General features: G+C 42.3%; 2 protein-coding genes and 2 long non-coding RNA genes across 7 annotated transcripts; 3 read left to right on the forward strand and 1 right to left on the reverse strand.

The window, feature by feature from the left end:
• Positions 1-8,904: 8,904 nt before the first annotated feature.
• On the reverse strand, positions 8,905-42,870 carry LOC309382249. 3 transcript variants are annotated; one of them, XR_014173647.1, is made up of 3 exons: positions 42,745-42,870; positions 17,241-17,336; positions 8,905-11,076 (listed from the first exon to the last, which is right to left on the reverse strand). It is a non-coding gene; the product is annotated as an uncharacterized lncRNA (long non-coding RNA). The 3 variants fall into 3 exon arrangements; XR_014173648.1 differs by lacking the exon at positions 42,745-42,870 and adding an exon at positions 19,923-20,334; XR_014173649.1 differs by lacking the exon at positions 42,745-42,870 and adding an exon at positions 18,926-19,129.
• On the forward strand, positions 20,276-25,656 carry LOC309382261. The gene is made up of 3 exons (XR_014173651.1): positions 20,276-20,390; positions 21,766-22,340; positions 24,786-25,656. It is a non-coding gene; the product is annotated as an uncharacterized lncRNA (long non-coding RNA).
• Positions 42,854-60,626, forward strand: LOC309382173 (tubulin alpha-1B chain). 2 transcript variants are annotated; one of them, XM_081933719.1, is made up of 4 exons: positions 42,854-42,993; positions 57,817-58,039; positions 58,136-58,284; positions 59,446-60,626. In XM_081933719.1, exons 1-4 carry the CDS (start codon positions 42,991-42,993, stop codon positions 60,424-60,426), a joined length of 1,356 nt encoding a protein of 451 aa, XP_081789845.1. In that variant the 5' UTR covers positions 42,854-42,990; the 3' UTR covers positions 60,427-60,626. The 2 variants fall into 2 exon arrangements, with proteins under 2 accessions (XP_081789845.1, XP_081789844.1); XM_081933718.1 differs by lacking the exon at positions 42,854-42,993 and adding an exon at positions 52,705-52,871.
• Positions 42,865-47,410, forward strand: LOC309382183 (tubulin alpha-1A chain). The gene is made up of 4 exons (XM_081933738.1): positions 42,865-42,993; positions 45,200-45,422; positions 45,749-45,897; positions 46,219-47,410. Exons 1-4 carry the CDS (start codon positions 42,991-42,993, stop codon positions 47,197-47,199), a joined length of 1,356 nt encoding a protein of 451 aa, XP_081789864.1. The 5' UTR covers positions 42,865-42,990; the 3' UTR covers positions 47,200-47,410.
• Positions 60,627-60,948: the final 322 nt, after the last annotated feature.

Consider the following 60,948-nt stretch of genomic DNA (forward strand, 5'->3'; position numbering starts at 1 on the left):
TTCTCTGGAACTGAAATTGTTTACCTATGTATTACTAGAAAGTCATAGTCATTGTTATGAAAGTTTTCTTTTTTCCTTTGTTGGCTATGAGATAGAGTGCTTGATCATATGATATATAAAGGACAATAATGAATCAAATGTATAAGAGTGGGATGACTTGAATGTTATGTATAATTGTAAGCAGTGATCATGTTATACTGGGAAAAAAATTTGTATGTTAAATGGACTAATGATGCAATGAATAATTGATACACACATAAATTGAAATATTCAATAACTATTTGGATTAACAATGGAAAATTATTACTGGAGTTGAATATGTTACACTATAACTATTCTACATTCTATGGTTGATTGGTGACATTGTGGTTAATTGAAAGTAATGATGTACAATACGAGTCGATGGGAAATCCTTTCTCTCTTTTTTTTTAGTAGTACTATTTTTATTTTTCGTAAGACCTGATTTTATAATGTTATAAAGATTTATTGTTGCTTAATAGATAATTAAGGATTTAAGGAAATAAGGTTTGTTTGAAATGAAGGATTAGTAATGGTAATCTGAACACAGGATGCTCAATGATAGTGATGTATTTAGTTATGTTTGATGGATAACCAGTGATTTTATTTCTAATAGTAAAAATTAATGCACAAAAACCTGTAAGCAAACGACATGCTTGACAAAATTGAGGAAAGTTTTTTTGTACATGTTGTTTTGTTTTTATTTGTTTTAAATAAATATATATATTTATATATTTGTTTTCGTAGATTTTCACGGGTGTAGGTATGCTGGTTTTGTTGTATTTGGGTCTTTTCCCGTGTAAGATTGAGATTGTCTTTGCAACGTTTCGGCAAGATCTCACCTGCTTAAAGCCCAAGCCCGAAGATGGCAGGTGAGATCTTGCCGAAACATTGCAAAGACAATCTCAATCTTACACGGGAAAAGACCCAAATACAACAAAACCAGCATATATATATTTGGGCATACCAGGGGTTGTAACACAAATACATACCTATTTCCCTGGCTCAGCTGATAAAGGAGGAAGGGCCTGTGGCTTAGTGACTAAGACTCCTGCCTAATATGTAGTACAGCCCAGGTTCAAATCCCAGTAAGAGTATGGCTAGCTGATGAGAGCTAAATAGCTTGAAATGGATCTATACTAGTCTCCCTTTATTTATTTATCAGCACAAATACAACACAAATATAAAAAGGCAACATTAAAAATAAAAATATGGTTTTCTGCCTGGATGGTTTTCTGTGATGAGCCGAAGGACAGGAAGAGGGAGTAGTGAGCTTCCTCCCATATTGGCATACCAGGGGTTGTAACACGTGTGTGTGTGTGTGTGTGTGTGTGTGTGTGTATTTTCTCCTCCACATTTGGTTTTGCATTTACAGTGCTTTTTCACTGCTGTGGTTGACACAATTGGGCTGGGATTTGCTCAGCTCTTACTATATAGAATAAAGAATAACAGAGTTGGAAGGGACTTCGGAGATCTTCTGGTCCAACCCCCTGGTCAAGCAGGAGACCCTAGGCTATGTGTGTCAAACTCGTGGTGTCATGTTGCCATTACATGACTTTTCATAGCGTTTTTCCCCTTTGCAGAGCTGGGATGGCCGTGGCCTGAACATGACACATCTGGCCCATGGGCTGCCAGTTTCACACCCCTGCCCTATAGCATTTGAGATAAATTGCTGTCCAATCTCTTCTTCACATCTGGATCTTGTAGGAATAGTTCCCAGCATTGCCCTCCAGGATCATTTAATTCTGGGCTTCAGGAAAGACCAAACATCTGGTTCTTGCAGAATTTTTTGAAGTGCTTGTCAGATGTCCCATAGATTTCTTATTCACACATAGGCATTACTTTTTTGTATATAGAATAACAGTGTTGGAAGGGATCTTGAAGATCCAACCACTGCTCAAGCAGGAGACTTTATACCAGTGATGGCGAACCTTTTAGACAACAAATGCCCAAACAGGTGTGCATGCACATGCTCTTCAGCTATACCTGAAGACCAGCTGGCCGCCGGGAAGCAGGGCATCCCAACATGGGCAGTGTGGCAAAAGGTAATATCTTTTTCTTTTGTGAGCTTCTGTTTTGCCGTTTGCAGGGAAACAGAAGCTCACAAAAGAAAATACCACGGAGATCTGACCTGGAGGGACAGTACACATGCCAGCACGCAGAGGACTCTGCGTGCCACCTCTGGCATGTGTGTGCCATATGTTTGCCATCACAGCCCTATACCATTTCAGACAAATGGTTGCCCAATTTCATTTTAAAAACTTCCAGTAATGGAGTACCCACAACCTCTGAAGGCAAACCGTTCCACTGCTCCCCCCCCCCCCCTCCTTCCCTACTTGTCAGGAAATTTCTCCTTAGTTCTAGCTGGCTTCTCTCCTTGATTAGTTCCATCCATTGTTTTTTGTCTTGCCTTCAAGAGAACTGAACACTCTCTTCTTTGTGGCAGCCCCTTAAATATTAGAAGAGTGCTATCATGTCACCATTAGTCCTTTTCATTAGACTAGACATAAAGGCAGTCCTTGAGTTACAACCACAACTGAGCCCAAAGTTTATGTTGCATTTGTTCAGTGAGTTTGCCCCACTTTGTGACTTCTTTTTACCATAGTAGTTAAGTGAATAATTGCATGTGTTAAGTTAGTAACATAGTTGTTAAGTGAATCTGGCTCCTCCATTATCAAAAGGTTGCAAAAAATACTCACATGACCCCAGGGCACTGCAACTGTCATAGGTAGCTGCCAAACATCTGACTTTTGATCACATGACCACGAGGATGCTGTAATGGTCATGTACAAAATGGTCATAAATCACTTTTTTCAGTGCTGTTGTAACTTTGAACAGTCATGAAATGAACTGTTGTAAGTCAAGGACTACTTGTATTCAATTCCTGCAACTGTTCTTCATATGTTTCATCCCGCTAAAACATTTTTATATACAGTATACCCTATATCCGTGATGGCGAGCCTTTGGCACGGATGCCGCAGGTGGTGCATGGAGCCATATCTGCCAGTACCTGAGCTGTCAGCTTAAGTGCGCATGTGTGCGCCAGCTAGCTGATTTTCAGGCTTCTGGTGGGCCAGGGAGAGGGGGCATTTTTCAACCTCCCCAGGCTTCAGGAGAGGTCCAACGGGCCTACCGGAAGTCTCTCCCGGCCCCCCAGAGACCCTTTGGAAACTGGAAATGGATCGTTTCCAAACTTCCAGTTGGTCCATTGGACCCATTTTTCACCCTCCCCAGGCTTCGGAGGCTTCCCGGAGCCTGGGAAGGGCAAAAATGGCCTCCCCCACCCCCCCAAGGAAATACTAAGTTCAGCTTGTAGGCGAGCACTGCGTGGGGGATGAGTGTGTGTATGTCTGTGCGCGCGCATGGGCATGTGGGGGTGCACTTTGTATTATGAATGCCGGCACACACATGCGGTATCATGTACACAAGCTTGCATTTTGGGTGCCCAATAACAAAAAGGTTAGCCATCACTGCCTTATATACAGGCTCCTGATATACACAGATATTGCACTCTTTTGGAAAAGAGGCATTCCTAGTGCCAGAGTGAAAATGGCCAAGACCAAATAAATCCCCTCTGGTACTTTGCTTTATTGTTGCCGGATTTAATGAGAGCATCTTGAAAACCTGGCAGAGAGGCTGTCTCTCTTCCCCTCTCAAAGAGATTGAACGGCAATCTTGAATTTGTTTCTGGCTCCCTCTTCTCTTTCAGGGCCGATCTGGTGTTGACGTAAGAGTTGTTGAATACTTTCTCCAAGGCCATCTCTCCACTCCTTTACATTTACCACATTTGTGTTGAAAAGAATAAAATATTTGGGGTCAAGGAAAGGTAAATTGTTCGGAGGAGAAACTGTACTGTATGGTGGAATCATAAATTGCTCTGATGGTGCTAGTCTTTAGGAAAGGTGGCGTTTGAATATTATAGAGCAGCTAATGAGGTGCCACAGAGAAGGCAAATCTCTGACGGATTCCCTTCAAGCTGTTCCAATGATGACTGAGATATTGGAGGCAGTTGGTCTAGTGCAGGGGTCGGCAAACTTAAACACTCAAAGAGCCATTTGGACCCGTTTCCCACAGAAAAGAAAACACCGGGAACCACAAAGGTCCTAACCGGAAGCCCCATTTAATTCTGGAGCTGACCACCATAGAGTCCCCTCCTAGCGCAGTGTACTTTTTCCTCTACCTGTCATAACTGAAAGCCCTATCAATTGTGGAGACAACTGGAAAACCCTCCCCTTGCCAGAGAGTCTTCTCCTGGCGCACTGTGCTTCTCTCCCCCCACCCCACCTCTCACCTCTCCGGTGACGGAGCCGCAGCAGAGGGAGGAAAGAACCACATGCGGCTCCAGAGCCACAGTTTGCTGACCCCCGGTCTAGTGGTTAAAGCACCACCAGGCTTAGAAGCCAGGAGAATGTGAATTCTTAGGCATGAAAGCTGGCTGGGTGACTCCCTCTCAGCCCAACCCATCTCACAGGCTTCTTGTGGGGAAAACAGAAGGAGTATGGTGTGCTTTCGCTGCTGAGTTATTTATAAAAGCAATGAAGGTGAAATATAAATAAAACAATAATAAAAAAATATATCATTTCTCCAACCCAATGACTAAAAATCTCCTTTCAGACTGAACCTCAGCCAGGATTTTTGGACTCTTTAACTGTTGCTTGATTTTCCATTCTCCTCCAGCCACTCTTCCTGTCCTCCACCCCTCCCAAGGACAAAAGCTATAAAGGTAACCGTCTCCCCAGTAGGGAGAGAGTGCCAGAGAAAAAGCCATGGCTGCTGGCATGGGTTGAAGTTGCATGGAGCACCTTGAACAGGAACTTAGAAAAGCTTCTGTCCATTTTATTCTGCACCCCTCCTACAACTGGGATCAGTCAGCTGGGCTATTTTTTGACATAGGCTTAGCGCTCTTTTAGAAACATGCTAGACCCATGTTCAGAAATCCCCTGACTTCCAGGACAGAACCACCACACACATACACCCCAAATCTGTCAAGGAACTTGCTTAATCTGCCCCACATAGATTCGGAAGAGAAATTGGAGCTCTTGCCTCACAATCAGGAGGTTGTGAGTTCAATCCTAGGTAGAGGCAGATGTAGGCTCTCCTGCTTGGGCAGGGGGTTGGACTAGATGATCTGCAAGGTCCCTTCCAACTCTGTTAATCTGTTCAAGGTTTTTCCTCCAACAGAGGGAGGGCAAACTGAGTCAGGGAACCCAACAATTAACTTGTCCCGCATTAAAACAGAAAGGTCAGCAGATCTCTCCAGTCTCATTAGTGGGACAAAATAGAGATTGGCAATCAGACCACCACAATTTGTACCAGCCTAATCTTCTGCCAGCTCAAGAACTGAGGGATTGTAGTTTAATTTGACCTTCTGATGGTGCCTGGCATCCTGACAGATATCTGAATGGGGGCTTTGTTTCAAAGCATATGTTGAAAATTGTACAAGTCTGGAAAGAAAGAAGTATATATGATTTTGTTTTTGTTCTACTCTTATTATAGCAGGGGCCGAGTGTCAAAATATGTTCTTCCTTTATCTAGTGTTGCTTTTTAAATTTCCTCCTAAGATTGATGCTTGTTCTTAATAACAGTGTCTGTTGATTGCTACTTTTTACCTCTCTTTGTCTCTCCAAATTGGCATTGGCTACTTGAATGGGAAAGGATCATTTAATCTATTGCCACTACTCTGGCTTCTTTTGCCTTTAACAAGGTTAATTAAGTTTTGGTCTCTGAATTGGAAAAGACAAAAGGACAGCATATAGGGAGAATCTGTGTAGATTCATATATTTTAGTCTAGTGCCTTCTTCAGATCTGGTCCGTGTAATTGGTCTCTGATTCAGCATCATGTGTCATGTGAACCCAGATACTGGAGTTACTTAAGTAAACCATGGCTAATAATAGTAAGTGTTATGCAAATAATGGGTAAAGGAAACTGACTAATAATAATCTAGCACACTACTTTCCAAAGGTGTTGACTTACAATTTATTATCTTCAGCCAACATGATTCTTGGAGTTGAAAAGTTGAGGAAAATTGGACTAATGTTCCCATTTGCAGATACCGGTACTCCTCTATAAATATGCCACTGCATTCCCCATTAAGGTTATAGATGAGTTCGCATAGTACAAAAAGCCAATGTGAAACAGATCACAATCAGGCTCAGGGTGCTGTGTGACTACAATCATAAATCATCAGTTTGATTTTAAAATCTAGCTTATGACAGTGTGTGAACCAATTGTGTTCTATTAAACCTTGCTTAGAGAAAACATGTTTTGACATATCGTGGAACATATTTCTTGCATGCCACCATAAGCTAAAATGCTGATTAATGTACTGTGTTAACCCAACAATTATCATTAAGTTTATAATTCAGTGATTGACTAAATCAGGGGTGTCCAAACTTGAGAACTTTAAGACTTGTGGACTTCAACTCCCAGAATTCCCCAGCCAGCCATGGCTGGCTGGGGAATTCTGGGAGTTGAAGTCCACAAGTCTTAAAGTTCTCAAGTTTGGACACCCCTGGACTAAATCATGCTTAACCATGGATAAATGTCATGCAAACACAGCCACTGAATGGATGTAATATTCTTGCTTTGTTCTGAGCTCTGATTGACGTGGTTATCTAAATCCTCTAGAGCTTATAGCACAGAAAAAAAGCAAGGACATTCATTCCTAAATTGCCACCTAAAATCCCTTCAGATGTGAGTTTTATTACTTCATGTCTTGGCCTATGTTTACTTGGGTGTAATTGTCAGAAGGGATCTTCTATATATAGTATGCTTTCCTTACACAGATTATCAGCAGGCTTCAATCAAGCATGTCATTTGAATAAGCCTTTAGGACTTTAGACCTGTTTCTCTCACGTTGTTCTAGCTTTCCTCCAGGAATCTCAAGGCAGTTTTCAAAGGATTCTTAAATAGCTTTCATCCAAGCACTGATTATGCCTGTTCTCCTTTTTTTTAAAAAAATCTTCCCCTGCACTAGAACATTGTCAGTCTATCATTTCAGAGTAATTAAAGTAATTCTCAAGGTTGTAGATCTGAATGTTGCCTAATTCTCTTCTACAAACATATTTGATTGCTTTTCTTTTGAAGAAACATTGCCAGAATCAAATTTATTTCTGGAAAATACCCCAGGCACATGTTGCTAAGAGAACATTGGTTATTTTATGTATAAATAATCACAATGTAAAGACTTTGACAATTGCAATGTTTTAAAAACAGACATTATAACCTTGGAGGCAAGATCTCCTTGGAGGAGATCTGGGAAAGAGAGGGCTGGATGAACAAAAATGATTTTGAGTGTGAAACTTATTACCATATAAGTAAGATAATAGATCTGAATATAAATTTAGGCTAAAACAACACTGGCTGCCTTTTCGGGCAGAGATTTATCTTCAGGATTTCTCATGAGATTCTAAATTGAGAACTTGGAAAAAAAGTTGTGTGAAGGATTGAATGACTGCTGAATGTTTATGTTAATTTAGGCCTGGCCAAGTACTGTAAGTTCCTCAAAGACTACAAGGAAGAAATGGTCTTAGTTCAGCTGTGAATAGAATATTTTAATTCTTTGCAAAGAAAATATAGAAGCCAATTTGGAAGCCGTTCCTTGCAACCTAATTAAGCTGTGGCTAAATATGACACACATGCTGCTGTATTATGAGAATTAATCCATCTCTCATGCAAGCCGTAGATGAGGATTTTGAATCCCTAGTATATGTCTCCTGCGTGAGCAAGGGATTGGACTAGATGACCTCCAAGGTCCCTTCCAACTCTGTTACTGTTACTGGAACATATAAAACGTCAGAGGATAGAAAGGAGTATACATGGAAGCAGAATATTGTTTAGTGCTTGTAGATGAATTATCAGAAAATTATGTCTGTGGAGATTCTCAGTCATCCAGGTCATTGTTGTCCTAAAGGTGCTTTTTCAGGAGGCAACTGGATTTCCTTGTTTTTCTTTCGCTTCTCATTCAAGAAGCTGCTTCTTGGTCAGAGCTGAAGAAGCTTCTTGGGTGAGAAGCAAAACATCTTCAAAGAAAAACAAAGTCCAATTGACTCCTGAAAAAGCACCTTTGGGACAGCTATGACCTGGATGGCTGATAATCTCCATTGACATTTAGCTAAGCACTTTGGGATGAACACACTTCAAATGGTGCGGGAGATGAACAGACTTCCAGAAAAATTGCAGACTAAAGGAACCATCTGTACTTCCGTTTGAGATGCAGACAACACAGACTCATCCCCAACAGCCTGTGCCTGTCTTCAACGGAGAAAGGGCACAGGGCAGAAAACATCCTGCAGCCAAGAAGGCTCCATACCCATTTGCACTATTCAGGTGACCCTAAGGATGCAGATAAACCTCCAACTGGGCTCAAGGACTCTCTAAAAGAATTCAAATGACCAGCTGTCTGCAAGGAATATAAATCCTTCCATTCCCCACCATCCAATCAGAATTGAAGAAACTTCTTGGATCAGAAGCGAAAGGTCTCCAAAGAAAAACAAAGTCCAGTTGTCTTCTGAAAAAGCACCTTTGGGACCATCAGGAAAGATGCTGCAGTTTTATATTTCTGCATTTGATCTTAGCAAGAAAATAGGCACCAATCCTAAACTAGTTTCCTTTTAATGGTAAGCTATGAATCTATTTTAGTGACTAGATTCAGTTTACACACTCAGTCACAGTATAACGTAGCATGACATACTCTTATAAACTGAACTTCAAATTTATGCCTCCAGAGAACTGGCAACACTCAATGTAACAGTATTTTATTCATATACTAGCTAGCATATTTACATAAACCTTGTCCTATCCCCAACTCCACACAGATATTTTTGGTTGAAATTCTCAGTATAGAATAATTTTTTTTGACCTGAGCACATAAGATGTGTTCTTACCAAGAAACAGCTATAAAAATAGTTGTGTGAAAGCCAAGCCAGATAATTACTTCGGGAAAGAAAAATTATGTTGGCCTGACCTCTCAGTTAAGAGCCTTACTCTTTCAGTGGCTCCAAGAGATAGTCTTTGGTTGTTTCCTTGACTGCACACAGCATGCCCTCAGATACTTTCTTAATTCCCAAGATCCACCCAGAAATTGAATATTATGCCAGCATAACTAGCTAGCTGGGACAGCCAATGTGTTGAACTGTATTCGGATGAAAAGGCAGATAAGTCAACCCACATCATGAGCTCACGTGCACATCTACGTAGGTTATTTTGTTGGCAGCCAGGTGCTATTCTTGGAAACTGCTTTCTTCCCCATCAACCTCTTCTGTCTTCCACTGGCTGTAACCAAGAGGTCCATTTAGTTTACAATGGATGCATTTTGAATGCAACGGTCATGAACTGCATGTGAAGGAATGCATGAACTAAGTTTCTAGCTTGTAAATGGTTGTGCAAAGACATCTAGCCAAGACTGCCTCCACACACGTTCACATTCTCACACGCATTAATCAGGGAGCCTAATTTCCATTTATATGTGATTTGTTACAGATTTTATACTTCTGTCCATACTCAGCATTCCTTGTAATTGTAGGGCAGGCCTTCTTTATCTAACGATTCAAAGGCAACTGCCAATGTTTCAGTCTCCTCTGACCAATGTTTCAATTAAGCATTGTGGGATCCAATGGAATTCTGGATTCTTCTCCATTCCCAGGCATTTGTTCCATCACTGGAAACATCACATCTGACAATTTAGGGCAGGAAAGGGATGACACAGCTTATTCTGAAGTTGCCTCTCAATAACATTTCCTTCTGGAAAAGAATTGCTTATTGTTTTCTACTACAGTTTCATGCCTTCAGTATGGGTAAATTAAGATTTATTTATGTAAGAAGCAAACTTAAACCACTCCAAATTACAGGGGAGTGAATATGATTTTAGAACCCCCTATGACACTGTTTTGGTCTTAAACTAGTTTTATATAATCGTGACATATGAAATTATTACAAAAAAGTGAATGGCCCTTTATACCAGATGCCAAAGATACAAATATTTTTTCTTAAACTAATCCAAAAATGAAGTGAGCTGAACTTATAACTACGATAAAGTAACTGCAATCACATTTTGCATTTTTGTTGTGATTAAAAAAAAAAAGACCTTAGAACCATATTGAGGATGGAGATCCTTCACCAGAAAGCTATGTAACTGCTTGTATGTCGTCATTTGCTTAGAAGATTTATGCTCAGTGGGAGAAGTTCTGTTCCTTGATCCAGATAGATTGGATAAGATTTTGTGCTTGTGCGATTTCCTAAGGAAACTTGTCAACAAAGAATGAAGTGTTGTGATGTAAAAATGGGAAGTGAATTCAGTTCCCTCACATGCATTAACGGGAAACTACAGTAACGGGGTGGGGGTAGGGATCTACCAAATATATATCATTTTATAAGGCAGTTGTTGCAAAGTACCAGTTGATAACTGTTATGTCACTAATATTTCATGAGAATGTTACAGCCCAGACAAATCTTTCCAACAATTTTTCCTATCTGATGTCATCACGATGTGTTGAATTACATTTCCCAATATTTTCAGCCAGTGTAACGCCTAGCTATATTAGCCAGAGATTCCAGAATTGCAGTTTGGACCAACACCTTAAAGAAACAAGTTTGGGGAAATCTGGCTTACACTTTAAGGTTACAGTTGAGAACAAAATTAGTTTGTGAAGAACAGCTGGAAAAGGCTTTTTAGCTCTGGAAGCATGCACCTTGCTATTTTGAAGAATGCATGTTCCCTATTTTAAAGCCCCGAAGTCTACCATGAAATACAACATGTTTTTTTTTACAGCTTTCATTATCACATTCTAATTGGCAGTGCTTCTTCTTTTCAAGAGGTAATCGTACAATGCAGAAGGTTTATACATGGGGAAGTCCATCCTGTACAGCAGGAACTTCAAAATAAAGATAAATGTTGAAGCAAAACAGGGATTTAATTGAAAAACATGGGCAGGGAATGTGTAAATCCCAGGCTGCAGGAATTGGTGAGGGAGGGGAACAGACAATTTCCTGGAGTTTTGTCCATAAAAGGTTGCACTGAGGATTTGATGTTCCATTCCGATTGGGGTTGTCTATAATTGCTGGGAACATTTAAAAATAAATTGTGTTAACATCCTTTGCATGAGCATGTTGTATTCATATTTATTTCTCAAGATCAATCATCACTAACTAAAAAAAATACCAGTTTGTATATTGTATGAATATTATCAAAATGGCTGTGATTTTCTTAAGTTCCAAGCATGGCAATAAGAAATGGAACAAGGAAAAGGGGACAATGCCATGCCCATGATAGGGAGCTTGGGCAATGATCCAATACTGGGATTTTGCTGATTTATTATACCAGTTTAAGCCAAGAATGCCAATGGGAAAACTATGGGGCTTTACTTTTCTGACAAGCCTTTAATCCCTCAGTTTGGCTCTCAGAGTTTCCATGAAAAGGCATTTATAGAAACAAAAAACTCCTTTTCTTGACTCTGGATGTCAGAGGGCAACGCTTTGCCATGGGAAAAAATGGAAGATCTTTTTTCAACCCATATTTATAGTGACTGCATGGCAAGTTTATTCATGCTAAAAGGAGAATATTTGTAGCTCAGGATTGAAATGGGGGGACCTTGGTGCTGTCTGAGCTTGGTTGTTTTCTTGCAGATATTTCAAAACCCAAACTAGGTAACATCCTCAATGCTACGTTATGCTTCATTGAACCATGTTTTACTTTGACATAATACAATTCTTTGATTGTACAATATACTTAGACACAAATTACATGGTGGGTCAGTATATCTTGGGACTACAACCATTGTCATGGTTGATATTATCATTGTCCGCCCCATGATGGATTTCTACTTGACAAACAAAAGAAACAAAAATCCCAAATCATGAAGCATGCTTTCTATCTGCGCTAGGTACTGTAGTCAGTATCAAAATGTACTGGCCATTGGTATGTATATTGATCTGTGGTGCATCCTTTGACGTATCTCAGCTGAGCTGTTCCTACATGCTGGAAAGGTGAAACTCCCTGCTTTGCCCTCTTATGGCTGCTTTAATCTTGATCTGCCTTTGGCTGAGTTATCACAGAACAGAGGAAAGTAAATTAAAGGGTGAAGAACCGTAATAAAAACAGGGGCTCGGGGAAGAAGAGAAGCCTTCCAAACACAACAGGTTGAAATCTGCATGGAAGACCAAGGCAGGGAACTAACTGAGTAGCTGAAAACAGAAAAAGGCTTAGCAGATGAAGAAAAATAATTAGAATTGGCAGAGAGCCCAACTGACGAAATGAAAGTCCACAATTCAACAAAGCAAAAGTTTGAACCTTTGAAACAGGTGAATGGTACATGTGGAAAAGGTGTGTCATGAAGAGTCTGCTACAGACCTTCCATCATGAATGAAGTTCAGCTTTGCAACATGAGAGAACTCACTAAAAACCGATCCAAATTGCCTTTTGTGTTTGAAAGCCTACCTTGAATAGACTAGGCTGGGGAATCTTATGGCCGGAGATCTTTCTGTGTTTTGGTTTGAATATGTGGATAATAGTTTACATGTTTCTCTTCCACTGCATCGAACAGCAGGAAAAGTCACATCAGCCCCATAATGAGCTAGCTTTTCCTCATTCCAAGCGGATGACCATAAAGAGACCTTGGATCTCTTGATTTTTTCTCCGATTACCAGGGGAAAAAAACCTGGGAAAGTAGGAAATCTAACTACAGTACTGTGAAATTGTATTACATTTTACTTTCTCCCATTGTTTTTAAGGCACTCATTCCTGAGCCTTTGTGACAGAGTAGCCATGCTACAAAGCTAAATGGCAAGTTGCTAAGAAGAAAAAGAGATACTTTGGGAGAAATTCTCTGCTGAAGCAGAATTAACTAAGTGGCTATAAAAGGACAGGGGATCTTTTTCAGTGTTAGGTTTGTGCTTTTTTCTTCAGCCATTAGAGCAAGTAGCCACTAATGCTGAGAAACAACCAAGTGGAAAGGGCTGAAATAACTTTGGTTTTGCAGAGTAAAGTATAAGTATCCTTCCCACCCTCTACCCCCCACTCCTCCATCACATGCCCATCACTATGGGGAAACCAGGTATGGGGTTACTTTGTATTTGAACTCATTAAATCATTATCTCCGCTCTTGAGAGAATTGGGATGGCAAATTAGATGCTGGTTGTTCATGGGTAGTGCTTCCTCAAGACATAAGATTCAGGGGTGGGTTGTGGCAGGCACTAATGCTGGTTCGCTCATGGGCACGATTTGCACACCCCTGTGCAGTGCAATAAAATTGTTCTGCGCATGTGCAGAAACGAAAAACAAGATGGCGCCGCCCAGAGAACCAGTTCGGAGCATGGTGGGCCTGAGTCGCTGCCGGTTCCAGCGACCCAAGCCACCAAAACACTACCGGTTCAGCTGAACTGGTCCGGATTGATAGGAACCCACCACTGATAAGATCTGAGAACAGCCCTGCTATGTCCCCACCAGGAGAGAGACCCCTGAAGAGAATACCAGAATGAAATGGCACCATTCAGGTCTGGTAGAGTGAAGGGCCAGTTTCCCCCAGTCTCTAGGATTGCTGGTCAGGAGCAGCGTCGTCAGTGGCAATGACATGCAATCAGTGCCATTTCATCTTCTGGACTGAAACTGGATGAAGAGCCTTTGTGCTGATGCACAACACTAGTTTTTTGCAAATAAAAATTGCAAAGAAGAAACATTACCTTGAGTCATTCCCTGTGTGCTACCCACATAAAAGGATGATTATTTTATAAATATTAAGGACCTTTTGCTTCAGAAATACTAACTGAAGGAAATTAATGGTATGTTTGTGCCACTACTGATGTGTTGGCAAAATATAGACAACTAAAGATTTCTTTAGCTTCATGGCAATACAAAATTAAGGATTTTTGATAAGTTCTAGCACTTGAATTAGTAAGCGCTTTCCTTCAGAACAATCTGCAATCTCCAGATATGCACAGGAGTATCAAACTTGCGTCATCACGTGTTATGTCCCGTGATTCCAATGAAAATGCAGACACAAGCTTGGCTGTCTGCCACGACTAATTACAGAGATAAAACCACCCCTTGGCTAGGAGCCTAGAATGCTATCTTCAAGAAACCAAGATTAGACTTACGGAATGCTTTCTCAACGGATAGTAAAATGGACTGTTGTTTCCTGCAAAGATTCCCCTCCTGTCGCTCCACCTATAAACTCTTTGGGAGGGGCCACAACCATAGCCAGCTGTCCCTATTTCCTTCTATGATGTCTTCTCCACAGCTGCTCCCTTCTCCTCTCAGCTCTATGTACACGCACATCAGGGACAACCTCCCTCTGTTCCTCCTCACTGCTCCCTGACTCAGATGCCACCCGGTGGCCAACAGGCCTCTCTAGTTCCTGCTCTGACTCCAAACACCCTCCAGAGTCCCCCTCATCCTCCAGAGCAGTCCCATAATGGTCATCGCTGTCAGAGTCCACCAACAGCTCAGCCGGCCACTGCTGGGCCACAACATCACGTGACATATCGGGACTTTTTCCCCCTTCGCTAAACCGGGTGGGGGTGGGGACAGCACAAGGCATCTGGCCCATGGGCCGTGAGTTTGACACCTCTGTCCTAGAACCACATCATATGAAGTCCCCAGCCAGCTGGCAGGCAGCCTAATGGAGAGCTGCTTCTGGAAATTGCCAGTAGGTTATTTAATTGGGTGACTTCAGCTTCTTTGAATAGGCATGTCTTCCCACAATACATTATAAATATTTAAAGCAGAAACAAAGAATTCCAATTATTAATGGCTGCCATGAATTGTTCCTTAGCAATCCAAAAGTTATTTGGGGTTCCAAGTAAAACTGCAAGCTCAATCAGTGATATTTATCTTCAATTTAGCATGGCTGGAATTTTAGACTGTGATCCTATATGTATCTACCCAGAGATAAACTTCCTTAAGTTCAAGATGTTCTCCTCCTAGATAGGTATGTTGATATTGCCATCTTATGTGTCATTCTGGAGCAATTAAGACTGCAGACTAATTAGATCATGTCAAGTTCTTGGCAGAAGCTCTTCATTGCTGTTATCACTTCAAATTTTAAATTTCTTCCAGCAGGTGGAGCCAGAACAGAATTCTATAAATAGGCCTCCAAAACTACAGTACTTTAAGAACTGCAAGATTGCATTTTAACTTTTCACCCTTTGGCAACATTTGTTTTTTTTAATGGCCAAATTGAAATGGACCCAGTTTAAGCACCCAACTAATCTGAATGCTAAAATAGACGTTCAAGTTGCATTTTTTTAATGCAAGTTCCCTCCTATTCATAACCAAAGCTGGCATTTGGGGGAGTTTAAACTTACACTCCTGAAATAGGTACAATCATTTACTATCTGATAAAGACCCCGCAGTTACACCCCAAGATTTAAAGGAATAACAGAATTAGGTTGTTCTCCATGTTACAAATCTTGCTGCTAGTTTCATCACAGCTTCCCAGAATCCTAGGCTAAATGGAATGCATGTGTGTACAGACTAAATGATGGAAAGCAGGATGTGTGTATCATTCCTATCCATGCATGCACTCTAGCTGCTGGTTCAACAAGATAACAGGGATGAAAAAAAGGCAGCACAGGTTGAAACAAATTCTTAGCTGCTATCTTTTTCCTCCATATGGAAGCCATATGATAGGAAGAATTTTTTTTTTCTTTTTGGAGTGGGGAGATGACCAACATAGAGTTCCTTGAGGAATATATATTATGAAAAAGCTACAGTACGTACCATAATTATACGTATACTAGCTCTTCAAGTTATTCCAAAGTCACAAATAAACATGTGTCATATGTTCCTTGCTCTGTACAATCTAAAGGGGGAGAAGATGCAGTTGTCCCACCCAGGCTTTTCAGATGAGATCTGATTTTCTAGGCAGTAAGCATGAGGGTCTGTGGCATTTACCTTTTTTTTAATAGAATCTAGCAGGGCAGACCCTGCCATTCTATTTCAGCAGCCTGGGATGCTATAGGGCACAGATTCTCTAAGTGGGGTCTGAGGTTCTCTGGGGGTCCACAAGCCCCTTTCAGGGGATCCATGAAGTCAAATCAGTATATATTTCTATTTTTCTCAGTTTAATTTCCAATATAGTAAATATTGATAAATATAATCCACCTATATCCGTTATGGTGAACCTATGGTACACATGCCATATGTGGCAAGTGGAGCCATTTGTTAGGGCATGCGAGGCGTTGCCCTGTCAGCTCCAGCGTGCATGAGCGCGCTGGCCAGCTGACTTTGGCCTTCTTTTTCGGCCATTTTTCGCCCTCCGGAGGCTTCCCTGAAGGCATTGAAAGATCAGAGCTTTAGAGCAAAATCTGAAAAGCCTAACCAAGAACTACAATATAGTTCAACTACAATATAGCATTAAATACCGTATATGAAACATTCTGATAGGTTGATAAGTACAATTAATCAATTGTATTTCAATTAACCATTGGCAAGCTACATAAAAAGATAATTAAAAGGAAAAAAATATCAATCGTGCAACAAATGTTACCACATTTCTATTGCGGCAACTATAAAAGTACAGCTACTGTACAAGAGATAGTTTCATATCCAAAAGAAGTAGGATCAAATTACACCATTACCTGTTCTTCCTGGGTATTGATAGAGCAGGGGCAAGATACAGCTATTCTAAACATCCCCATAGAAGTTATAATATAATAGTACAGGATTAATGTTTTGTCTCCCTAGATGCATGACAACAAAACAGAGCATTTAATGTTGTGATAGGAAATGGTAGATTCAAAAGACTTGGATTTCACTTGTGAATATATAGAGTTGAACTAGCTGCCCTCATCTTATGTTCCCTTACCATTAGCAACCTAGGATTATAATGGAGTTTTATATTACAGGCTTATTATCCCATAGTCATCATTAATAGATGTGAACTGTAAGTTACCAGAAATTTGCAATAACCAAAGTGAGGGGAATAACATATCATGTTCAGTGGTGGGATTCAATTTTTTTTTACTACCGGTTCTGTGGACGTGGCTTCGCGGGCATGGCAAGGGAAGGATATTGGAAAATTTCCATTCCCACCCCACTCCAGGGGAAGGTTACTACAAAAAAAATTTTTTAATCCCACCACTGCTCTGTAGCATGAAATACTTGTAATCTGTTTAGATTAGTGTGCCAGGTTTAGAGACATAATCGGGTAGGGATAACTTTCTGACAAAATCAAACAAATACTGCAGAACTTCTGTCTAGAAATGGGCATTGTTTGTTACCACTTACCTTTTATATAGGAGTTTCTATCGGACCTTTTCTATAAGCAGCATAGGTGTGATTTCCGCTTCTTATTTTTACCCCATACCTTCCAGGTAAGGTTGACTAAGAAAAACAACAACAAATAAAAGAGAATATTTGTAGCTCAAGGTTGAGCTGTGGTGTTTCTGCTGCTCTCTGAGCTTGATTGCTTGCAGATAATTAATTGTCCAACTAATTACTAATATCAGTAATACATCTAACTAATCAAATAGGCAACATCTCACTTTGATGATGTTACCTAACTGGACAGTGAAACATCTGAAAACAACCAAGGTCAGTGTGAGCAACAGAACTCCAAAGAGTAACTGACCCACAGAATTTCTAGGCCAGTATTTTTCATCCCTAGCAACTTTAAGATGTGCGATACTTCAACTCCCAACATTCTATGATAGCAATGCAGGCTGGGGAATTCTGAGAGTCCACACATTTTAAAGTTGCCAAGGTGGAGAAACAGAGTTCTAGGCTGAGGGAGTACCAGAATCTGGGTCTCCCTGCTCTTAATTAGACATTTTAGCCATTATGCCCCATTGCAGAGATGGTATTCAGCAGGTTCTGACCAGTTCTGGAGAACCAGTAGCGGAAATTTTGAGTAGTTCAGAGAACAGGTAAATACCACTTCTGACTGACTCTGCCCCCATCTATTCTCTTCCTCCTGAGTCCCAGCTGATGGGGATATTGCAGTATCCTTCTCCTGCCACACCCACCAAGCCACGCTATGGAACCGGTAATAAAATTTTTTGAATCCCACCACTGCCCCACTGGCTTCTGCCAATTTCATGTCAGTTACTAGCTTTGAGTCCCAAATCAAGCCCATAAAGGCCATATTTTCTGAAGGTCAACCTAATATAAAGGCATTTCTATTTTCCCTGTATTACTCTTTAAAAATTATGTGGCACGAGCATTTCATAATTATTTTGTCTGCTCTTTTTATTTGCCTATTTTTAACTAGCACCACTTGAATTATTAGTAAAAAAAATAATGTCGGGATTTCCGTGTATTTGAAACTGTCTTCAGTTCATTTGTTGTTGTTTTTTCAGGCAGATTTTGGAAATCAAAGAAGCAAACTTCTCCCACAGCAGTTAATATCGCCCCGCATAGTCATCCTGCCATACAGTATATAAAATATACAACCAGCTATTGAAGAAAATGACACAGGGCAAGCGAAGCTCCAGCAGGAATTTTTGGGCTAATGGGTATTGCCCCCCCACCCCCATCCTACAGTTAGCAGGGGAACAAACGTTGCCGCTGCTTGATCGTACTATGAGTTGCATTTGTGTGGTAAAAAGATAGCATCCAAGAGGGGGGGGAGGGGAAATGTCGCTTGCCTTGTGGATGCTGCAAGGCGTGTGAACGCCATCGCCCTTTGTATTGAACAGACGGCGCAGGCAATACGCCTCCAGGGTTTGTCTTATTATCCCAGCCTCTATTGTTCCAGCGAGAAAACGAAGAAATACGTCCTCCTTCCAATAAAACAGATCGAGCCCCCTCCCCTCCTCCGGGATGCTTGTTCCTATATGCAAGTGGAGGACCTTAAAGGATTGAAAACGGAGCAGTATAAAAGAGGCTCGAGAGGACCCAAGTTGGGCGCACGTAGAGCATGCGCGAAAGAGGGAGGGGGAAGCTCGCGGGAGGATGGCGTCGCCAGCGCTTGCCTCGTTTCTAAATTCCAGGCTTTGCCGCAATGCAGCCGCCCCCTTCCTTTCTTTCCTCCTTCCGCTCTGCAGATGTCTGCAAAATCCGCCCCGTCTGCAAGGAGGGGGGGTTGGGGAGGCCAAGGGGGCGCGTCGCCTTCTCTTGCATTCGTGGCGACGCTTTTTGCCGGCTGCGCCGAGCAGCCAACGCCCTACTTCTCCCCAGCTCGCGGGAAGAGGGCGTTCGCGAGCAAGGGCCCCCGGGACACAGAGAGAAAAAGTCGCCCCACAATCGGGACATAGGCAAGCTTTTGCTGCTGGCTCGATTTCCGAGAAGGGCCTGGCGGTGAATAAGCGCCCGCGGAATGCTGCGAGGAAATGAATCCCCTTCGCTGCAGAAGTGGCGCTTGTCCCCTTCCCTGGGCTGGAATAACTTTCATTTAGTGACACACCCCATTTCCTTTCCCTTCTGCCATTGAGAAAGGCCACTTTCGAGGAAAGACCTCGAAGGGGGAGAGGAAGCGAAGGAGGGAAGCGCCTCAGTTTACTCGGCACACACCCCGAAAGCAGTTTCAGGAAATGGCTTCTGGTGGCCGCTCTTCCTTTGCGATGAAGGGGAAGAAAATGGCGTTCGGCATCTGTTTTGCTCATGCCACCAAAATAACAAACGGTCGGTCTTTGTGGCTGACCGAGGGGAGCGATTTTTGGGTTGCCTCTCGTGAAGCTCGGGGCAGGTGGTGGCTGCATTGAAAGAGGGCGGGACCCGCGTCTGAATATTGCGAGCTTGGTTCCGCTTCTCCTTCAAATTCTCCTTTTGTGCTCCGACAAATCCTGATGCATTGCTAACAATTAGTTTTTCCTCCTCATTTTGAGGAGGAAAAAGTCATAGATAACCCTAAGCTACTTGAATGCAACTTAAAATGCCAACGGACCATTTCAGATTTTTCTTGCTAAAATAAAACCTGGTGCTTTTCATATTGACATGGCCCTGTATGGCTGTAATTGTGAGTCTGCTCACCTCAGGTACTTCTCCACGCGCCTCTCTACGATGGAGCTGCTTGTTATTTGTTTGAATTTAGGTTTTGAGAGGGATGAAAAGAAATATTTTTCCCCCAACACACAACTGCCATGGATGCAGTGAGGGGAAACAATCAGGGCATCTGGCCGTTATACATAATTATCTATATACGCCCAGTCCTAATTGAGCCCACAATTTTGGTTTGTAAGTCGTGTTGATTGTAAAGCAAATCAGTATGGACCGTACCTGATTTTATAACCTTTTTTGCAGGGGTCATTAAGCAAATATGCCAATTGTAAAGCAAATCCATTGTTCACTCTGGGCTTTTGCTGGAAACCAGAAGTAAACCCCTAGGAAAAATGATATGTCTTGCCTTTGACATAAAAGCAGTTGCAAATTTTATGTAAATAGCTGCTGTGAAAATCATCTAATGCTCGCAAATAAATTCTGAAAATGTGGATTTTTGAGGTATGTAGCATCTGTCGTGCAAATAATTGAAATGTTTAATTCTTGACAGGTTCTGAAGTCAGTTATCCCAGACTAATTAAACCAACATTAATGTGTAGATTGTGTATAAATTTATTGAACTTGTATGTTGCCTGAGTCTTCAATGACACCGAGTGTTCACAATAATAATCCTTTGGTTTATCTTTCACTGCCCAGAATTCAAAATCATTCATTAGCTGGTAGTCTAGTTAAGACTCATTGTCTACTCATTGGCTCAACAGGGGGTCCCCAACCCCACCCCCCCAATCCATGACCTAGTGCCAAGCCACTGCCTGTTCAGAACCCAACTATGGCAGTGGTGGGTAAGTGTGCATGTGCTCACAATGCTGCGTTTGTGAAAGCAGGCAACATGCATGCAAAACCATCCCCTCTCTCCCCTCTGCCACTGTCTCTGTCATGCATGCAAAACCATCCCCTCTCTCTCCCCTCTGCCACGGTCCACCGAGCAGGAAAGGTTGGAGACCACTATTCTGGACAATATGTTCTCTTAATTCCCAAAGCAAAAATCTCAAAATTTGGCCAGATTTTATACATTTCTAACACAGAAATGGCCATTGAATTTATTAAAGTCAACCCTCTACTCAGTACATGAATCTAAATTAAATTGTTCCAGATAGCTAGATGGCTGTCCACCTCTTGGATAAATCCAAGGAAAAGCAGTTTCCGGTGTCTCACGGTAATTGAAACTTTCCTTGCCTTCCTCTCAAGAAAAAGTCAATTCCAATGTTGACAGAATAAATATTCATAATTGCAAATCAAAAGTAGTTAAGTCATTCCAGTGAGGTAAGTTTATTGGCCACACCCAGATTTTTAACAGGATAAAATCCATGCTGTAGTGTACACTTTCTTCAGGTCTTTATAATATTTAAAGCCTGTCACTATCATCCCTGTAGGTTAGGCTCATGGGCGTCTAGAGGCTTCCATGTGTTTCATCCCTAACCTAACTTGAGCCATACTTTCATACACATGGTCTCTCCTTTCTGTTCAGATAGAAGTGATGCTGACAAACCTGTGTGCATTGGCTATTTCTTGCATATTTCAGAGGATGCGACGTGCTTGATTAGGATCAGCACACAGAAACATGCCTGCTGCAATAGAGCAGACAGCTGTAGCACAAGGAAGTCTCTGTTATGTCTAGGAGGCTTTCTATTACAAACATTATTTTTCCCATGGTGCTACCATGGATGCAAATTCCCCAGGTCTTTCAGCCCTGCCTAATTAACTAGGTTTCATTTTAGTAAATTAGCTAAGTGGTAACAGGAAAGTGCCCACCAGTCATAACCATAAAAGCCTGAAATTGACTTTTTCTCTCTTTTTTCTTCCTTCCTTCCCCTAGTTGCCTCTTGGAAAAAAAGCACCTTTGGGACAGCCATGACCTGGGTGACTGAAAATCTCCATAGATGTCTCTTTCTCTATTTTTGTTTCTCTCCTTTGTTTCTCTATCGCTTCTTTCCTTTCTCTATTTCTTCCTCCATTCTTTTTTTATGAATTTCAGTCTTTCACCTTTTCAATTTCTTAAGGAATTGATGATCATCCACATAAAAAAACAATAGCCAAGAACAAGGGGTAGCATATCTGAAGCAAGCTTTGTTTTATTCTACACCAAGTCATAATGTGGTTTGATCTGCTTTAGTGGGTGATGTGGACTCAGCCACTGTGACCAATAAGCCATGGTTTATGGCCTGCTGCATAACTTTCCATGGCACACAAGCCATATTACACTGCACTGCATATCGAAGACTAAATTCCAAAAGTAAATGGAGCTGGGAGCCATTTTAAGGGATGGTTTCTGAAATGAGATGCTAAGTGTCTGCAAGGCGTCAGGAAATAAGTCCCACAATTTGGAAACGATGCAGAAGATGAATTCCTATGCGGTTGGCAAACAGCCTTTAAGCCTGGAGGCATTTTAAGGTATCTTTTGTCAACATTTTTATTCAGACAAATTCTAAATCAGCAATCCTTCAGTTTTCAGGCCTTCAGCAAAGTTTTAAATATTAAAATGAACATTTTGAATTGGACTAGAAACCATTCAGAAACTAGTGCAGGTTTTTTCTATAAAGGTGTAATATGATCTTGATATGTACCTAGTCAATTTCTACTACTAAAACTTCCCAACACTTTCCAAAATTTGCCCTACATAAAGACCACCTCAGTATTTTAAATGTAATATAATCAGGACAGAGATAACCGTAGTCGGTTAGATTGATTATATACCAAAATACTGTGTAGCTTTATAATGCTAAAATGGGAGAATTGAGTCAGGTTTAATAATCTAATTTCTTCTGGTACCTGGATATGTATCAGGTACACTTGGATAAGCTTTAATCAGTGCCTTTTGTTTTAATGCACTAATGGTTTTCATAAAATAGTATCTGAGGTGAGAAATCCCATAGCACCTGAGGTAGGTATTCATGTATTATTGAATATTATTCACGAGGCTGTCTGGATCCATCTGGAATATGTATTTGGGAGAGAATGGTTTCAGAATTTAAGAGAATTTGGGAAATCTGATGCCACTTTGAAGTGTGCATTTGGAATGGATGTGTGAAAAGACAAAAGAAGAAAATGTTACAACAAAGGAAAAGGCAACAGCTGATGCCGAATAACATTGCTGTTCAAGGAGATTGGGCAGACAATATACACCAGGACAAGGCTGTGGACACCGCCCACCCAGCTCTAGTACGGCAGAGCAATTTTGCATGCATTTATTTCATCATGATAGTTTCAGCAAACAAAAAGGCTATACTGCAGAATTCACAATGGAATCAGTACAGTATCTTAATGCTACATCAAAGCTGAGAGAAAAATTAACTAATGTGCTCATTAATATAAAATATGAATTAGCCACTTCTGTTGATTCTTTTTTTTTTCTATTTCTCTAATCATTTTGATATTAATATTTTTTCCAGTCTCTCGTGAGATATATGATAACTGCTCTTTACCTGGGAACAATAGGATATTGAAGTCTCAGTAGAGAGATATCCCTTTTCTTTTCAATGGGGAGGACAATTTATCTTATAATATTTATCTATTAATATTTAGACTACATCCAACAATCATAGCCTCGCACATTAAGATCCAAGGAAGATCCGCAATCCACGATTTGCTGTAATAAGGGATGGAATGAAAAGCCAGCTGGATTTCATTGAATGCACTTATTTGGTGTCTATTGTCTAAACAGCATTATGCTAATGAATATTAATGAAAGTTGGTCTAAGAGCAGATGTGGTTAGTGGGGGAGAAGAAAAAGCTCTTAAGCGTCTGTTTGCCATGGTTTACAGCAAATGCTTCCCCACTTGCCCATAAATTGCTGACAAGAAAATGAAAATGCACAGGTCCTTGACAGTTATCTTGATAGGGCCAGGAGGAAGGTATTGTACCTTCTTAAGGAACTGATGGTATCATTCTTCCTTTGTTTTGTATAGGAGTTGTTTTTTTGTGTGTGTGTTTAAGTGCTAGAACAGATTCCAGGTGCGATATGGATCAGTCCTCTCATGTACACATTCCAAGCCAAAGCAATTGTAAACTGCTGTCCTTATGCTTTTAAGGAGCAGGTGCGACTGAAAAACTGAGTCACTATTCAGGAAGTCTCCAGTTTGAATTTCACCTCTGAAATAAGATCCCCAAATATTGTCAAACGGTTTTCTTAGGCTGAGCCACTTCTAACTTAATCTGGTTCAAAGGTATGCAGGAAACAGGGTTCTTTTTATAGGGTAGTGATAGCTAATCTTTTTGTCCTCATGGGCTCAAAGTGTGTGCACGTGCCTGGCCGCGCATTTATGTGCCCACACCCATAATGCAATGTGTATGTGACACCCCTGCACATGCGTGCACCCCCTGCGGCCTGTTTTGGGCCTAGCAGACCTCCCCGAAGCCTCCTGGGATCAAAAAACAGGGCATGGGGGGAGCCCTGCACCCCTCACACTCCTCCCCGCCCCTATGCATGCACGCACGACCCCCTGCATGCACACGTTTCACGCACGCGTGGCAGAGACCCAAAAATCTGCTGGCTGGCAAGAGGCGCACGCACATGGGCGGTGGAGCTGAGCTGGGCGATGGATTGTGTGCCCACAGAGAGGGCTCCATGTGCCACCTATGGCATGCATGCCATAGGTTCGCCATCAGAGTTATAGGGCAGCAGCTTTACCTATTGGGTGCCCTACCATCCTTAACTGTCACAAGTCTTTCTTATAGGCATTATGTGACCTCTCAAAGATGTGTTTTTTAAAAAGTTGGTAGGTCTGGGAGGTTGTGTTCAATTAGGTAGTGATTGTTGAGGCCAGGTGTGTCCATGCTTGCAATATTAGCTACTACTACTAATTGTTTTTTTTTTCCTGGTGCTGCCAAACTATAAAGGATACTGTGAATCATGCACGCGGTGACTTGGCTCAACACTGAGGATAAAGGCGTCTTCATTCTTCCTGGATTAAAAATAAACACCTGCAGCATGCTCTTAACTATTCTGGAACCAGAATTCTCCAGCTTGTGCCCCTTCTAGATGTTTCTCCTTTAATTCCCAGCATTCTTAATAATAGCATGGTGGATGACAAACTCTGGGAGTTGAAAACTACTCATTTAGAGAGAGAACAAATGTTGCTCAGAACGTTCTGCACATATGTTCAAACCCTTTCTACCACACACGGAGCATTTTACTGCACAAACAAGATACCTGTTCCAGACACAAATATCAAGGAATGTATGGATTAAATGTAAGTGCCAAATAACAATCCAGACTTCACAATTGTCAATAAGAAATGCAAAGTCCAGATAGTGGACTTTGAAGTAACTGGAAACAGCAGATGAGAAAAATCACAAAAACCTGCAAATGGAATTAGACTGACTGTGGCAAAAGAAAGCCAAGGTAGTATCAATAGTAGTAGGCTGCTGGGTGCTATCCCAAAACATCTGGAGCACCACTTGAACACCATTGACACTAACAAAAATTACAATTTTACTTGGAACGGCATACATCGTGTAATGTAAATACCATCCAACAACAATATCTTCCTATCCAGGTACTTGAGAAGAAGTGAATAACAATGACAAATTCAGTCTAAACACCACCTCACTTCTCCAGTATCTGCAACTCTCAATATTATTAACATGTCAAGAAGAACATAGTTTAATAGCTTCCAATAACTGTTGTTGGTAACCTGCTCATATCTAACAAACAGATAATTCCTACATAATGTTGGCATTGGTACTTGACAAGTCAGCATTCCTCTCCTGGGTTTCCTACTGAACAATAGGTATTAACAGTTAATTTTCTGTAAAAAAAAAAAAAGGAATCAGATTTGGCTTGAAACAGCAAAGATAAGAAACAGGTAGCACACTACACCCTGCTTATTTGTTGCCCAAATACAAAAGAAATGGTGATATTAAAAAAATCTATTCTTGTTCTTAAGCCTCAGCCAGTCTATCCCTCCCCTCCCCCACACCTGCTGTGGGAAATAAACAGTCTCTTAACGGTCCTGCATGCTTTTCCTCAAGTGATTTTTATCTCTTTGTGCTTTTAACACTTGCCCTGGTTGCCTGAAACAGCATCCAGGGAGGATCATGACAACAGTTGCTAGGGAACTGCATGTTTGCTAGCAACAGTAAACAAAAGACAGGCCCAGGGAAGCAGAGGGTGCATCTCTAGAGATGTTGGGGGATCTGAGGTGAGTGTTGCAGGGGTTCAGAGGCCAAAATAAAATCACTGGCCTGCGACCTCTCAAATCCCCCAAGGACCACTTCCCAGATCACATAAGTTTTAGATTTACCTTGCAGATGTACACCTCAAATCCAAATAACAATGGTAGCCATAGATTATGAAAAATACACATCCCACATGCATAATTGAGTAGTAATGTTTATTAGGCCATGCAAAATAACACAAAAATATTTGCTTCTCTGGAATTCTGGACACATAATAATATAAACAGCAAGAGAAGCTGTTGAAAAGCCTTAAAATTAGGTGAGGTATCTCACAAATGCAAATGGCAGTTTAAAGTTAAAATTAAAGAATGGGTACTGTAAACAAATCTAGCATACAGTACCCCCTATAGCTATCCAATTATTGGCTGAGGATGATTGTCCTGGCTATGAAGCTGTGTATACAGCTGATGCATCTGCTAATTTGTGAAGTGGGACGGAGAGCTACTGTGTTTCCTCGAAAACGGGTGTTGGCTTACCTGAGATGCCCTTTTTCTGGACAGGTGGAGGCAGCATCCATGCATGGGTTATACTCACACGCTAACCAATAGGACTGAGTCTGATACGTATCTTTAAGACACATTTTCTCCTGCAGCTCCACCCAGCTTTTTGACAAAGACGAATACGATAGCAGACTGATGTGTGACACTTAAATCGTATTAGACAATCTCTCCCACTGACACTGGACCAGACAAAAAAACATCAGGGTGGGGCTGGATGCTGTCTCTACCTGTCTAGAGAAAGGGCATCTCAGGTAAGCCAACACCCATTCTCCAAGGTTGGTAGAGACAGCATCCATGCATGGAACATACCAAAGCTGTCCCTCAATTACAGGAGGGTTGATGTCCGGGCTGGAGGATTCCAACTCTTCACAACCTGTTGTAACACCCCCCTGCCAAAAGTCACCTCAGTCAATGCATACTAGTCAATTTTGTAACGCCGAATAAGAGGAGATGGTCCATGTGGCAGCTCTGCACACCTCCTGGGTGGCCTAGGCCGCCAAAATTGCTGTGCTTCAAGTAGAGTGGGCAGTGATCTGGGCCGAAGGAACGTGAGATTGCAAGGTGTATGCTTTTGCGATACATGCCCGGATCCAGTACCCCAGAATTGATTACGATGCTTTGCACCCTAATAATTCTGGATGGAATGTGGTAAACAACCCCTCTGTATGCCGAAAAGGCGAGGTTCTGCGAATGTAGATACGTAGAGCTCTACGCACATCAAGAGTGTGCTACATGCGTTCTCTGTGGTGGGATGGGTCTGAGCAGAAATTGGGAGGTACTAGTTCTTGAGAACGATGAAAAATGGAATGAACGATGGGTTGAGCCTCAGGACGACTCTATCTCTATGAAAAATACACAAGTCCTGTCTGATGGACAGGGCTGCCAACTCCGACACCCTCCTGGTCGAAGTGATGGCTATCAGAAAAACCACCTTGAATGACAGGTAGTGGAGTGACATCTGTCTCAGAGGCTCGAAGGGAGGTTCCATGAGCACTTGGAGCACCATGGGAAGATCCCAGGTCAGAAAACGATGCACCACAGGTGGGTGAATCTTAGTGGCTCCCCTCAGAAACCACCTGATGAGGGGGTCATGCACTAAAGACATGGCGGCCCGCAGTGTAGGACTGAAGAGAGGGCTGCCACGTGTCTCCTGAGCGTATTAGGCGCCAACCCGGAATCCAGACCCCCCCGTTAGAAACTCCAAGATCTGCAGCATAAGGGCTTGAGATGGAAGGATGTCCCTGGGGTGGCACCAATGACACAAGGCTTTCCAGGTGGCATCATATATGCGATTGGTGGAATCTCACCTGGACACCTAGATGATCCCGATGACTGCGGGGGACAGACCCTTCGAGATCATGGTGCTCCGCTCAGCCACCTGGCGGTCAGCTTGATCCACTGGGGCTCCGGATGAGAGAAGGACCCTTGTGTCAGAGACCAGGGTGGAGTGGGGAGACATCACAGGGGAGCCAGTGAGAGTCCTGAGATCTGCAAAACAGGGGCGGCACAGCCAAAAGGGGGCTAGGAGTATTAGTTCCGCCTGCTCCTCCAACATCTTCTGAATGACCCGCTGAATGAGGGGAAGGGGAGGGAAGGCGTAAAGAAAGCCTTTGGGCCAAGGACATCGGAGTGCATCTACTCCCTCCGCACCTGGAGTCGCGTACCTTGCGAAGAACCATGAAACCTTCCCGTTATCCCTGGTGGCGAAGAGGTCGACCACGGGCGAGCTGAAGCAGCTGACCAGTGACCGGAACAATTGAGGATGGAGAGTCCATTCCAACTGCTCCAGGTGAGTCCGGCAGAGCCAATTGGCTGTTGTGTTGGCCTTGCCAGAGATGTGTTCAGACCACAGTGACAGGAGATTCGTCTCTGCCAAGCGACCCAGGCGCATGTCTTCCTGCATCAGATGTTTGGAGTATGTCCCCCCTTGGTGACTGACATGGGCCTTGGCTGTTATATTGTCCATGAGGACCAGGACATGTCTGTTGAGAACTGCGTCCTGCAGGTGGAGGAAGCCCAGTTGAATTGCTCGAAGCTCCAACTAATTGATGGTGTGGCGTTGTTCCGCCTGAGACCAAACTCCCTGGGCCACTTCCGAACCCAGGTGTGCACCCCACCCAGACAGGCTCGTGTCAGTGGTGATCATTACCCATGGGAGGTCTCGGAAAAATGAGCCCTGTTTCAGGATAGGAAAATCCCACCATGCTAGGGACTTTAGAACTTCTGGGGGGGGTGTGAATTGATCTTGTTGAGCAACTGGTGTCGTCTTTTTGGTGTGGCAGAAGGAGCTATTGGAGGGGCCTACTGTGGAGCCTGACCCATGGGACTATGGAAAAGCAAGAGACCATCATGCCCAGAAACTGAAAAGCACAATCAGCTGGGCTCGATTGTGTGCCCTGACCTGCCAGACTAGGCTCCTGACTGACCTGACGTTCCCTGGAAAGGTAGACCCTGTCCTGTACTATGTCTATTACTGGCCCTAAATGGAGCAGCTGTGTGGTCGGGATCCGATGGCTTTTCCCCAGGTTGATGGAAAAGCCGTGCTCCCTGAGGGTCTGGAGTGTCACCTGTGAGTTCCATGTAGCTTGGCCTGGGGACCTGGACAACAACAGGGTGTCGTCTAGGATCCTGATAGGATGGGCTCACAGATGGGCCGTGAGCACCGACAGGACCTTGGTAAATACCCTTGGAGCCGAGGAAAGGCCTAAGGGGAGTGCCTGATATTGGAAATGCCTCCCCCGATAGCAGAACCACAGGTACTGCCTGTGGTCTGGATAAATTGGGACATGGAGGTAGGCCTCTGTGAGGTCCACCAAGGTCAGATAGTCATCCCTCCAGAAGCTCTCCAAGATGATCAGAAGGGAGTGCATCTTGAACCGTCGGTAGACAATGTGACGGTTCAAGGCTTTCAGGTCTAGAATTGCCCTGCAACCCCCTGAGGCCTTGAGGACACTGAACAGAAGGGAGTAGAACCCATCCCCGCTGACCCTCCGGGACTAGTTGAATGGCCTGGATGTCCAGCAGGTGCTGGATGGCCTGGTCCACGAGGCGTCTTTCCCCGGTCCCGTGAGACGGGACAGAGGAGGAAACACCTCGGGGGGAGGAGAAAAACTCTAGGGTGAGGCCGTATTTCACCATCTCCCTGACCCAGCCATACGTTGTGACCTCCTCCCACCGGTCAACAAAGAAGGCCAATCGTCCACCAATGGGAAGGTTGTCCTGGCAGTGATTTTTGATGGCACTATTGGAACCTGCCCCTCGGTAGGGTTGTTTGGACTGATAACACTGTCCTCTCCTGCTTGACCTGTCCTGGTGTTGACCTTGTCTACCAGAGTTCTGACGAGCTGGATGGGAGAAACCATATCCCCTGTCCGAGCCTTGAAAGGGTGGCCAGCATTGGTAGGGGGAGGCCCGCCTAGACTCTGACTTACAGAACTGGGTGGGGAGAATCTTCCTCTTGTCCTTGACTCTATGAGCATGGGTTCCAGAGGAGCCCCAAAAAGCTTGTCTCCGGCAAATGGGGGGAAGCTAGGTGCCATTTGTGCTTAGAGTCCACTTGCCACTGCTGAAGCCAAAGCATCCTCCTGGCTGATATGGAGGAAGCTATGGCCTTAGAGCAGTGCTTCTCAATTATTTTCTGTCATGCCCCCCCAGGAAGAAGAAAACATTTCGCGCCCCCCGCCCCGCGCGACTGTAAATAGTATCATTTGTCTATAAAATTGTTATAAGTACACCTCTGCATAACACTGTATCCTTATTAACGTCTCTCTCTCTCTCTCTGCCTTTCTCTTTCTGTCTCTCCTTCTATTTCTGTCTGTCTTTCTGTCTCCCTCTCTCTTTCTCTCTGTCTCTTTCTGTCTCTCTGTGTCTCACTCTCTCTTTCTGTCTCTCTCTTCTCTCTCTCTCTGTCTTTCTCTGTCTCTCTCTGTCTTTCTCGGTCTCTCCTCTCTCTCTCTTTCTGTCCCTCTTTCTCCTTCTGTCTCTCTCTGTCTCTCTCTCTGTGTCTCTCTCTCTCACTGTCTATCTCTTTCTGTCTCACTTCTCCCTCCCTCCTAGCTCTCTCCCTCCCTCCTAGCTCTCACTAGCTCTCTCTTTCTCTATCATCTTCTGAAGGTGGGGGTGTGTGAAAAGGGGCCCATTTTTTGTGCCTCCTGGGGCATCTGTGCACCCCATTTTTCACCTCCCCCACCCCCAGAAGCATTCTACTGGCAACAAATGGGCAAAAATGGCCCGTTTTTTGGGCAAAACCTGCCATTTTCACCCATTTTTTGTGCTTCCTGGAGATTTTCAAAAGACTTGATAGCAAAAGCTTTTGCTTCCGCTTCCCCTCGCGGCCAGTTGCAGGGCGTGGATCTCGCTCGGAGAAGGCGGAGCGGCAGCTCCTCCCTCAGCCAGGAGCCAGCGGGGGCTGGTCGGACAGGCAACCTTGGCGGGAAACTCCAGTCCGCCGCCGCCGCCGCCGTTGCCGCCGTTGCCGCCTTCGCCGCCGCCGTTGCACCCAGATGGAAAGGGAGCCTTCGCGCCCCCCTTTACGGAGCCTCGCGCCCACTATTTGAGAACCACTGCCTTAGAGGCAAATCTGGCTGCACATAGGGAGACATCTGCCGAAAACTGCAGGGCTGCCTTAATATTATTGAGGTCTTGATGGGCCCTGGAATCAGAGTTAGGGAGCCTTTCCTGCAGTTGTGTTAGCCACAGTAGAGCAGCTCTATTGAAAAAGGAGGTAGCCTTAGAGGCTTTGATGGCCTAGGCAGCCAATTGGTGGCCCTTCACTAAAATGTGCTCAGATCTCCTATCCTCCGGTTTCAGCGCTTCCTCAGGGTTGCTGTGAACCACCATAGGAAAGGAGAGATCACTTGAGGGAACCTCAAGCAATTTTGTTAATTTGGGACCCACATTAAAGATCCTCTTGTCATGGGAAGTCGAAAAGGGGCCTAATCTTGGAGAGGACCACTGTCGCTGGACAATGTCCAAAAACAGCTTGGGGGAAGGAATCACCTCCTTCTGGACCACTGGTTCAGAAAACATCAGGCCAGCCGAGGTCACCGGGGCAGAGGGACCCGCCTGGTCAGGTGATTAAGACACCAGGCTAGAAAGGGGAAGAACCTGAGTTCAAGTCCTGCCTTAGCCATGCAAGCTAACTGAGTGACTTTGGACCAATCATTCTCTCTCAGCCAACCCACTTCACAGGTTTATTGTGGGGAAAATAGAAGGAGGAAGGTACATTGGATAGGACTGCTGCCTGAGGCAAAAATAATAAAGACAGGATATAAATTAAGAAGTTCAAAGTCTGAGAGAAGGGGCTGTCTTCTGATATGTATTTTTTTGAAAGGGTTACTCCATGTGTATGTTTGGGACTATGTTAGCCTAAGTTTGTTTGCTAAGAAAAAGTGAGCACTTATATTGGCCTAGAAATATGAAACAATCCAAGTTCCCCAGATTGACAGGTTGAAAATGTAGCATCCTATTTCTCATGGGATATTTATTGATTCATTTATGGGTTTATTTATTTGATTCAATTTAGATAGCTGCCTATTTCAGTAAATGAACCTGGGTGGCAAACTATCTAAAATGGAATTTTTAATACAAACCATACAATTAGAACTACATAGTAGCATGCTGTATATATCCCTCCTCCTTCATCCAATTTGCTGAACTGGTAATACTGTAAGGCCAAGATTTCTGGAGGGCACTACTTTGGGGAAAGAGTGCTTGCCATTCTCATTTAGAAAAAACCCGTTGTTCTTCTCTTTATTTTGCTCTGAAAAGCCTGTGTATTCAATATGTCTTTTTTGTTTTTCTTTTAGCATGTGTGTGATGTCAGTCCAAGTTCCAAAGGGACGGGGCTTCATTATAGCATTCCTGTTGCCATCTTCTGATTTTTGACATTCCCTTGGCAATTAAATAGATGGTGTTCCCACACTGTAGGTGAGTTGAAAAAAAAATGTTTTTAAGCGATCCAAAGTAATAAAAATGATTTTTGATAATTAAGTTCATTATGCCTCATTTTGCCACTAAATCAATTTTAAGCTCTTTCAAATAAATAGGATTACCATACTGCAATTAAAATACTGGCTAATAGGCAAGTGCAAGATAAAGGGATAAAGTGAGTAGATTTCACATTCCAGACAATTAATTTACTGCTGATTATTACTTAGTGTCTCTGTCTTAGCCTGATGTCAGTGTGCTGGATTTGAACCAAGAAGACCCGGGAATTCAAATCCCTGCTCAACAAATGCTTTGGCCTAATCACTGAAGCTCAATTTACCTATCCCATGTCATTGTTGTAAGAGTATACTATCAAATAAGGCACTTAAACCTGCATTACCTTTGAAAAACAATAGAAAAACATTCATGCTTCAGGGAATGTTTATCAAAATATGGCTGCATAGTATTATATGCTCTTGCTTGGGATAACTGAAATCAGTGGAACTTGAACAAAACATAACCGTTTTTCTACCGTATTAACCGGAAGAAAAAAAACTAAATACCAGTACGTTTGTTTTTCTGAAAAGCTATTAAGAATAGTTTTGCAACAGCAACATTCTAAAGGAAAATTGATACATCCTCAAATAGTTTGCAAGTTTCAGCACAATTACCAAAGGAGTAGGAATACACATCTGCACAGAAATATAATCCTATCTACTAGATTCCCACCATACATCCAACCAGGTCAAAGACTAGAGTTACATTCTCAAAACATACTGTTTGTTGATTGCAGATGCTTCCATTTTCGGAGTACTGCTGACTCCAGGGTGCTTCTATTTGCTAGCTCTCCCTCCTTCCCTCCCCCTCCCTCTGTGTTTATGCATAATTGGAACATTGCTTGCTGCTACCCTAATTGAGGCAGCTTCCAGAGACTATAACAAAGCCCACTCCCCAAAGAGCCAGTTCACTGAGCAAGCAAACAGTGACTTGTCCCTGAGAGACTCTGAGTAAATTGGACAGTGTAGAAATCTTTGTGGTGCTCTGCCAGGCATAAGCAGTGTTTGCTCTCTTGCCTGAAGTGAATCCAGGTGACACCCACTGAACATGCAAGCTTATTATTATGGAAATAGAAGGCAAAGAGCTTGAGGAGACAGTCCCGCATCTATGTTGCAACACATGAGGGAGGGCGAGTAGTTCCTGGACAAGATAAGAGCAGTCTCCCTCAAGACTGCTCAGAAGAGGCAGAGAAAGGGTACCAAAAAAACACCACGAGGAAGCCATTTGGAAGCATGTGATCAATAGTGAGAGGATCAAGAAACTGATGATGATAGCAGCAGTAGCACTTAGACTTATATACTGCTTTACAGTGTTTGTTTGTTTGTTTGTTTTATTGGATTTATATGCCGCCCTTCTCCCAAAAGACTCAGGGTGGCGTACAACATTAAAAAACACATATCACAAAAGTTAAAAGGAAATTAGATAAATATCCAAAGAAACAAACCCAATTAATATGACAATAACATTTAAAAAATTAGATAAAATTAACAGACCAGGCCGGCTTGCTGGAAAAGCCAACTTTTTAGGGCGCATCATTTACAGTGATTTACAGCCCTTTCTAAGCAGTTTATAGAGTCAGCATATCCTCCACAACAATTTGGGTCCTCATTTTATCCACCTTGGAAGGATGGAAGGCTGAGTCAACCTTGAGCCTGGTGAGATTTGAACTGCCAAATTGAAGGCAGCTGGCAATCAGAAGTAGTCTGCAGTACTGCACTCTACTGTGCCACCGTGGCGATGCTGATGATGGAGCTCAGCAATAAGTATCAAGCTTTCACTTTAGGAAAAGATGCAGAGCCACCTGGAGAAACCCTGCTAACCCCAACAAATAGGACAGAAGACACTTTGGCTTCCGTGAGGCAAAATGACCCAAGAACTACTGTATTTTTCGGACTATAAGATGCACTGGAGTATAAGACGCATCAAGGTTTTGAAGAGGTAAACAAGAAAACAAAAATTGCCCTCCCCCTCCCAAACCCTATGTTCCATTTTTCATAAAAACGGGACATGCAGAGGGTTTGGGAGGCCTGCAGAGTGATCCTGAGGGATGGGGAATGCAAAAATCCCTCAGTTTTTGCAAAAAACAGACCTGTTTTTCCCCTCCTAAACCTCTCCACGCATCACGTTTTCCCCCACCTCAGTCCCTATGAGCACTCTGCAGGCCTCCCAAACCCTCTGGGTGCCACGTTTTTGCGAAAAACAAGCCTGTTTTAGGTGAAAACGGGGCATGTGGGGCGGGCTTTCTGGAGGCCAAAAATGGCTGTATTTGGTGTATAAGACACGTCAACATTTCCATCCTCTTCTAGGGAGGAAAAAAGTGTGTCTTATACTCCAAAAAGTACGGTACTTTGAGGAAAGAATTAGGTGTGGCCATGGTGATTTTCTGCTGAAAGGAACCAAGGCCACAGTAGACGCACTTCATATGATATGTTGTCTTCAAAGTGCTGTTATCCAGGATGCAACAACAAACTGCCAAGAAGACTCTTCTAACCATCCCTGTAAATATCCATTCCTTCTGATTCAAGTGGAGATGAATGATACTGCCATAAGGACCTCAAATGTATCTCCAGAGACCATGAGAATCTGGCAGGCAGATGAAGGAATGGGAACACACACACGTAGTGTTTTGATCAGCCCTTCTAATTGAGAGTCTTACCATAAAAGTTACCCTGGAAGCCAAAGCCTTTCTAAATAAGTGGTGCCGATGTAAAAGGAGTCATCAGTAGTCAGAAATGGGGGGCAACTACAATCAACAAACTATCTCTCCCAGTTTCTTCACCCTCTTTTCTCTCCTCAAATGATCTCTCCTTGTTGCTCATTCAATGATCTTCTCAACTCAATGTTACTTTGCACTTGCCTTTAATGCAATCTAAAGCCACACAATTACCTGGCTATAAATATAAACTATCGTATATAACAATTTCCACTTCTGCTGGGCTGATCATTGGATTATGTGGCAGACTTTTTTCACTTACTCACGGATAGTATTCCATGAAGGATCCTGGCAAAAGATTATTCTATGTCACAAAATCTAGGTAGCAAAAGCCTGGAATTGAATATATCATTGAGGACTGGAGCCAGTGATGTAGGTGATAAAGCATTGGGGGGGGGGGGGGGGGCAGCAAACAGGAAAATGCCAGTAGGGAATTCCATTCATAATCTCAAATGTTTCATTTGGGAAAGTAATAGGACGCACAAATATATCATAGGCCTCTCTGAGTTTTGGTGCAATGACAGATATAATCAAAATACAGACACACATAATACACTACAATGTTTTCCAAAGGCTCAAAAGAAAAGGATGGGATGTTGGATTATTCATAAACAAATGCCTTCATAGAAATTCACAATTTGGAGCATGGAAATCCTGAGATAGTTTCAGTAAAAATAAAAAAAACAAAGAATTATCAATTAATTATAGACACCTGAAGAGGCAGAAGATGTGGATCAGACCATTGTGTATTAGATGATCAACGTTTCAAAGAACCATCCAAAAGTGACAACGTAAGGTTTTCAAACATTTGCTAGGAATCTAACTGTGCCAAAAGTGTGATAGCTGACAAGTTCTAGGCTCTCCTGCCTAGGCAGGGGGTTGGACTAGAAGACCTCCAAGGTCCCTTCCAAATCTGCTATTGTATTGTATTGTATTGTATTGTATTGTATTGTATTGTATTGTAAATGACCTGTGAGGTTCCTTCCAACTCAATGACTGTGATTTAATGTTTCATACTGCCATTGTTAATTTGGCTAAATTGCATGCCTTATCTAGAATCAAAAGTCAGCAATGTTCATGTAATTAATTTACCATATGCAAACAAAAGAAATCTGTATTTGTGTTTCATGTCACTTAAATATAGCAAGTAATATATTTTTGCCCAAACTGCAGAAGCTTTATTGATTAGTCGTTAATATATGTTTGTAACATGATGCCTCTCAGCATAAGGAACCTCATAACCTGAAGGTATTCTGCATGGTTTCTTTGTTACTTGTAGAAGCCACTACTTGTTCCTTTGGCACAACTGAGGCCTAGAATCAAGAGGCCTGCAGTTCAACCTCGGTGTCCGCATTTCTCCCCATTGTCACTGCTGCAATTGTCAAAAGAACATTGGAAACTGACAGCCACCTTCTTCCATGGTGTACATGTGCTCCAGCCATCTTCCACTCAGCTCTTTCTCTCAATACAATCTTCCTGCTGGTCGTAGGCAAGATTACAAATCTCTCTCCCTGCAACTCACACTTTTCGGCTATAGCTACCCTAAACAGTTATTTTTCCCTCCAGAGGGAATCTCTGCTATTTAATTACTACCAGAAGAAAATTATTGATAAAGAAGCTACTTTCTCTAGTCTCTCTGCCACTGCTATTGCATTCAAGGCCGCTTATCTATCCTGAAGGCAAGGTGAAAAAGGGATGCCAAATGCTATCAGGATTCCTGTCCCATCTTTTGAGCAATCACACTGGGTGTTGCCTAGCAGCACATGGGCATTCTGCCTACTTAATTAGGCTCCAAGCATCTCTGAGTCTTCTATAAATAAATATGGAGAGTCTCAGTCATCCAGATCATGGTTGTCCCAAAGATGCTTTTTTCAAGAGGCAACTGAACTTTCTGGTTTTTCTTTGAAGACCTTTCGCTTCATCCATTCTGAAGAAGCTTCTGGGATGAGAAGCAAAACGTCTTCAAAGAAAAACCAGAAAGTCCAGTTGCCTCTTGAAAAAATAAAGCACCTTTGGGACTCTTGAGTCTCCTGTGCTTGAGGATAGGAAGGCACTGATTTAACTCTAAAGCAGGCAAAGTCTGATCTTGGGACTATACAATCAGCCTTTCTGCTTCTGAAAGGGCTTTCTCTTAGCCACCACCTCCTGCCCTTCTCCTCAGGACAAGATATATCTCAGGTGAAGGAGTCTCTAACTACATTTGCTAGGAATGGAGAAAGGTTTCCAGCTCATTGCAACCCAGTCACCCCAGCCTTAAAGCAGAGGGCTTGACTTGTTCTGGTACAAATGCAAGGGTTTGGTGACAGAGAGGTAGAAGACTCCCTCCACTCAATCCATCAGTGAAGTACGAGTAGTTATTGTAGGCAGCCTCCTAAGCACGATATAACTCTTTTGCTTTTACTAGGCTCCAAGATTCACCAACTGCAGCCATGTAGAAAACGGAGGCTGGTTCAAACATCATACAGCTTTAATTATGGTTTAGTGACAACCACAGTTACAAAGTTAATCAGTCAAACATTTTAAGAGCTGGTATGACAACCTAGGAACCAGTAAATTATTGATGTTTTAAAAACACAATATAACAATATTTAAATATTTATAATTGCTTACTATTGGAAGTAAGTTGTGAATAATTTCTCGGGAGTTTTTTTTTAAATAATTACCATATTTTTGGAGTATAAGACACACCGGAATATAAGACACACCAAATTTTGAAGAGGTAAATTTTTTAAAAAAAGTGTTTGCACTCTGCAGACCTCCCAAACCCTCTGCATGCCTCATTTTTTGTGAAAAGGCCTGCAAAGTGCTCCTGGGGGCTGGGGGGGGGGGACGAGCAAAAAAGGCCCATTATTTGCAAAAGCAGGCCCATTTTTGCCAAAAAAAAAAAGGGCATGCATAGTCTTTAGAAGGCTTGAAGACTGCTCTTGGGGGCTGCAGGGCAAAAATGAGGGGAAAATGTCCCATTTTTCACTCGTTTTTGCCCTCCCTAGCCCCCAGAAGCACTTTGCAGGCCTCCCAAACCCTCTGCACATCCATTTTCGTGAAGGGGGTGGAGTTTTGGGAGGCCAAAAATGCTGTATTCAGTGTATAAGACGCACCCATATTTTCACCCTCTTTTTTGGGAGAAAAATATGTCTCTTATACTCCAAAAATACGGTATATTTATTTGAGATAATAGAATCTCAAATAGAATATAAAGATTTTAGGATTTTATCTATGTTCTCATACAAAACACATTTGGAATATATGGGGATGCCTACAAATAGTCCTCAAGTTACTACTGTAATTGAACCTGGCAATTATGGTAGTAAGTTAAAGACTATATGTAGTATCTTCAAGGCAAAAAGATACAACTATCAGTTGAAGCTAAGCAGTTTTTGATTTGGACTATTTAGGTGGCAAATATCAAACAGTACTGTATATGTTATTTGCTTGAGGCAGTAAAATATATTAGCTTCCTATACTAACATGCAAAAAGCTGCAGAGTAAATGTACAATATAAAGCCATGATAATAATGGGACAAGCAAAAGAGCTGTGTTTCAAATCTTGGGAACATAGACTTATGACCACAATTGAGCCCAAAATTTCTGTTAAGTGAAATATTTGTTAAGTGAGTTTTGCCCCATTTTACGACTTTTCTTGCCACAGTTAACTGAATCACTGCAGTTGATAAGTTAATAACCTTGTTGTTAAGTGAATCTGGCTTCCCCATTAACTTTGCTTGTCAGAAGGTTGCAAAAGGTGACCAGATGATCTTGGGACACAGCAATGGTCATAAGTATGAACCAGTTGCCAAGCATCTGAATTTTGATCACGTGATCATGGGGATACTATAAAGGTTATAAGTGTGAAAGATGGTCGTAAGTCACTTTTTTCAGTGCTGTTGTAACTTTGAACTGCCACTAAACAAACTGCTGTAAGTTGAGGACTACCTGTATTGAGTGTGAGGGAGTGTACCACACATGTTGTCTTGAGAATGTATTGCAAATACTCTCAAAGCCCATTGGAGTAAACTGATACATATATACAGTATGTGGATATGTTCATATACATAGATTGGTGTAGCTATTTTCAATGCAAGAGTGGAATTTTCCCCCTTTTCCAACTGAATCCAATGGGAAGGAGATGTTTAATACCTAATCCAAGACTGATCTCAGGCTGCAGTATTAATAAGAGGATTGTTATACATTTAGAATGTTTGTTAGCCAGTTTGCCTTAGTAATTAAATTACCAGGCTAGAAACCAGGTGTTCTAATCCCATAAAGTGACTTTGGGCCAGTCACTCTCTCTCAGCGACAGGCTATATAGGCAGTAACAAACTACTTCCAAATCATTGCCAAGAAAACTGAAGGAACTTGTCCAGATAGTCCCTGAAAGTCAGACACTGACTCAGACACAAACATACTGGTATATACACACATGTAGTTTGGCTTGCTGGAGAATTCTGGAAGTTGGAAGTGCACACATCTTAAAGTTTCTTAAAGGTTAAGAAACACTGGTTTGGATTTCTGATTTCTCTTTCTTCAACTCTGGAATATGATATAAAGGGTTTGGGGACCTTTTGTAGTCAAGGTGCACAGCAAAGGGAGGAAATCTTCAGTCTACTCTTGCATGTAATCTTCAGGCCCCATAACACCTGTTCTTTAATATAACATTGTATGCTAAGGCTTACCTACAAAAGTCTTACTTATTAAGACTGTATTACTATTGTTCTTTTCTTCCTTCCTAGTACCTATCTCTTCCCACTTATGACTATAACCATGTTGCTTGTACCTTTAAAATTTATATTGTTTTGTTTCCTGGTATAATTTGATTGCTTATTAGTAACCTATGACTACCACCAAGTGTTGTATCTTATGATTCTTGATGAATGTATTCTTTTATTTTTCTTTATGTACACTGAGAGCATATGCAACAAAGACCAATTCCTTGTGTGTCCAATCACACTTGGCCAATAAAGAATTCTATTCTATTCTATTCTATTCTATTCTATTCTACTCTACTCTACTCTACTCTAATGATGGAATCAGAATGCAAATTTCCCTATTCTCAATATAAATTACTCTGGAAAATTGCACTTCTTTTTTATGAAGGACTACAGGATGCATAGATAAAAATAGGAATTTTGAAGGTGAAGCAAATAAAAATAACATGGATCAGAAATCTTGAATTCACCAATGGTGTTAAATAAGTTTAGAAACTCTTTTAATCTCAAGTAATAGTGACTTCATGATGCCTTTCCAGCTTCCTTAATCATAAATACTGTAAATCAGAACAGAAGTCAGAAAGGCACTATGAAGTCATCCTTAATTTGTGGTAGTTGATGAGATCCTTACTTCAGTAGTTTTGAAGTCATCATCTTTATGGTATAGTATTTGACTTCTAATGAGGTATTACTCAACTATAGATTTGGGATTTCCCCCCCCCCCCTTTCTTTCATGGAGCAAGGTGCTGGCATTGTTTTTGGGATATTTAGCCTATTTTCTAAATCTTTATATAGGGAAATAAGATATATTTCTATTAAATGTGGGCATTTTGTAACATTGAAAGGTGAAATAGAGCTGAAATTTTAATAGTAATTTATGTTTTCAAGTGCTACTTTGTTTTTTTACAAGTGTCAATTTCCTGAGACAGTAAACTGAGATTATTTTTAAAAAATTAGGACTAAAATTAGCAAATTTATAATGGTATGCAGAAATCCTGCCTGAAATTTCCTCTATCGTATCTTTGATTACCAAAAATTAATCCAAATACTTCCTCCACAAATTGCTGCTGTTAAAAGAAGAGAAGGTCTGGCAGAAGCTGGCAATCCATATAAATTGACTACAGGGGACTTAAAGAGTTAGTGAAGCTTTAAGCCTGGTCAAATATAGATGTCACAGCAGGCAAGTTTAAATGCGGAATAAGATCAGGAAATAGTAATTTACTTACAACACAATATAGTACAACACCAAGATTTAAAAAAAACCGGTTCTCGCGATTTATGACTATTAAATCAGCCTTTCAAACACTGGTAGTAAAGGCTCTCATTTTACACGCAAGAGAAAGGGCTCTAATAAGAAAATTAGAGATGGTGCAGAATCCCACAGCCCTCAAATGCATAGAAGACGTGGGGTGAGGTTTGGGGAGGGGGAGAGAAAGAAAGATTTAAGTTTCTAGGGTTTCGGAGCGGGGAGGGAGCAGAAGGAGCAGTGTATGATGTACCTGCAAGCAAACCCTTGGCCGCGCCCCAATTCCTCAGGTAACTCGCCAGCCCAACGAACGAGTAAGCGAGCCAAGGGCGGGGAAAAAAAGCGCGGAAAGAACCGGGTGAGGGTGTGCAGCGGGAAACGAAGCCTTGTTTGGCTTCCCCTGCCCCAGAGCAGCCGTATTTACCCCACATTCGTCCTTTTGAGGACAGATGTCCTGCTCACAGAAGCCCCTTTAAAAAGAGAGCAACGTCCATCCGTTTTTCAACATCCAACCCAGAATTCAGCTATTGAAGAAAAAAAAAGGGGGGGGGAGGCTCCGGGAAGCAGGCTTCGGTTGGACGTTCCCCCCCTCCCCAGGAGCTGCTGCCCGGCCTCGCCTCCCCTTTCCCCCCAGAGCTTGTCTGTCAGCCTCGCCCCTCGCCTCGCCTGGGAGCAGAGAAGCAAAGGCTCCGGAAGTTGCCCATTGTGCTGGCCCAGCAACATTGGCCCTTGCTCTAAGATGCTCTCTCTCTCTTGATGGGAGGGGGAAGCGGGCAGGGACATTCACACCTCTTTGGAGAAGAAAATGCACGCCCGGAGCCCCTCTCCCCAATTCTCTGGAGGAAATGCTTAATTGCAGACCGGCAGTATTAGGGAAGAGGGGCGTGTGTTGTAATATAAAGTCAATCGTTTATAGCCAAATGCAAAACGAAAGTCCTCTGCAGTATTTTTTTTTTCTCCACCCTGAACGGGAGATTTTGCAGATCAGGGTAGATTTTCGTGCTCATGAAAGCCACGAGGAAATAAAGGGATCCTGGCTTCAGTGGTAGTTCTTTGCTGGCGGCTTGCAGCATTTATTTATTTTTTACTATTCCCCCCGGTAAACGTTGCAGGCTCATCACATTCACTCACCAGCGGAGCAAAATTCCTTACTCTTCTCAACCTCGCCTTGCCTTTTGCTGAAATGCGCATTTTGAGTTGCGCCGTTACTTCGTTCAGAGGGGGAAGGGAGGGGTTGACGTATTGTCTGACATTTGTTCAAAGGGAAACGGTTATTGTTTTTAAAGCGAGTTTTCACGTTGTGCAGCGTCCCTTTCCCCTCTCTTTTTCCATGGATCTTAGCTCTTCCCTCCCCCCCCCACATATCCCCACCCCACGCGCACAAGTGATGAATGGAGAACTGTTCGGTCTCTTTGTCTGGAAGATGCAAACAGACTTGGGATGCTGAGCAGAGGAGGGGGGGAATTACCTCATCCTATGCGCCCGGAGCCAATCGCCGTTCTCCTCTCCTGCCTTCTCCTGGCAGATTGGGGGGTCTCGACCAACCGCAAAAAGCCTTGGCCGTCCCCATGGTGACAGGATTGTATATAGGCAGCCGCCTTAGACTATGTGCTACAGGTTCTCTTACATCGACCTCCTAAGAGTCGCGCTGTAAGAAAGCACCCCCCTCTCTCCGGTTCGAGTTCCCCCAAAGCTCGGCGACAAAGCAGCAACTATGGTAAGTGCCCGCGGCGGGTCTCCAAAGAGAGGAAGCCGGGAAAATCGCCGCAAGGCGTGTGTCGACAACCTCTCCTGTGCGCATTTAGACAGATCTCCCTTGTTCCCCCTTTCTCCCTGCTGGGTCTTTTCTCTTGTCCTCTATGGCGGGTCTTTGTTTTCCCGATCAGTTAAATCGTGCATAACTTAAGAGTCTCGGGAGAGCCGTGCAAATGTCGGGAAAAAAGCATTCCTCCTCCGTTTCCAATGCCCCAAAGATGGTCTTCTTCTCCCCTAAAAGGCGGCAGGAGCCCACCTGCTGGTCCAATGGCTTCAATCTAGAGAGGCAGTGAAAGACACGGGTGGCTCCCTTGCCCGCCTGGTGACCGCTAATTTCGTCCCCCCCCCCATAGCCTTTTATGCTGCAGAGGGGGAGCCCCACTTCGGACCAGAGGCGAGGGCTGACCGGGAGCAGATGAGCAGTTTGCCCTTAAGGCTGCTCTTCCTTTTAGGGAAAGAAAGCTCGTTGGGTGGTTCTTACTTCCAGGTCAGGGTGTCTTTGCCCGTGTTTGCTTTAAACACGGGCAAATCATACGATACACATCATATGATTAGATTCCCCTTTGAATCGTGTTCTAGCATTTTTTAAAACAAAAAAATCGGCTTGAAACGATTGGAGCCCGCAGGGAACGTAATTCAAAATGCTGTGGCCGATTACCGCATCGCCTCGTTCATCAGTCGAGAGGAAAGGCGTTACCAAATTGGGTGATGGGAACTTTTCGTGGTGGAGGAGGAGGAAGAGGTTGGAGCTAGCTCTGAGAAAGCCCGACGTCTCCATGGGAGGGTCGGTGGACTGCAGCTTGACCCGCCTTTGTGTGGAGTTAAAATGTCATTGAATTCAAAGGGATTGCACGGGAGGAAATTCTGGCTACTCGAGGAAGTCCCAGTGCCGCTATTTCCTCTGAGAAAAGCGGGGATCATCATCTGGGCTGAAGATGCCACGCCCTTTCGAGGCTCTAAAAAAATAACCTTGCCTTAAAACGGAGCATTGTTCCATCATCTGTGGCCGTCGGGGGAGAGAGAGACTGCCCAGTATCCCAGACTGCAGGGCAGGAAAAGTAGACCCCTCCCCTGAGAGCAGCCGTGCCCTGCAGCAGATTGGTCTGTCAGTGAATAGAAGGCAGAAGGTGCTGGCTGATGGAGCAGACAAAGAGTCTCCTCTGGCAGATGTGACCAGAATAATGAATGGGAGACAATGCTTTTCAGAGTCTTGCTACAGTGGCTTGCCTGTTTTCAACAAGTTCACTCCAATGGCTGAACTTTTTTTAAAAAACATTTTTAGCAGCCCATTTTTAATCCTGGATGCAACATTCCTAATGTAGGATTTCCAGTTCTGTAAAACTCTTTTATGTTGGGGGGAGGGGAGGGGAGGGTAAGACTGGTGAATGCAGTGTTTTACTCTTATTAAATACCTCATACCTACCTTAGGGTTTATCTTCTGGTTCAGCCATCCCATGGATTTAGTTCTCATTTCCAAGCATGGTTCTCAGCAGAACTGAGGTCAGAGGAAGGAAAAAACAGTTTAATGAGATCATGCAGAAATGACTCCAGCTGTGTTAATCCAGGGCACTGCACACACCCACCGACTGTCAGTGTGGGCGTTGCCAGAAAAATCATGGCTAGCTTTATGTTGAAGAGCATCTACCAAGTGTTCTTGGCTAGGGCGTGGCATTCCTTGGCAGTCTCTTTCCTTCAACCTGGTCCTCTCACATGATAGAATGACCTCTAGAACAATAGGTAAGTAAAATAAGAGAATAACTCAGGCTGAGCAGATTCAAATAAGAAAATAAAGAAGGGTGGGAGTGACATTTCAGCACTTCCTCAAAGGTGCGTTAGAACCAGACAAATTACATGGCTTATTTTTATTTTATTTCATTCTTAAATTGAGAGATTTGAGGGTTTTTCCCTTTTTGCCTCCCTAGTTCCCATTTGAAACTGGTTTGTTTTTAAGCAGGAACTAACAGCTGTGGTAATTGTTTTTAATTTTACTTGTGAAAGTTTTTCTCTGAGTGACCAGTGAACACAGTGTGGGTGTGTAAATTCTTATTCCCATATCCCACCAATAACAATGAAAGGCTGCACAACTCATTACAAATTAACCTTCTCTTCTTTTAGACAGAATATACCAATATATAAACCAATTTATACATTTTCTCCCCCACATTTAGCGTGAATGCATCTCTATCCACGTTGGCCAAGCCGGTGTCCAGATTGGCAATGCCTGCTGGGAGCTCTACTGCCTAGAACATGGCATCCAACCAGATGGGCAGATGCCCAGCGATAAGACCATTGGGGGAGGAGATGACTCCTTCAACACCTTCTTCAGTGAGACTGGAGCTGGCAAACACGTCCCCAGGGCTGTGTTTGTGGATTTGGAGCCAACAGTAATTGGTGAGTGTAAATATCAAAATGCCCAGCTGACTATGAGTCCAACTTTTCCCATACACTAGGAAAAGATTTGTAAGGATTTGTCTTTGCTATATTTCTAGCATCTGATAAATTTCCTAATTCACTTATATAGAGGGCAAAGCATCTCCATTTAATTTAAATCTTTATTTGGCACATAACCTAATTAAGCATGTATTTGAATATGAATAGCAAAAGGAGATCAAAGGAATAATACTTCACAAGAAAAAAGTCTCAGAAATATAACTTCTAGATTGTGTAATTAGATTGTGTCTTCTGATAGAAAAGTAATTTTATTTTGCTCTCCATAGATGAAGTGCGCACTGGAACATACCGCCAGCTATTCCACCCTGAGCAACTAATCACTGGCAAAGAAGATGCTGCTAACAACTATGCCAGGGGGCATTACACCATTGGCAAAGAGATCATTGACTTGGTCCTTGACAGGATTCGCAAATTGGTAACTATTTTGTCTTAAGGATTATCTGTAATATAAAGAATAGTAAACAAGTGACAATGATTTATATAATTCTGATGTATATCATCCAAAAAATAACGGCCAACAGAAACACTCAGCTGCAATATACTTCCTGTATAATAATAAATATGAATATATATTAGAATTTATAACATATATGATTGGAAAATAGTAAAATAACTTAATTAACAAAAGGTGATTGTTAAGTCTAAGAAAGCAGACGAAAAGATAAGTTTTACTTTTATCTATATTCTTTAGATGATTATTGGTATTATACATGTTAACTTTTATTTGTTCTAACAGGCTGACCAGTGCACAGGTCTCCAGGGTTTTCTGGTCTTCCACAGCTTTGGTGGTGGCACTGGCTCTGGCTTTACATCCTTGCTGATGGAGCGCCTGTCCGTTGACTATGGCAAGAAGTCCAAGCTGGAGTTCTCCATCTACCCAGCTCCCCAAGTATCCACAGCTGTCGTTGAGCCCTACAACTCCATCCTGACCACCCACACCACCCTGGAGCACTCTGACTGTGCCTTCATGGTAGACAACGAAGCCATCTATGACATTTGCCGACGAAACCTTGACATTGAGCGCCCCACCTACACCAATTTGAACAGGTTGATAGGCCAGATCGTGTCCTCCATCACAGCTTCCCTACGATTTGATGGTGCCCTAAATGTAGATCTGACAGAATTCCAGACCAACTTGGTGCCCTACCCTAGAATCCATTTCCCTCTGGCGACCTATGCTCCGGTCATCTCTGCTGAAAAAGCCTACCATGAGCAGCTTTCTGTAGCAGAGATCACTAATGCATGCTTTGAGCCAGCTAATCAGATGGTGAAATGTGACCCTCGTCATGGTAAATACATGGCCTGCTGCCTGTTGTACCGTGGTGATGTTGTTCCCAAAGATGTCAATGCTGCTATTGCCACCATCAAGACCAAACGTACCATCCAGTTTGTAGACTGGTGTCCCACCGGTTTCAAGGTTGGTATCAACTACCAGCCCCCGACCGTGGTCCCTGGAGGCGACTTGGCCAAAGTGCAGCGTGCAGTCTGCATGCTGAGCAACACCACAGCCATTGCTGAGGCCTGGGCCCGCCTGGACCATAAGTTTGACCTGATGTATGCCAAGCGTGCCTTTGTCCACTGGTACGTTGGGGAAGGGATGGAAGAAGGGGAGTTCTCAGAGGCTCGGGAGGACATGGCTGCTCTGGAGAAGGATTATGAGGAAGTGGGTGTGGATTCTGTTGAAGGAGAGGGTGAAGAGGAAGGAGAGGAATACTAAAGCAAAATGTCACAATGGTGCTGCTCATACAGGGAATATTAAGCTATTTAACAACATTCAGGTTTTGGTCTGATCGGTTAATTTGTGCGTATTCAGATACCATTGTTATCCCTACAATAACTGATCTGTGCTTTAAAACATGAAATGTTACAAGCCCAAACCATCTACTAAGGTTTTGGGTTTGTGAATAAAAATCATTCCCTGTCCTAGAGATGAATGTGTTCTGTCTTTATTGGTTGCATATTCCTGGGTTGTGGTAGGATACTGACCCAGTGGTCATATTTTTACATTATGTAAGAAAAAGCACTGCACTACAACAACGGTACAGATTAGTGTGTTCAGGTTGGGGCAACTCCGGCCCCTGAAATTAAATACATAAATGTAACATGACATATATGTCCCAATGTGTCTGGAAACATCCTCTTATTTAAGGGCTGAGACATATGTAGAATGAGACAACTAAATTGGGAAGTTAGAAAATCCTGGAAGACGGCAAGAGCAAACTACTCCCATATTGTTGACAAATACAGTTAGTACGTGAATATGTACAGTACTGTGATTGAGCTCAGCTCCAAATATTCTTTAGCTTAGCTGGCCACCTAAGTTTGTAATGAAAACCCCTAAGGGATATATTAAAATAGCATGCTAAATATATAAATATGACATGTTTTAACATAAATATATTGTTTCATCCTAAAGAATCTTACTAAAATGGTTCTTTTTAGATCTTAAAGGTTTGTTACTGTCATGGAGGAAAGCAAATGATAATATTATCTAGAAAGCTACCATTAACTTACAATTAGGTAGGTTGTCTATAAGATATAAAAAGTGATGCACCTGTAGGTATGGGAGACGTGTGTCCAACACACATTTCCCATAATTATATGAATATGACAGGACTTATTTAACACTAAATTGTTTCTATTTTCATTTGAGTTACATATTTTGTTGTTACATTAGTTCATTTATATACAATCATAATGGGTATACCAGTGTTGTTCAAATAAAGAGTATATTTTTGAGCAGAGGAATGCATTTGATCATGCTCCAAAATTACATGGAGAACATTACAGAACAAAGAACAATGCTGATCCAGGCAAAAACTAATTTTAACTATTAAAAGGCAATTAAATACATATATATTACTCCAATATATTTATCACTTTTCCCTTTCCAATGTTTGGAGTAGCTTTGGAAATTTTTAAACAAATTGACAATACTATGATAAAGAATTATCATGCTACATATAGTGTACATTTTCCTGTCCTTTTAATTTTTTAAATTATTTGCACAAAAGAAAAAAAGAAATTTTTAAACCAAATATTCATTATTCAAGGACTATTGAATTCCTATATGCATAATATACATATAGGTACTTAGACTGACATAACTGAGTTGACCTTGGCAACTTCAGGGACATATCCATGCAATGCTCTGGATAATCCGGAACCAGATCCCCACTCAGGTCCAATTTATTGGGTGAATTTAGACCAATCATCTTCTCTCAGTTCAATTTACCTCACATGATTGCTATAGAGGAAATGAGGGGAGACTTCAGGGAGGAGATCTAGACTAGAGCATTAAGAGTAAAAGTAAATATAAATGCAATAACAACATATTATCAATAGATACATTACATTTCTTCCCTTTTGGTTTTGTAGGACTATGATTCTTACTGTTTTGTGGGGAACTCTGTCTACTTCAGTCATTTTGCATACTCTATCAAATACATTTAAGTTTTGTCAACCATGGTCACTCACTGCAAGGACTGCCTTCTGAGCAAGTTTGAGATATTGGGAGCTGGAGTGAACCTGGTGAACCTGTTGACAATTTTCCCTTCTATTCCCACATAACAAGACCAGTAAACTTGTGTTAAAAATATCCCACTGGCAGATTGGTAACATGGACAAGGAACCCAGACTGAAGCAAGAGACAGTTGTTTTAATACAGTTCTGAGAGCTTCCTCCCCCTCTACCCCACAATCTTCCTCTGCCTCACCAACCTGTCAACACAACTATTTTTGCAGCAATTTTCACAGGTATACAACCAATACAATACAAAATAAAAATAAAAAACCAATGCAAATGAACACAATAATAAAAATAGAAAGTGTAGAAAGAAATAAAAATATAGTAAGGAAAATTAAATATATAAAGAAATTTCTTTTCCCTTTATCACAAGTGTAAATAATTTTAATAACTTATCACCTTTAATAATAAAGCAAATGATCTATTCTTCTCACATCACATTTTTTATAAACAAATCCTTAAAACTTCATAATTTCAGTCGTAACTAACAAAAATCAATTAAGTGTTACTAGAAATCACTTACCTATTTAAGTCCCTTTATAATTCTAATATAGAAAAAAATAAGCCACTTTCTCAGTTTGCTATTTGTTTATTCCTTTTAATGTTTAGACATCACTCAGCTTCTTTTGCATATCCAATAGAGCATCTTTTTCCATATCATTCTTACAACCATCTTTTGTATTTAAATCCCTATTCAGATCAGTTTCTGTGTTGTCAAATATATAACTTAGTCCTCTTTCATAACATCTTTCAAGCACTATACAGATACTCTTAAAAATTAATTTCAGAGTCCACTGTTCAAACATATTCAATATGTCCAATATTACAGTATTTTACTTCAATTTACAGTGAATCACATTTAAATGTTCTTTTAAGGTGCTGGAATTCCCCCCCCCCCCTAATGGCTTGTTAACTTTTCTACAATTACCTTATTTATTTGAAGCCCTTGGATTCTTAAGCACCTGTTTCAATGGATCTATCCCAACCTTGCCAGGTAAAAGCCTCACATTACACTAGTCCAAATCTACCCTGCCATACTTTTGAGCTATTGATGATGGCTCTCCCTATAAGCTGCTGATGCTGAGAGGGAGTTGGAATGAAGCTAAATGAGTCTACAATCATTGCCTTTAAATTGTCCTACACAGTAACTCTGTTAGGGGCAAGACTATTCTCAAGTCTTGTTAGTGAGCCAGGCTATGGAATAGTTGCTGAAGAAACACAAGCCAGCTCAAAGACTGGAGGAATCCACATTAACATGGCTGTGGAGAAGAGCACTCACTATTCATCATCGCAGCCTACTATCCACAATACCTAGTTTCACAAGACATGCTAAAACCAGAACCAGGTACAAAGTTTTTATTAAACTAAGCTGAAGTCTGCAAAGTGATATTACAGTTTACAGCCAGCCAACACATCAGAAACACTTAATACCTAAGTGCATCATACTAATATGGAATGTTTAATCTTTGGCAGTCCAAGCTACCTGTTAAAGGTGTGTGTGTGTGTGTGTGCTACACATGCCATCTTGAGCTCCTGCATTAAAGAGTGAAATTATTTACGGATTATTTTTTTTTTTTTGTAAAAAAAAAAAAAAGGCTGGAGAAAACACAGCGTCCAGAGCTTTTTGTTATCTGGCTTGAAAGCAAGAAGATCGGGGCCACATGTGCCCCAAAAATGTGAGCGAAGTGCGCACTCCGGCTGCAGACAGGAATTAGAACCAGCGCGGCCCCACCCTGTCTGGGGAATGTGTGTCACGGCTTCTGCCAAGTGCTGCCGGGGTTTGGTGGCGATTTAGGGCAGGCGACACATCACCCAAAAGTAGACCCGATTTTTGCCGTGTACCACACCATAGCGGGGCAAGGGCAGGCAGGGCAACATAAACCAGGACAGAGATTCCAGCTCGTGAAAAACGGGAGCAGGGGGTACCATCAATATCGTGAGCGATTAGGAGGCTGAGCAAGAAGCAGCAATTCATCGGGAATGTTTGAGGGGATTAGAAAAGGGATGGGGTTTGTGGAAGGCTGCGGCTCGGTGGGGGAGGGCCTGGTAAATGAATGTGGCAAGAGATGCCGCAATCTTTAACTACAAATGGTACCCGGCAGAGCGAGCACGTGCAAGAGAAAAGATGGCGCTTCTTCTGTAAGGTCTCCTCGTCGCTCTTCTTCCTGACTCCGAATTCTTCGGCGATGTAATTCTAACTTTGTACAGAATAGAACAGCAATGTCGGGAAAAAAGGACTGGCTCTTTTTTTCTCTTCAGTCTCAGCCCGATTCTTCTCTTACATGGCGCAACTGAGAACGCTTTGTTCATTATTCAGCATCTTTTTCGTCTCTTTCCCCCCCCTAATCTGCGACAAGGAGGTGGCGTTTAGGTGCCTCTGTCGGGAGGCTTGCAGATTGCAGCCGCAAAAACGCAGCCTCTGGTCGTCATCGGTGCCGCAGTTTTTCTCTGCAGGATAAAACTGCGGTCTCACTGCTTGGTCTCACTTCGCCCCCGCTCTGCAGCTGTTATTTATGGCTTCCGGAACATTCCTAATGTTCTCCATCTTTTGATCCTGTTTAATCCTTGCCCACGTGAGCACGCAGGTTTCTTTGGTCTTTAAACTAGGATAAAATGTATTTTTCTGAGCCTTTGGGTTCAGCGCCCGATCACGCTGCATGTTCAGTTAGCAACAAGCTAATACAAACTGCAATTGTTACTTTATTTCTTTTCTTCCATTGCCCATCCTACAAAATTCTCCCTCGATTGCGACGTCGGAAGGAAATGCGGAATGAACTTAAATTGAACCTCAGTTAAAAAAAACCACATCGGTTATGCAGAAGTCTTTGCAGCTGTCGACCATTTGTCTTCCCCCCCACCCAATTCCATTAAGACTTGGAGCATTACAAATGTTTGAATACTGCAGGCAACGTTGTATAATTTGCTATTTTAAAAGTATATCAGACTTGCGCTGAAAAAGTATTGTAATTGAGGAAATTGAGGTGGGTGTAGGGAGGATTGCAAATCCCCCCCGCTTTAAATTAGAATCAAACAGTTGTATGAACAAATGTATCCCTACTTTAAATGTCAAGAAATTTATTTTTTTTTCTTTACGGCAGGCAGACTTAAATGGAGACTAAGTACCCATTTGTAGCGATTATCTCCTTGGGGATTCCTCGCCTAGTTTATTTCTCTGCGGTTCTTCCTGTACAAATGATCTTAGATTTTGCCTCTGCTCGAAAAAATATGTGTATCTTCCTTGATTTACCCCGTTATAATTGCCACTCCGAAGGAACAAGTGATTCATCTCTCTGGATTCCTCGCCAGAGTTGGTTAAAAGATGGGCAGCGATATATTTTTAATACTTAAAAAAAAGAAAATATTAAAATATTCATAACTCATCCTTGAACTACTCTAGCTCGTTCCTGCAAGGTTTTTCAGTGCACATAAACTTGAGCGTTACATAAAAATCTTTCGCTGAAGACTTTGCTCGGCTGCTTCCTATGTTAAAGAGGAAGAACGCGGATTACTTCGCCTCCTCAGATGTGCGATTTTTTTTCTCTTCCACCCATCAAAAATCTCCTGTTTCCCATAGCAAAAGGAGGGTCATTGGTCTCAGCCAATCACTAATTATGAGCTCACAGATGGACGTGGAGGTTGGTCCAATGGCAACCGCGTAATCAGTTTATTATACTAAATACATGTAAGGCCAGCTTCCCCATCCAGCCCTGAGAGTGAGATGTGATATAAAAGCAGCGGGGCGGCCCCTTCCTCTTCCATTCTGTTACTTACATCGACTCTTAGCTTGTCGGGAGAAGTAACATCCGAGGCTTCCATTTAATTCCCCCTTCTCCTGTTTCTTGCCATTCCTTCGTCAGCATCATGGTAAGTGGAGGAGGAGGAGATGGGTCGGGAGCGATTAGATGCTGATCCAAGAGAACCTCGGGGAAGGGTTGCAGGGGAAGTAGGCGAAAAGAACGCGAAGGCTGGGTGGGAATTATCGGAAAGAGAAAAAAATAGCAGGGGAGATGCACTTATTAGCTTTTCCCAGCCATGCGCCCTCCAGATGGATAGAAGCTGCAAAACCTTAAGATAAAAGGAGAGAGAGAAGAGGGAGGAAGGGAAGATCATAGATGGTTAATTCCTAGAAAGGGATTCTGGTTCGGCTGTCCCGAGCGGAACGGAGAGGTGACGTGGGCTTGGTGGGCGAGCCAGGGAAACGGGCGGAGAGGAGAGAACGAGCGTAAGGCGTTACTGCTTGCGCTGGCCACGGCTTGAAACCGAAGGGCGGGAACGTGGGTCAGTCGCATTCCGAGGACTGCGGGGGTTGGGGTGGAGTACGCGGGGAATGTTCTGGAACAGCTTTCCCAGCTCCAGGGCCCTCCGGATGAGCAACTAGCTGGGTTTTTTTTAAAGGTACAGTAGGGCCAGGCGTCTGGAGGACGCAAATTGAATTACGCTGTCTTGGAAAATGGGCGGGAGGCCCCCCAACCGTCTTGAAAGAAACGACCGAGAGGTGGAGGGGGGGAAGGTCGTAGAAAAGCTGGCCGCCTTTAGCCATACGCCTATCGTCCCGTTAGTCACGATACTCGTCTAAAGTGATTCACTGTTTCTCGCTGCAAGTCCTGAAATGGACTATTTAGGAGTTCATACGTCCCGCCTGTGCTGAAGAGAGCGCGAAAAAGCCCTCAGGTTTTTTAAAGGATTGATTTGAATCCAGTCCTAACCAGTCTAGCCCTAATAACTAGACCACCACTTCGCTCTGGGCTGTCGTAAGCCCGACCAGCTGCGAAATGTTTCACTCGAAGGGAGATGGTCGCTTCCCTTCACGGCAGAAAGCGGCGATTTCCCCTCGGCCCCTCCCGCCACGGCCGTTACATTTTCCCGCGCGGGAGGCCGATCTGCCTCGAGCCGCATGCGCATGCGCGTATCCTCGAGATGGGCGCTGAAGCTGCTCTGGTGGAGCTGCGCGAGCGCTTTCAGTTTCTTGGAACTGCTGGGCTTGCCAAATGCGACTGATCATGAGTCGGTTTTCCAAAAGGGAAGCCTATCCAACCTCCTAACTCAGTGGGAGACAAAAAGTTTTAGAAGCCTCACAGGAGGCTAGGCAGGATTGGGGGAAGCGGTCATCTGAATCTTTAGCAAGGCGGGTGCCTGGGCCCTACAGTTTAATGGAAGGGATATGAGGCAGTCCCTCAAATAACCCGGCCCTGTGGCATGAAGGGCTTTAGGAGTGACAGAAATGAAGGCACTTCAAGTTTGAAATAGTGGTATGGAATGGACACATTATGGTACCCCCATCATAATTTGTGCTGCTGCATTCTGGCTCAATGGTTCCTTAAAGTGCAGCCCTGTGTAATATACCTCAAGTGAGAGGTGACCAAGCATGGATCATTAGAATCTCTCTTTGAAAAAAAAACAGGTGCAATTGGCATGCAAGGTGAGCCTATTCGAAGAACCTTTTTGTCATAACTGGCACTTGCTCTTAAGGCAGGAACCATGAGTATAAGAGGATTCTCAAATTGCACCCAGTTCTGTCTTGGGGAATGCTATCCCTTTGGGAGCTAAAATAGAACATCTACAAGTCTAGCTGGTTCCAAAGCCCTTAATCTCTAGACTTTGAAGCCATCACTTAATTGCCCTGCTTAATACTGTATTTAATATCCCTCCAGATACTGTCTGGAACTGACCTAGGATGAAAGAGGAAACCACTGTAACAGGGTACCTTCTTCTAACCTCCCCCCCCCCATTTGTGCTGAGAACCAGGGTGGATACACTACTCACAGATAATGTCACATATCATCTGCAACTGACATTAATGTCATCTCAGTGCTGTCTTCCAGTCTGAAAGTTGACTCAAGGGTCTAGATAATCTATTCTTTCACAGGACCTTATGGAGCTGCAAACTTGACCACCTTTCCTAAAAAGGGGAAGTTTAGTAATATGACAAAAATGGTCTAGAAACATTAGGTCCAGGGATGGGTTGGGGGGGAGGGGACAGACACACAATCTCTTAAGTACCAGAACCATACTATTTCTTAAGGAAATATTTCATGCACACACATCTTCCAATAGACCTCTAGTCACTTAGGAGGGACACAGATATATGAAGAGTGCTTATTTTCCCATGACCAACAGACTCAACTCTTCTCAGATAACTCTAGACTACCTCAATCATCTCCAAAGTACATTTCAGATCAGGTTCAAGCAATTTTGTCTCGCAGATCCCTCAAATAGTCTATACAGCAGTTCTGCAGATGTACTCCAGATCAAATCCTACCTAGGAGGGACTGGGTTACTTGAGTAGAACTGCTGTCTGTCTGTCTGCAGACACAATAGAGGGAAGATACAACATTTTACTACCCAGTAATCATTAATAATGGCTCTTCCTGATCACATTTGCTCTTCATTTTCCCCAGAGGTACTCTAGGTGATCTGCTTTATCTCTTGAGAACCAGGAAATTTTCTGAGATCTTGAAACAATGAAAGCTCACATGGGCATGGTCTGATCTAAGGTTACCACTCCCCTCTATCCCAGATAGTGACTAAGACCTCAATTGAACAAAGCCACAGGAATAGCCCCATTTTTTTCTGCTCAAACTCATTAGGTCCCACTAAGCCCCTTGGGCAGACTAAATAGATTCTCCCTGCAGAGGGGAGTGGCTGCATTGAGCAGCTCTGCAATGCAGTGGGAAAGCTGATACAGTAGCAGTAATCCACTGATACTTAAATTTATCAACAACTACAACCCTGTTTTGAGGTTATATTCATACTGTATATGTATCTATGCTGTTTGTTTAACTGGGATTTATTCAGCCCAGTTTTTAAATTGATAGGTCACATTGAATCATAAACCAGAAATCTGGAATACAAAAATCAAGATAATCACAAGATGATAGAAAAAATCTAATGGTTATGCAGCCTGGATTTTTGCTCTTGGAATGTGTATCCCTGTAAAAACCAACCATTGACTGATAAGCTAACTAGTTATGGTTGGCAAATTTGTATTTTAAAGTTCCCTGTAATCCATTTCTGCTCTGATGTATCATAAATTAAGCCTTCTGTTTTCAAATCTTCAGGATCCAGACTTCATCCCTTTTAAAAAATTTCCCTGCATTTTGTAATTGATTATCCTTTGGAATTTAAATGTACAAGTTTTCTTTGCACATATGTGTGCATTTGCAGAGGTGCACTAATTACAAACTATATAATTATTTCATACAAATGCTGCAAATTATATCAGATCTAACACAAAAGTCATTTTTCATAATGCTGTAGAAAAGTGCACACAGAAGTCAGTATTAAACATCAGTGAAATCTGTGCATGCTTAAAGTACATGGCTGAAACAACTATTAGTGGTCATAAGAATTTAGTACAGTTGTCAGATTTGAACAGCTTATCTGCCTCTTTAGAAGGCAGTCTCCTGTCATTTAAAAGGCTTAATTGCCAGACATCTTTGTGCCATCTGTTGAGTGTAAGATTCTTAACAAGGTCTTAAAGGAATGTGTTACAACAGGTGGTGCTCAGCAGGTTGAGCTGGGTCTGTGTAATGAACACAAACTCGTGAAGGGAATGCAGGAAGACACATGTGCCAGGAATTTAAATCAAGGCCTTAGATAAGTCAAGAACAGGCTGTAAGCAGATGTTCCACAGAGGAAATCAATGCTAGGGGAAAATCTGCTTGGCCTGTTTCCTCTTTGTAGATGTGGGAGGCTGACTGCATCCTTTTTGCTTTCTGCTTTGCAAGAAATGTGACTGCTGGTGCAGGGAGTGGCAGGAGGGAGTAGCTCATTTATGACATTTTTAGAGACTACAGAATTCCTATCTGACTAACTCTTAGATATTAAATTTTATCATACTTGGAAATAAAAACTTAAGAGTGCATTTCTTTGTGTTGTAAACTGAAATTACAGTTTTAGTGGGATTCTAAACTGGAACATAAAAATGTCCTCTGTTACATATTAATAATGTGTGTTGAGTCTAATATATTGATCAGTTTTATTCGAAGAAGTTTGAATGCTGAAAGCCTTCATTTATGACTTCTTTGGAACAACCTGACTTAGTCTTGTGCCATGGTCCTTGGCTTTTCATTGGTAATTGTTTGTTTTTTAACTTCAAACATGGCATGAAGACAGGCCAGACATGAAACAGAAAAACAAAGATAGGATAATGCAGAATTAAGTTGGCAGTGATTTTTTCTTGTCACCATAATGAAGGCTAGGTTCTCTTTATAAGCTGCCCAGAATTGCCTTCAACTGCAATTAGGCAGCATATAAATTTAATAAAATAAAAATAAATAGAGGCTCAATAACAGGTGGCAATATTTAAGAATCAAAAGATCTTGACATTTCCAAGAAAAATAATCTCTGTTCTTTATCCTTAATTTTTGATTTTTTTTAAACTATCTTGCTTTGCATGTAATGAGTCTATCTCATATATTAGTTTCACCTTTAAGTTGCATTACTGAAATAAATGAACTTTTGCACATATTCTAATTTTATGAGTTTCACCTGTATATACATTGTTATGTTCTATAAAGGATAACTCTTTTAATGCAGACCAAAAGCTCATTAAGTCTAACATCTAGTTTGCTGCAGTGGCTAATCAGATGTCCTGAAAGCCCTCAGCCAAGATTGATAATCTCTTCTTGGAAATTGACTGGCATGTAGTCTGGAGGTCTACACTGATCATTTTAAAACTCAATATTTAATCTAGGCATGGGCTGCTGTTACTGAGAAAGGTAGAATGAAAGAGAATTTATCAAATTTTTATACCACCCATCTTATCTAAGTGAGAAATATACAGCTTTACGGTTTCTCCTTGCTACAGCGTGAGTGCATCTCCATCCACGTTGGCCAAGCCGGTGTCCAGATTGGCAATGCCTGCTGGGAGCTCTACTGCCTAGAACATGGCATCCAACCAGATGGGCAGATGCCCAGTGATAAGACCATTGGGGGAGGAGATGACTCCTTCAACACCTTCTTCAGTGAGACTGGAGCTGGCAAACACGTCCCCAGGGCTGTATTTGTGGATTTGGAACCAACAGTGATTGGTGAGTAAGACAACTCATATATATATATATTTATGCATATATATATTTTATTAAAAGAATATAGAGATCTTAATTTGGGACATTTTTTCCAAACAGATGAAGTGCGCACTGGAACATACCGCCAGCTATTCCACCCTGAGCAACTAATCACTGGCAAAGAAGATGCTGCTAACAACTATGCCAGGGGGCATTACACCATTGGCAAAGAGATCATTGACTTGGTCCTTGACAGGATTAGAAAATTGGTAAATAATTTACATATTTGTATAAGTGAACATTTGGGATAATCTTGATAGAAGAAAAATAACTTTGGAGTAGTTAGCATCTGATAGGGCAGGTGCTATAATAAAGAGCTCACCTGGATCCTGCAAATTTAGCTCAGGGGTGTCCAAACTTTTTGCAAGGAGGGCCAGATTTGGTGAGGTGAAAATGTGTGGGGTCAACCATTCAGCCTGACATTCTTGGAACCATTAACAATAAATGCAAATGAACTATTTTATGAAAGACTAAACAAATAACTCCAGTGGGGAGAAGAGGCTGCAGGCCACTCGAAATTTGAAAATGGGCCGCAATTGGTCCCTGGGCCAGGCTTTGAACATGCCTACCTTAGCTGATGGGACCCAGGTCACGCCCATCCTGCTGAACCAGACAGGACTGGTAGAAATCCTTTTTATCTTTTACTAGGTCCATAACTTTTTTTTTTCTTGAATTTGATAGGAGTTGATTACATATGAACAAAGTTCAAAACAACCCTGTTTGACATTAGAATTTGCCTTTATAACTTTACCTAGATTAATTATCTAGTCTCTTTACTAGTATGATTAACTGTTTCTTGTATGCTTTAATATTGGGCTATTACTTATAGCACCATTTTGTTGGTGCTTACACCCTGAGCTGAATATTGACAAATTGGAATAATTAAAGTGGCAGCAGACTGGGAATTTACAAGCTTATTTTTTTGGTGGCAAGAATACATAAGCAGAGAGACAAAATATAAGAGATATTTGTTCCTAGCCACACTGATGCAAAGTGAGAAATGTACATTGAGGTCATGCAAATACATTAATGGTGCAGTTGCCTCAGGGTGCATGTGTCTTCCCTGATCCATAAAATCTATGAAACTGAAAAATGCCTGGTTATTGCAAGGACAGAAATACCATCAGTGACTTTAAAAAAATCATTCCACAAAGAATAATTACAGAAGTATTATTTTGTAAGCTTAAAACTTAGGAAGTATCATATTTTGTACTGGAAGTAGTAACACTAGTTACTTAATTAGGCCTTGTTTATAACTATATACTTTAAAATAATCTTGAAACTGACATGGTTCTGTTGATTTAATGTATTCAGAGATAAAAACAATTCCTGAAATTACTGCATGAAATATTTGGTTTTTTCCCCAACAGGCCGACCAGTGCACAGGTCTCCAGGGTTTTCTGGTCTTCCACAGCTTTGGTGGTGGTACTGGCTCTGGCTTTACATCCTTGCTGATGGAACGCCTGTCCGTTGACTATGGCAAGAAGTCCAAGCTGGAGTTCTCCATCTACCCAGCTCCCCAAGTATCCACAGCTGTCGTTGAGCCCTACAACTCCATCCTGACCACCCACACCACCCTGGAGCACTCCGACTGTGCCTTCATGGTAGACAATGAAGCCATCTATGACATTTGTCGACGAAACCTTGACATTGAGCGCCCCACCTACACCAACCTCAACCGCCTTATCAGCCAGATCGTGTCCTCCATCACAGCTTCCCTGCGATTTGATGGTGCCCTGAATGTAGATCTGACAGAATTCCAGACCAACTTGGTGCCCTACCCTAGAATCCATTTCCCTCTGGCGACCTATGCTCCGGTCATCTCTGCTGAAAAAGCCTACCATGAGCAGCTTTCTGTAGCAGAGATCACTAATGCATGCTTTGAGCCAGCTAATCAGATGGTGAAATGTGACCCTCGTCATGGTAAATACATGGCCTGCTGCCTGTTGTACCGTGGTGATGTTGTTCCCAAAGATGTCAATGCTGCTATTGCCACCATCAAGACCAAACGCAGCATCCAGTTTGTAGACTGGTGTCCCACCGGTTTCAAGGTTGGTATCAACTACCAGCCCCCGACCGTGGTCCCCGGAGGCGACTTGGCCAAAGTGCAGCGTGCAGTCTGCATGCTGAGCAACACCACAGCCATTGCTGAGGCCTGGGCCCGCCTGGACCATAAGTTTGACCTGATGTATGCCAAGCGTGCCTTTGTCCACTGGTACGTTGGGGAAGGGATGGAAGAAGGGGAGTTCTCAGAGGCTCGGGAGGACATGGCTGCTCTGGAGAAGGATTATGAGGAAGTGGGTGTGGATTCTGTTGAAGGAGAGGGTGAAGAGGAAGGAGAGGAATATTAGACCTGCTTTGCCACATCTCAGCTGCATGGCTCGTCTCCATGATGTTTCATTTAACACACTTAGCTTACTAGTTACCTGGGGCAGTGATACTACAAAGGAATGCAGCAGATACTAGGATGTCTTGCCATTCCATCATGTGATCATGTCAATTTTCCATGTCTTAAACGTATCATGTCTGTGAAATAAAATGCTATAAAACATTTTGAGTATGTGACATTCAATATATTTTTTAACAAATGTCTCAAGTGTAAGATTTTCTGCAACATAAATATGAAATCTATTTTAGGCTATTAACTTTGGTGTACAATCTACCTTAACTAATTCACAAAATCAGCCATAGAAGTTTAAAGTTATAAATCAAATTTTCCTGGCATTATTAACTTTTACAATAAGTAGGCAAAAATTTTATATAGAAAACTTCAGATCATTTCTTTTGATTTCATCTTCTAAACCGGTATACATGTCCATAGTCTCTGATTAAATCTTTCCTATATTGAAAGAAATTTGCCAATTAATCCTCCA

This window comes from Natrix helvetica, assembly GCF_964273705.1.
Source record: "Natrix helvetica genome assembly, chromosome: 1".
Lineage (NCBI taxonomy): Eukaryota > Metazoa > Chordata > Lepidosauria > Squamata > Natricidae > Natrix > Natrix helvetica.

What these genes read in the sequence shown, in the direction of transcription:
- LOC309382183 (XM_081933738.1), top strand. An exon ending in TTTGGAGCCAACAGTAATTG is followed by an intron (nt 45,423 to 45,748) that starts GTGAGTGTAAAT and finishes TGCTCTCCATAG; the next exon opens with ATGAAGTGCGCACTGGAACA. An exon ending in TTGACAGGATTCGCAAATTG is followed by an intron (nt 45,898 to 46,218) that starts GTAACTATTTTG and finishes TTGTTCTAACAG; the next exon opens with GCTGACCAGTGCACAGGTCT.
- LOC309382173 (XM_081933719.1), top strand. An exon ending in TTTGGAACCAACAGTGATTG is followed by an intron (nt 58,040 to 58,135) that starts GTGAGTAAGACA and finishes TTTTCCAAACAG; the next exon opens with ATGAAGTGCGCACTGGAACA. An exon ending in TTGACAGGATTAGAAAATTG is followed by an intron (nt 58,285 to 59,445) that starts GTAAATAATTTA and finishes TTTCCCCAACAG; the next exon opens with GCCGACCAGTGCACAGGTCT.